We start from the raw sequence: 69513 nt of genomic DNA on the forward strand, positions 1-69513 counted from the left end.
GTCTCACAAGACAATGTTGTCACCATAGCACGGTCTTCCCAGAATTAAGAAGCCTGGGATCCATCAAAAGCAACATCACTTCACGCTTTACTTGACATCCAGCACTTCCACCCCACCTTCCCAAGCAGGCACATAAGACTGGGTCTTACTGCAAAGAGCTTCAGTACACCAGACACAGGCCCCTGACACAGCGGCTTCCTCACTGCCGCAAGGCTGATGCATGGATAAGAGAGGAGCGCATTTGGCAGGGGAGAGGATTAGCACATAGAAACCAACATGTGACTGAGCAAGGGCGGGGAAGTCTGCACAGGAAAGTTTAAAGAGGCACAGAAGCCTGTGAAGTTTGTGGAGCTATATGAAAAGCAGGTGCCTGCCCGGACACGCAGGCTATCAGAGAAAGCATAGGAGGCACAGTGCCATGATTAGGCATCATCTTGTGACTGGTGCAAATGCTGCCAGGAGCCAGCACGCTGCAGTACCAAGCTGATTGCTCTCTCCAGACAAGCTGCAGAGCACTGAGCACCCAGAGCCACAAAGGGAAAGCAAGTAAATGAGCAAGGGTCTGTCAGTCCCCAAGCACTGGTGCAGAATTATATCAGCATAAAGGTGATGCTCTGAGACAAAAGCAGAGAGACATTCCTTTGTTTATAAACACACTAGAGACAAACAGGTTACTGTGGAAAGTATTTTTATTTCATAATTTCACTCACTCTGTCACAGACCATGCACTTAAGACTTCCCCCCTTTGCAAATCCACAGCCTCCAGGCCTGGAAGAGATGGGGTATCATTTCACTTCTCACTGTGAGTACCCACATGCTAAGAGTGAGGGCCCTGATGGCAGCTCACCAGAAGGCAGAAAGTAGCCTCTTGTTTCCGTAATTGTTTTTAAACACAGGAAAAGAAATCCATCAGACTTGAAGGATTAGCGGTGGAGCTCAGCAGCAGTGAAACCCCCAGCTGAGCAAGTTGGTCCTTGTCCTGTGGTTACAGGGAACAAAACAACAATCTCGTGGGAAACTCACGTGAGCTAAGCTACAGCAGAACACACCAAGGCATTCTTGGAGCCCAGGCAGCAACCAACTAAACACATGCTCTGGGCCTCTTACAATCAATTTGTCTCTGAGCTGCTCTGACAGGAAGGTGGCCGGGAGCTGCCCTTTTCACATTCAACTTTAGGTCCTCTTGCTCTGGGCTACAGCTTTGACTAGGAAGGAGCCTACATATAAGACAGCCCTCCAGGCCGTATGTCACCACACTACTGCATTTAATACCAAAAGGTGCCAGTTCGAAAGACTCTGCAACAGTCTGTTTGACCCACAGGCCGGGTACAGCATTCGTGTAAGTTTCCTGCATACTAACCCTACTCCTTCCCTGCCTCTGTTGCCCTTGTGCCTGACCCTGCTCTTGAAATACTCCTAGTTGCAGTGTCTCCGTGACCCATTACATCTTTGGCCTTTGCTGAGACTGCCACTGCCAGGGCAGCTGTTGCCCGCTGTGGTGGCTGCCTGTAGGAAGTGAACATTTGCCCCCTGAGAACAGGCTTGTGGCTAGCTCAGAGGGAAAAACTGAGACAAAAAAATGATGGAAGTGATTCAAGTGAAGTAGAGCCAAGTCTACAGAAAAGGCCAAAAGGTAGCTTCAGTCTCCATTTGATACACAAATTGAGCTCAATAGCAGCAAGAAATGGCCATAAAATATTAATTCATTAGGTTGCCAGGAAGACGTAAAAGCATTCATACAAAAAATTCTACACAGAGATACGTATGTGGCAACTGTTCTCGAGCCAGCTCACAGTGGCTTCCTCCTGTTTATGTCTTGCCTTTTCTGTATCTATAGTTTTAGTCATTCCAAACCATGTTGCTGCTCAATTCTGTGTGAAGACCATGGTATTGGAGTCAGCACCAAGTGAGGGGTGAGATCACACTGAAGAAATTAACTTAGGGGGAACTCCTGACAACCCAGATATTTTAATATTTTTATTGACCTTCAAGTAATAAAAGGGGAATTTCCCCCAGTAACCTATAGGCTCCAAGTCTCATCTGTCTGCTTTTAGGGTAGGAAGGCTGACATCAGAAAGGCAGCGGAGGGCAGGGAAAGGAAGAGGGGAAAAAATCTGGGAACCAGAGTGAAGAGCAATCAACAGCTGACCGACTCTGACTGCTGCAAAACTTACAAAACACAAAATCATACAAACAGAATTTCTGTTAACCTTTTATAGACTACAGACTTTATATACACACACAAACTTCAAAGTATGCATCTGGCAGTCTAGAAAATACCAGTACCCTAAGGATTAAATAATTTAAAATGCAATGTTGTGTTATCACTGTATACAGAATACTATCTGACACATTGTCTAAAATGGACGGATTGTCCGAGAAAGATGCTCCCTCCCTCATCTCACCAGCACTGCCTCTAAAAAGAAAACAAGGGCTAAAGACCCCGCTGTGGTTCCATTCCTGAAACTCACCTTGAAACTTCTCTGTCAAAGGAAGGAGAGGGGAAGTCCTGAGAGGAAGGGAGGAGAAAAAGATTCCTGCTCCCTCCAAACTCTGCTGCTGCAGTGCCCCTCTCCATTGGCTAGGGAAGCTGGACAGCAAGGGGAACAAAGGTGCTAAAGCTGAGAAAAGGCAAGTATGTTTCCATAATGATACCTATGCTAGACACAGCCTGAGACTCAGGAGGACACCCTCCCTCCCCCTTTTTGAAGGCAGAAGGCCAGAAGGCTTAATGAAGAGTGTAGAGTCTACAGTGCAGCAGCTGCCCCCCAAAAACCATACTGCAGTCCAGCAGCAGATGAGAGGGCAGCCAAGGGAGAACGGCCTGACAGCAGCCATCAACAGGAGGGGGCAGAACTGCATTACCAACAGGTCCAAACAGACAGAATGGGAAGGTGTACCCTCACCAGCTTTCCAAGAGTTTCTAAACTGGGAGCACTGGAAAGTCAGCACGTGGGAATGAGGAAGGGGACAGACAGCCTCAGTTCTGAGGTGGCTGGGGAGGGGACTAAAACACACACTGAGAGCATATGGCAAAGCCAACATATCTCTAAATGTCAGCTCTGCATATGTACCCTAATATCAGTGTATGGGACAAAACCTGGCTGATGACACCAGTTCAGTCCTATCACCTTCAGAGACAAGTGGTGAGAATCTGGCTTACGTGTGCTTATTACAAAGTCCTTTGAGGCATGCAGTCTTGCATCCACCACCTATAAACCAGAACAGCCATAAGCTCTTGGGGAAAAGATAAAAAAAAAAAAAAAAAAAAGTCCCTGTTCCCGTGTGTGTCTCCCACCCCTCCCCCAGAATCAGCTTCTCTTCCTCTAGGCCAGAGACATCTAAGGAGCCACCCTGTTCTCCATTCCCAGGGCCATTCCCACCAGCAACACCCAGCAGATCTGGCTAGGCAGGAATGGCAAGCCCTGCTCCTTCGGCCTCATCACACAGGCAGACCACAAAGGTTTGTTTCTTCCTCCCCTATGACAGCCTCAGTGAGAACTGTCCATACTGGAGGTTGTGCTGCAGCAGACTGGACAAGCATCAGCCCTCACTCCTGAACCCAGCTTGCAAAGGATGAGAAGGCTCTGTAGGAGCATGGGCACGGCCATTCTCCTATGCCAAGCTCTACAGCCCTAAATACTGCCAGTGTAATCAATTATGCACTCAAAAATACAAAAAAAAACCCTATCCAAAACATCTCAGTCTGCCCTGCATGACTGGGTCAAAGGGACCAGGGAAAAAAAAATTTTAAAAAAAGGAGACAGTGTAGTACAGCAGAGAAAAAGAAACATAGGGCAAAGTCAGACTGGAGGAAAGGAAGGACCTCAATGCAAGTCTGCTAAAATCATCACTGGATTTACCAGCCCAGTTCCATCTTCTTCAGACCAAAATGGACTCACTGCAGTAAGTGTACCACAGGAGAAAGAAGTGCATAGTTTCGTTTTATTTTTGGTAGACACTTAAACGTCCATAGAATTTATGGGAAGATCTTAGGGATGCAATTTTAGCCTCTTTTCCCTAGCCAATTGGTACTTGTTGGGACAGAGATGATGGAAATGGACCTGTAGCACCAAAAAATTCAGTGGGAGCACCAACTCCACAGCAGAAAATAATAATGAATCAAAAGGAGACAGAGAGAGAGAAGTGGAGGAGACATATTTCGCAGTAATCCAAGTCCACCTTGGCTAAACCCTCTCAATACTTCCCTAGGTAAGGCCTCATTACGTCTGCAGCAAGACCTCTGGCTCTGACAGAGAGCTGTAGAGGGTATAGCCCAACTCATCCACTTCTTCAGGGGTGAGCTCTGAAAACAAGTTCACCTTGGGGTTCAGAGCACTAGGGAGGACACCTGCCTCCAAGTAGCGGATCAACCCCTTCAGCGCCTGCAGGAAGCGATCAGCCAGCATGTCCTGGGACCAGTCGGATTCTTCTTGGGAGAGGTGTAGGATGACATTGGTGAGCTGGCTGGCAGTGAGGTGACCCAGGGCTGGGTTTGACTTGCATACTGCTTTGAAGATCTTCAGGCACAAGCAGCGGCAGCCAGAATCACACTGGTCCAGGGCCCGGAGGCGAGCTGTTTCTGCTGGCCGCAGGCTCAGTCGCCACAAATTGTCATTCTGGGCCAATCGATGGGGTTTGGCCACAAGGATGATGTCACCCAGTGTCAGGGATGGTAGGAAGTCAATAAAAAGATGCCGTTCTGGATCGTACTGGACTTCCAGCGTCAAATCTGCTGGGGGAGCTGCTGGACGGATCACATAATCCAAAAGAGTCCCAATTGCTGGCCAGTTGATAGAGCCAGCTACAACTTTCTCAAAGGTGTCTGCTACAGCTTTGGGGGAAAGGTAACCTCCCACCACACAGCGGTCCCAGTAGCTGCTCCCACGGGGAAAGTACTCTGGGTTTTCCCGACGCACCAAGTAGAAGCCAGGAATGTTCATGATAGTGTCCTCCCCAGGGATGCACGACCACAGGTTCTGCTCCAGCATCAGAGGCACAATGAGCTGGATGTGGTCAGCTGTCACTACCTTTCACAAGAGAGAAAAGTTGGTAAGAACAAGCTTTCTCTCTCCACACTCAGTTTTATTCATCACCTTTAGATAGCCTTCTGTTCAAAGGAACTTGGAATAAGGATTCAGCTGTCTCACTCTCCTCTCTGCATGGGCTTCACAGCCTCCCTTTGTCAAAAAACATTCTGAAGAACTATTTCCCATCATCAATGGGATAACTCCAAGGTATAACCCAAATTAGTGCTTATGTGGTATGTCCTATTTAGAGACCTTTAAATACTTCAGGACCTGACATGGACTGCATATAGATGAATCATTTTGCCTCCTGTTGCTTGAAGTCCACTCCTTGGATGTGAGATGCAGCTGGCCCAGGGCACAGCAACACCACATGATAATTTAAAACAGAAGGCAGAGTATTAAGTTTCTAGACAAGCTTAAGTTGCCATGGTTTAATTATCCCATGCTACAACTAGGTACTGCCCTCAGCCACATTGTTTGGAAAAAGGTCATTAATGATCCCTTTTCACCAATGTGATTAAGACCCCAGATCTAAGTTTCACTGGACACTTGACACTCCATTCCAGAGCTCTGACTCAAACAAAAAAGTGTGCCTCTGAATCACTCACTATAGCCATGGGCATCTTGCCATCAGGGAGATATGCAGAAGGGACTGCTGTCCAATCCAGGTCTGTCATGCATTAAAAAAAAAAAGAGCAGGGAAGACCTACATGAATACACAGGAGTTCTAAGGGAATATCATGTATTTGGAAGGATTTGGAAGGAGATAGAAGGGACAGAGAGAAAACAGAGGTCTATGGGAGAAACAGCAATAAAAAACACAGCTAAAGGGAGAGACAGAGGGGAAGAAAAGAAGGGCTGAGATAATCTGGAGAAATAAAACAGCAAAAAGCAAATGCTTTGCAGACAATACCAGAGCAGCCTGGTCATGCCTGTTCAAACAGTACTGCAAAAATCAACACCTGGCTCCACAGTGGGAAAGGTGACACCAGGAGCCTTATTACAGAGAAATGTTGTGCTGAGTCAGCACTGCCAACAGGGAAGCCTGAAATGGCCCTGCCTAGTCAGCCTTCTGAATAATAACCCATCACATGGCCCCAGGAATTACCTGCAGATCATCATACAGGCTGCCGCTGAGGTACATGTCACGCAGGGGCATGTCCGGCAGCTTGGCACGTAGGAAGCTGCGCAGCTCAGCACAGATATCCACAGCTGCTTGCTTGGCCCGGGCCTGCTCATCCGCTGGGATAGCTACCTTCCTCCGATAATAAGCAAAGAGCTTTTCTTGCAGAGACAGACGAAGGCGGGATTTTTTCAGCTCCACTTGACTCCTCTTGGCAGATGGCTTGGGCTTTGTGGGTCGGAAAAAGTCTGCAAGACAGAAGGGAAACTGTTGATCGTCTGCAGTGTTTCACTGTGAAGTGATCCGCAGAAGAAAATCTGCAGCGCAGAAGTGCAGCCTCCTAAGTCTCAAAAGCTTTCAGCAGACATTTTGCATGCTTGACACAGGCACCAGTCAAAAGGGAGGTGCTGAGAAACTTCAAAAGATACTACTATGAGCATCAGACCGGATGAAAACAAGTTATTAGATTTGGAGTTTAGCCAGAACAAGACTAATATTGTGTACAAGGAAGTAATTTTAATGGCTACATGGGCAGTACCACAGTTCAATGTAATCAAAAACTCAGCACTGTTACCAGTTCAGAAGCTTTCAACATGATACCAGACCAGTGGATAAAACACTCTTGAACAACCCTCATGACCTCATTAAATTTTTAACATTATAATGAATTTTTACAAATTATCAGCAAACCCCAGTCCTGACTAGGTTATGAGAGCAGAGATCATGCCACCTGGAAATGAAATAGTTGTTAGGAGTCTGATCAACACTTAGAAGGATGGCAAGATCTTGGGGCCAGCAGAGCCCCACTGAAAACTCCCCTCAAAGTTTCACTGGCCAAAGAACAGAAAGCACTCCCTTAGGCACAATACAGCAATACAGTGTTTTATGCTGCCAACTGCGTTATTAAGGAATGTCTAACCTGCACAGATTCTTGAAGCCCCTTTTTTTCTGACTGGTTTCCTAAAGAAATAAGTCAACGCTTTCCATCTATTTCAGACTTCTCTTAATATGGACCAAGAGTTTCAGAAGTTATCAAGGAGAAACAAGGAAGAATAACAGATCTAAGAGATCTGTGGAAGGGCTGTGGTACTTAATGGGTGCAGGAGAAACCCCCAAGTCAGTGGCCCCATTAAGGCAATCAGCTGTTGCACATTTGTGTGACAAGAGGCATTTGGCCACAAAGCACATGCAGAATGGCTGATGAAGCTGCGCACAGACCCATCTCGCCCAACCTCAGCAGCTGCTGTCTCTTGTCCCACTGGGGTCTTCTGGAAAGATTTCAGGTTTTGTGTGAAAGGGAAATAGCCAGCAAAACCATAGGGAACCAAGACTTCATTGCCTATTCATGAAAAAACGTATTTTTCCATCTTACGTTTTAATTTATTTTTAAGTCAAGATTGCAAGATGCCATCATCAATGGTTTTATTTCTCAATCTTCATCTTTGGGGACTCCAATCAAATGATCCAGACCCCATTTAACACAGCTGTCTAGTTATTTAATGTTTCCTCAGCAGAAAATCCACTGCCATCCTGAAGCTGACTTTCTTGCAGAGAATCTGGAAATCAAGTTAAAAGCTTGATCCCGATTTTTATTTTAAATCTCCAAGTGTAAATCTCCTGAAGTGCCCAGGGATAGAAAGTAAAATCAGTGAGAAAAAACAACCAAACAAATATAACAAACATTGAGGGACTCTAAGTAACTTATTATCCCACTCAGAAAGAGTGCAGGTCACTTTTTACAGCCTGATGAAGACTAACTCAGTGATAAGCAGCCCTAAAGAAGCAAACAGCGTTACGGAAATTATTAGGGAAACGGTAGAAATAATATAGGAAATACTGTTATAAATTACTAGTATGTTCACAATTTGAATATTCTCCTCTTAAAAACACAGAAACAAACTGGAATGGGTCAAAGAAAGGCAAAGAGCTTGAAAGGAATGGAATGGCTTTTTATTGGGCAAGATTGCATCAGTAAGCATCCAGCTTGAAAAAGAAAAGACTGAGGGAGAAAAAAGCTTAAGACCACGAAGTCATGAGAGGAATAAAGAATGCAAATAGATGACTATTATTCACTAGTTCCTGATTCGACCTCTAATTCTTGAAGTTACCAGTAGACATCAAAATCCTGGGCTAGACAGAGTATTCTCTTTCCTGTATTCCTTTAAATGAATACAGGGTTTATGAACCTGAATGATTCTGTAATGCAGGAGTATCACCCTGCTCCTTACCCGTGTCTGTGGCCGAAGGATCAGTAGGAAGGGTCTGCAGAGAGCGGCTGAGGTTAGTCTTCATGTCCTGGGTCAGTAAACGTGAGGAGCCACCCAACCAATTTGGCTCTTCCCAGCTTCTCTTTCCCGACTGGCTCAAGCGAGTGGGGCTGCTGGGAGCACTGATTGCCCGGTCGTACATCTAAAGCAACATCACCAGGCACAGTTTGAGTTGTTAAGGGACCAACATTTGCATTTTACCCAGCCTACTGCCAGCATCCTGGGTCTTTTTGTTTCCCACTCCTTTCCAGTGCCCCCATGCTCAGGTCCCACCCCACCGTCCTGCACGCTCACTCACCCGTTTGACAGCCAGTGTGGCGATGCCCAGCATAGCTGCTCCACCCACGCCCAGCACAAGCCGGGCATTGGACAGCACGAAGTCAATGGCTGTGCCGATGCCGTTGTCATCTTTTTTCCCTTTGCGCTGCCCAGCGCCTGCCATCTCATCTGGAAGGAGCAGGAGCATTAAACAAGTGAGTCAAAACAGAACTCTGACAGTTCACTCCCTTCTCCTCCACCCCATCCTCAGGGCTCTTGGGGTCTTAGCACAGAGCTGTAAGAAGGGACCACCTAACCCTGCAGCCTCTTTAATCATCCTCCTTTGAGGAGCTGCTTATTCCCAGACACACCAGAACAGTACTGACCAAGCTCTGCAATGACAACATTTCTTTGCTTCCAGGTCCTTTTATGACCTAAAGAAAAACCCAGATTTAATGTGGGGCTTCTAATCATTGATGCAGGTTTAATCATGCAATCATATAATGCTTTTTAAAAAACAAAGTAAGATTTACTTCAGCGATATTCTGCAATAAAATCCTGTATATCGTGTAAAACTCTATGACCATTCAAGTCTTCTTTTAATTTGTGTTTCTCAACCAAAGCATGGCGCTTTTTTATGCCAATTTATTTTCTTATTCTCAATCTAATGCATGTAATTTTGCTCAGAGGCGGCGATGCAGATGCTTGTCTCTTAACAAATCAGAATCTTCCCAAGAGTTAACAGGCAGTCTCGGCATCCACTCTCAGACTCATTTTTGGACAATGGCTGGTCCCAGATACTTCAAAAGACACCCAAAAACCAACAGTAGAGACCACAATGTACCACAAAGAGAACAGCTCCCTTGCTTTCACTGGACGTTTATGCCTGCCCTCAAGGCTGGTGGGTTTGACTCTCATACAAGTCACATATAGCATGAACATTAATATTTTCTTACACGTGTACTTTTGTTTTGCCCAATTCCCATTTAACCTGATCTTGATATTTAAATGTGAAGAGTCTCCCTGGCCAACTAGACGTGTAAAACACACTTTGCCACCGCTGTACCCATAGATGGATCCTCAGTGAACCTACATGAAAACACCAGGAAACTCTTCCACCCTGACTCGAAATTGGTTTTCTAAGTCAGTTTCAAAGGTTCAGAGCCTGCTTGACTTGGGTGGTTTAAAACTGTCCTTTGGTTTTCTGCGACCAAGCTGAAATCTCAGGAGGAATGCTCCTGCCTTGATGAACCAGGAATCCAGTCACTCTTCATTCACAGAATAAAACCACACTTTCACAAAGCTAACTGTAATAGTAGCATGAAGAACATGGTTGTATCATTGTAAATGACCTACCTGTGACCTAATGCATTTGTAAAGAGAACAGGAGAGCCCTCCTGGTGTGCCTGTGGAAGCACCTTCCAGACTTCTTCAAGACAATGGTGGGCAGGGAATATTAATCATCTCTTTTGGTTGGTGAGGAGATTTTGGAAGGAAGAGGGAAGTGGGGCCAAAAGGACCTACAGGGAATCTTTAAACCAGGCCCCCAAGTTTGCTCTGTAGGAAAGCTTGCCCCTTCTCCAACTGCCTTTCCTTGTCCTCTAGCTGCTGCAGTCCCCGATTTTTGCGGAACTCGCGGCGGATGAAAGCAAGGTAGAAATCCCGGTCAGTGTAGCGCAGCCCGCGGCCCTGGCGCAGCAGGGCCCGATAGAGGGTCAGGACAGCCTCCCGAGACCACGCTGCCATGGGGGACGGGTGCGTGGACGGGCGACCTAGAGAGAGGTGACAAAGTGCGGGATCCGAGTCAGCTTTTCCCTTCCCGAGGGACGCACCGGCCGCCGCCTCTCCCTCCATGCCTGGCCCCACAGACCGCCGCCCTCCGCGTCCCGGGAAGGGACGGGACAGCCTCTCTAGCGGCGCACAGGGCATAACGGGCCTTCTAAGGGCGGCAGGCCGCACGTCCTGTTGCGAGGGAACCGGCAGGCCCTGTGACCTGGCCCTTTGCGTGGGGGGCCGCCGCGGGGCCGCTCGCAGCACCCGCACCCCGCCGAGGTCCCGAACTGCGGTTGAGCCCGCGGAGGCCTCACGGGGACCGGCCGCATCACACTCACCGGGAAGGACCGGAGTGGAAAAAGGAATAGGCTCCGCGCCCCTCACAGCAACCCCTTCCCTTCGTCGGACCCCACCGCCGCCTCCCTCCCGGCACGGCTCCCGGGGTCACTCAGCAACATGGCCGACCCGCTTCCGGGTCGTGACCCGGTCGCGACCAATCATAGAGCGCGCTCGCCGGGCCCAAACCGTCCCTTCGGCGAAGGACTTCCGGCCGGCGCGCGCCCAGCGGGGCGGCGGCGCGGCGCTCTCTCCCCCTGCCGGCGGGGCGCCGCGCCTGCCGCCCTACGGCGAGCGGGAGGGGCCGCTCCGCGACGCCCGCCCGCGCCGGGAGGCTGCCCCCTGCCGGCGGGGAGGGGGTCTTGTCGCCCCCAATTGCGCCCAGCTGGGGCTGGGACGGGACAGGCTGGGCCAGGTGCTGCTCTGGTTTGAGGAGGCCAGGCCCTTCGAGGGGTGACAGCTTCCGTGGTGAGCCAGCTTCCTCAGCGGGGATGTCTGTGGGGAAGAGGCTGGGGCAGGGTGGGGGCCGGGGACACCCTGAAAGGCCATGGGGAAGGACTGAGGGGAGCAGGGGACAAGTGGGACCCCCATGGTGTGGCCTGAAGGGACCCAGGCTGGGCCTGGACAGCCCAGGGTGGAGCAGCTGCTTCCCACCTTGGCTTGAGCTGTCACTGCGGCAGAGACAGGAGTCTCCTCTTCCCCCTTAGACTTGCAGCTGCCCTTGAGGCCGGGGTGGACACCCATGCTGAATCTGCCTAGGAACACCAGGCTTGTTCTGCCATTGACAGTCTCGTTAGCAGCCTGGGCTTCATGCGGTGAAACAGGCAGGGTTGTAGGCCTCAGCAGCTCCATGTGCCTGCAAGCGTGCTTTCTGCAGCCCAGAACAGCGAGAGCACTTACAGGTATTTTCTTTAGTCATTCTGGCTTTGACAGGCCTAAATGCCATCCAATGTCTTTGTGTGAGAAAGGGGAGAGTTCAGCACGCTGCATCGAGTCAACATCCACAGCACAGGCTGTCACGGTCAGTCGTCTCTGGCTGTGCGTGCTGGCTGCCTAGGGTAATGTGGGGATAGAGAAGGTTTCTTTGGTGCTTCAGAGTAGACAGAGAGCAGTGGCTTAATGCTGTGTGTCTGAAGGTACCTCTGACTATCCTGATGCTTTTTACAGAACAACTTGTCAAATTCAAGCTCCTTATCTTTATCTCCAAGGAACCCTGGAGCCTGGTCTCAAAGTCCCAAGTGCTCTGGGAGAAGGGCAGTAGCTGCCAGCCTCTCTGAAGTCTGCCTGAGGAGATAGAAGGAGACTCCCAAAGTCAGGACCTTCCACCCCTCCGTCCAGGTGCAAATCCCCCTTTCCCATTCTCACCTTCTCTACTATATGCCTACTTTGGGGAGTAATTATTCCTCCTTAGCCATCTCCTCCTCCCCAGATCTTACCAAAATGTAAAACATAACTGCATATGCTGTGCCTCCCCTGGGGGAGAGAGTGAGAAAAAGAGCAAACTGTGTGTGACAGAGGAGAGCCACATCACTTCATGCACTTCTCAGTGACACCAGATATGAGAGCGTTAGAATTCAACAGGAAGAAAACCAGAAGCTCTGGACCAGCTCCCTCCATGCCAATCTCCTCTTGTTCATTTCCTTTCCGAGATAAACAACCCCAATCGTTTCAATCTCTCTTTATGAGTGAGTTTGCCATGCCCCTAATCAGCCCTTTCTGAGAAAGGCTGACTTGAACCGCAGACAGTATTCCCAGAGAGGCCGTGCTAGTGATTTACATAATAGTATTATCATATTTTCCATATTATTCTCCCCTTCTTCCTTCTGCATACTGATATTTTGTGTGTGCTTTTTTTTAACCTGCAGCTACTCACAGAGCCAGGGTTTGTGTGACATCCAGATCCTTTCTTGAGTTGCTAGAGACCGTCTGGAGCTTTGTAATTCTTGCATGCAATTTGTTTTTTCTGTCTTTGCACATGCCCAGTTAAACCTTGGTAAATGCATGGCGTTGCCCATTTGCCACATTTGCATTTTACTTACAGTCCTTTCTGATCTCCTCAAGAGTCAATAGCTTTGAGTCATCTCTTAAAAATGTTTGGTATACTGCTCATCTTTGTTTCCAGATCATCAGTTCATATACTGAGCTCTCCGGGACCTTGGAGGCAGCATTTGTATTCCCTACCCTTAACCTTCTGCCAGAATGAAAATCGATCTTTGAACCTTCCTTCCAGCTTCCTGCCTCCTCCTTGCGTTGCTGATCCACAGAAATACTTCACTTCTCACCACAACAGGGCTGTGTTGCCGCTGGGCAGGTGCGCTGATGAGCCCAGTCCCTGAAACTCTCAGGTCTGGATCAAAACTTGTGCATCTACGTGCAGCAAACCCCTGATGTGTTGTGAATGGGATCTGCCGGATTGGGCTGCACAACGACCTTGCTGCCCTCCCGCCATGGCATCCAAGGACTGCAGGACTCCATAAACACCCCCTCCCCAGCCTGGCCCCCTTGGGTTGCGCCTGTTTTAGTGTTTCTCTCTTTTTTTCCCTCTCGGGCTGGCCGCCAGCTCCCGGGCCCCTCACCAGCAGCTGCGTGTCCGTGTTGTGAACTCCTCTGGCCAGCGTGCCTCCCAACTGCGCCAGCCCCTCCAGGGAGGCCACTTGCTGTGCCCACCGCCTGCTCCCCACGCCCACACCATGCAGGCACCGGTATTCATTCATTCAGCCTGCCCCTTCTGTCTTGCAAAGACACTGCAAGCGCAGTGGCAGAGCAACACGTGACCGACGCCATCCCAGCTGCTATGTGAGTCCCGGACCTCTGGTGACCTGCCGGGGTCTGTAAACTTGAACTCTGCCTTGAGACAGTGACGCAACATCCTCTCTCCAGTGTTTCCCAACCTGGCCGGGTCCCCTGATGACCCACCGCACACGGCCACGCCAGCGGGGACCCACCCAGCACCCCCAAAGACTTGTGCTGCCCTGATGGGATGCTGGCCCCAGCACCCCATTGCCTGCAGAGCCCTGTTGCCTTGCGGCTTCTTTGCCCATGGACCCACTGCGAATGGGGTGGCCTCCGTGACTCCAGGCTGCATCCCTGCAAGAAAGGGAATTTACTTGCCCCAACGGGGTGAGGTGCAGGCGGAGAGGAGGGAGAACACCTTAGCTGTGTGCCTGGAGAACAATAACAGCCTTTGTTTTCACAAATGACTAAGTGAGCTTGGGAAATATCAAAGGCAACATGGGTGGTGGGGCACAATAACCATGTTGTTACCCAGGATAAGGCACAGACATAGCCCGTCCCCCACCTCCCTGGGAGTCTTTGGAGCTGCCACTGCTAGTCATCTCATGCTTGCAGCCGGTCCTCCCACTCAGGCGGCCACTGCCGCAGGCTCTGATGGCCACTAAAAGCAGCAAACTGCTGCCTCTGAGCCTGGCTTGCAGACACTGCTCCCAGGGCTTCCCATCACCCATTTTGAAAGGGCAGGACAATTCCCAGCCAGGGAAACATCCCTGTACTGCCCACCACCGGGCAGCAAACCCTCCCTGGGCAGCAAGCAGGTGAAAGTGATCCACAGAGTTGCAAATGGCACCGTGGAGGGGCTCTGCAGGGTCAGGAAAAAACCCTGCGCTTGGGAACAGAAGGCTGGCCTCTCGCAGGAGCCAGAAAACAATCCCAGAACACAAGAGGGAAGATGGGTAGTGAGCCACCAATGCCATCTGAGCTTGGGCTTAATATCCTTAATATCTTCTAGTATAGGCGTTTTGGCAATCTAACTCCATTCAACCGCTCTCTCTTTCATTGCAGCCCTGTTTCTTTACTTTTCTTGAGCAATGACAAGGAATAATGGCATTTGGGCTCCTGCTCTCCAGCTGCAATAAGCCAGGAGGGGCAGAGGGCCAAGGGTGGCTGCAGGTGGCTTCGTTCCCTGAACCCCCAGTAGCTTTGATGTTGAGCACACATGGGAAGGAAGACGGGTGCTGAGGGAGGAGAGACCACAGGTACTCAGCTGCCTTCCAAAGGGCATTCCTGATTCCAGATTTTAGTAACAGAGAGTAACTAGCCACTCCAGGGAGCCACACTTGGGGTATGTTTTTGCCAGGGGGCAAGACAGGAAAGGTTCCCAGCCCTGCTGCTGCTGAAGTGAGACTTTTCAGCTCCCCAACCTCCAGCCCTGCAGCCCAGGGGGCTGCAAACACTGGCAGTGGCAAGCGATCTCCTGTGGGATGTAGAGCTGCTGCCGCTGTGAGGGTCTGCACCAACGGTCACTGAGGAAGCTCAGTTTTATTACCTAACAAATTGAAAATGCTGCTGTGGTATTTTTGCAATTGGTCTGTGCACATCTTCATTCTCAGCACGACTCGTGTTTCTTCAACCAAATTTCCCTGTGACTGGGTTTGTTGGGGACTTTTTTTTTAATTCCCTGGCTAGTAAGATTACCCCCCCCATTTTTCACTTTGCACCACCTGCATGCTATAGAAGGTTTCCAGAGCCGTTTAGAGACCCTGCTTTTGTGAGGGCTCTTATCCTTGCAATTTTGCATCACTCTAACAGCCTCGTGGGCTTTCTACAGTAGAAGTGTCTGCAGAGAGCTGAGAGCTTGCAGCTGGTGACACCAGCCCCCTGATCAGGGCTGCACTCATTGACCCCAGGCTTTTTGTACTCCTCTGCCTACTGCATGCTGCGGTGAGGTCCTCCCAGCATGAACATGGGATTTTTGTTTGTGTAAGGGACATCTGGACTCACGGCATCATGTGGGGTTTGGTCCCATGTATATATATACAACCTGAGAAGGGCAGAGCTGCTATATCCTGCTGCTTCTCTTCTTTTTCTAGGTGAAGGCACCTATTGCACATCTTGTCCCATTAAGTCACAGGTCCTTAGATAGATTTATTTCTGTCCCATTTGGGGAAATATGTCTGGTTTCGGTTTTGCAGTAGTTTGACATTCACTTCTGGGTAACAGTTTGAGTCAAATGCTTTAAAAACACTGGGAACCAAACAGAAGTGGGTAGATGTTTTCTACATTCTTTTATTTTTGCGTGTGTGCCTGGTTCTTAGTAAGTGTCTGAGGAGAAGAAAAAAAAGATATGACTGATGATTTGTTCTCTCCCTTTGGAAAAGGTCCAGATAGGGCTAAAATGCCAGGAAAGAGTTTGCTGCATAGAGGCAAGCTTATAATATTTTATACATTCACTGGGTAACATATTTTCTTTAATTTGAGATCCTGGAGAGTCTTTTTAGATCTTTATTCAGCACAGGTTAGTTGCTCTTCTCAGTTTTCCTTATTTTTAGAAGGGTGAAGTGTTCCCAAATTAAATCCTTACTGGGATGGACTTCAGCCAACAGAATCCATGGTTCAAGCCGTAAGGCACAGGAAACATAAGAGTAAAACAATGGAGTTTTATTTTGTATTTCATTTGGCTGGTTGAGAAGAGATATGGCCTTGAAAGATTTGTATTCTTACATAGCTATAATGTATTTCAAAAGATGGTAAGGAATATTTTCTCTTCTCACTTTGCTTAAAAAAAAAGCATACTCAGAAATGCTGGAAATAACAGGACTGACAAATTTTCCTTAGTTCCAAGTCAGGGTTTGTGTTTGGGGTTCTCAGAGATGCTTACAGTAATGTCCCAAACATTAGCTGAAGTGGGCTTGTCCTTTACCCTTTTGCTGAAGTGCTTGTCCCTGCTGCAGCTACAAAGGCAAAGCTTGCAGCAGCCTGGCCCCAAGCCAGGTTCCTCTCCCAAGCATCCATGGGTTATATCCCTTATGTCAGCCTCTCACTTCAGTGACCTTTCTCCGGATGGGACAGTTTTGCACGGCTCCTCTGAGGCCATTTTGCAGCAACAGAGCAAAGCCCTGCAAAGCTTGCTTCCAGGTGAAGGTTTGACATAGCTGGGGTACGAGCGTGCCTGTGAGCCACAGAAACACATGCCACTGTCAGTAGCAAGAATACGCCTCCTTTCTGTCACGGCTGTGGCCAAATCCTCTCCGTGGCAGTGCTCTGGAAAGCAGGGCAGCCGGCGCCTGTAGCTGGGGGCACGTGAGCATGAAGCCATTTGCTGGTGACGCTCTCCAGGGCTGGAGTGACTCTCTCCTTGGCTGCTCCATGGGCTGCCTGCCGGCCAGCTGAAATCTCACTGCTTCCCCAGCTGAGCCACTAAAGCAGTGAGATTTAGAAAAAGTAATATCAAATTGGACTAATTAAAAATTAACTGTCCCTGATAAACAGCATATTAAGCTGTGCCCTTACACAGGGAACAAACATATCTGAGCAACAAAAACAAATAGCCAGCAAGACAGGCTCTTGGTATATCCATTGCAGCTTTCTAAAAGATGCTGTAAGTTTATATTGAAACTACTTTATTTCAAAGCACCCTGGTGTTTGGAAACAGCATGTCCATCAGCACACCTGCTGCAGGCATCAATCAGTAATCAGCCGGAGGCAGCCCCTCCACAAGTCAGAGATGAAGGGTCTGCCTCAGCCTCAGTCCTCACCAAGCAGTGTTGCATGGCACCCACGATGAGCACCGGACATCCCTGACATACAGTGAGAACTTGGGAGAAACAGCTTATTTTCAGGCAGGTTATGCCAGAGCCCCTCCATGGTGCATCTCCCCATATAATACCTGTTGGGGGTACTGAAATGCTGCAGAACACACAGAATTTACTTGGTGTTAGGTGGCTTGCTCCTTGGGCTCCTTGTTCAATACGGCACTTAAGGCTCCATATCCATATCCAGGCATGTACATACACTGCATGTACCAAGATCCCTTTTGATGTCTTGAGGGACCCTCGGAGAGATGGCATACAAGGCTCATGGTAGAGCCACGTGCCCCCTGCGCTGGGCTGACCCTCAGCGCTGCTCCTGCAAATGAGGATCTCCACCGCAGACTGGTTTGTGCAAGAGTCAACCCCTTGCTCACAGAGGCACTTTGAGATCCTGCAGCAGAAGCTTGTGCTTTCCTGGGAAAAAGGTCCTGGGTTCTGTCAGTGCCTTCTTTTAAAACCTCACAAGAAACTACAGAAATGCCATTTACATTACTTCTTAAAACAATATGAATGTCAGTAAAAGATTTCATGTTGGAGGCAAGAAAAATAACATGGTAGAACCTTTGACCTAGTCAACTCTCATTTCTTAAGGTGTCTTGCTAAATTGCCATTGGCCTAAGCTTATATACTTATCTTCCCCTCTTGAAAAATTGAAAGTTCAGGCATTCGGGTGATCATCTATGTTTAGGTTATCTCCTATTCAGGCACAAAAATACAGCTATCACTAAGAATGCTAGAAATTGTTAATAAAAAATTTTAATAGTTAATTTTCAGTGGTATGTTTATTTCAGGCCCTCTGTTCCAGAGACAGAAGCAGCAGAAAGGCATTAAGCAATGCACAATGCAAGTCTCTAGTTTGATGGAGACCCTTCCACAAGAGAATTGAAAAGATTAAACTGATGTGAAAGACAGAAGAGGGAATGTGCTGATCTAATGATTATAATGAAGCAAACCTATGATGCTTACATTCACTACTCCAAATGGGACCAAAAAGGAACCTGAAGTGCAAGACACTTAAAAGGGTAAAAAAGTGAAATAGCTGTAGGTGGCACATGAGCTTGCAAAAGGCCCTTGCCAAAGGCACTGCTGAGGCCAGATGCTTAGGAGGATTCAGAGCAGGACCAGGCTTTGATACAAAGCAATGGGAACAGCCAAAATTATATTAGACAGGTTTAAAAATAAGCCAAAACAAGGAGGTCATGTTCTCTCATGCACCGTGCCAAAAGTCAGCCACCAGAGAGACATTTCTGCAGTCAGGAGGTTTAATTTGGGGCTCCAGATCTTCTACAGTTTTACTTGAAAAAGTGGATGTATCTAAGGAGGGGAAGATGGTGACAAGGGACCATTTCATGAGCCATGATGCTGGTTCCTACATCCACCAGCTCTTCCCAGAGCCGCTTAGTAGCCATCATTGCCTGCTCATGTGCCTTTACGTGCTCATACTCACCTAACATGCAGAAGATTAGGTCTGACCTAGGCCTACAAAATCAGGAATCATTCCCCAAACCAGCCAGGCTCCCCCTCAATCTCCCTTCTCAGGAACATGGTCCTGCCAAGGTGGGAAGCAACCTCCCTCACTCCGTTGTCCAGCGGCCCCTCTGCCAAGAAATAAAAGCTGACACACACACACACACCTTGGTTTCCTTTCATACTTTGTAAATTTTTTAATTTTTATTATCTCCTCCTTTTAAGCATCCCTTTAAGGGTGAAATGAAATCCAACCATTTACAGAGAAAATGATTTCAGAATGTACACTCGATTTATCCTTACAAAAAGTTCATTATTACTTGCTGTTTATAAATTACAGAGTTGAAAGGAGCTTTGCAGACGCTCTTATTTTCTCTTTTTTTATTTTAGGCAAGTCCACACATTCTTTTGCCAAAGCAGGGTGTTCTGGGGCCACCCCAGGGGCAACACCACCAGTAGGTCCAGGCAGACCTCAGGCTCGGTAGTGCTGCTGGACTACCTCCAGGATGATACTGCATCATCATCCACACAGGAAGGAAAAAAACAGTGGTTTGAATTCTTAGTCTCAGAGTATTTCAGATCCCTTCTTAATCCATTATCTGTAGTCCCCAAAGCTTTAAATGTCAGTGTATTGCATTAGAAACAGCTCTCCTTTCTTGGTGCTGGATCTGAGCCCTCCTGCCACCCCCTTACCTCTAGCTCCCCCTCTCTTTCCATAATAAGAGCAAGTGTGTCCAATGTCTCAGAAATCAGAAGGGAGTTTTCTTAGGGGGGTGGGGAGAACACAACGATGGAAGTATTCAGGATCCATTCTCCCACTCACTTCCCTCCTTTCTCACCAAGGTTTGAGGTCAGTGAAGCCAGGATGAGCCATCCCTTCCCCCTTCACCACCAGTGTTCGCTAATGGGACCAGGAGTGACCCCGGACGCATTTCTTCACAGTGCAGAGGCATAGCAGCCACAGAGATTGCTGGCAGGAGCTGGGAGACAGGGACAGAGCCATGGGGATGTCCGGGAGGAGAAAAGACACTACCACCCCACAAGGATACACCAAGGAGGGCAGAAGGGAAACAAATACCCGTTCTGCTCTGACACTCTTCCTCCATCCTGACTCATATGTTACCTGGAGGCCACAAGTTCCCCTCGTTTACCTGCCACAGAGACGTGAAGAGCAGGCTGGCCTGAGTGCACAACAGCAAACACTTCAGCAGGACACAGGAATCAGAGAAAGCAACAGCGAGAGTGGACTTGAGCATGTTGTCCTTCATACCAACCACACAGGCACAAAACCACCCCATCTTTTCTGTCCATCACTTGGGTACGGCATTAACTGCAGTCCTCCAGAGGGGCAAAGACGGCTGACCTGCCCTGTTCCCTCTGCTTTAGCAAGCTCACCGGCTGCAGGTCCACCAAAGCCCATGTCCTTCCTTTCACTTAGAGCAAAGGAGGAAGATTAGTTCCCCAGTCCAAAGCCATGCATGGGCACACAATCCCTTTTTTGGGTGGGAAGCACAAGGAAAGCCAAGAACAGAGATGGGCAGACATAAGGAGAAGACCAAGGCTTGGGATGCCACTCATTGCTTCATCTACTATCTGGCCCTCCTTTGCACCAATTAATCTGAAGGTGGAAAGGTTCTGGAGAAGAAAAAGGACAGAGCTAAAAGAGGGCTGCAGGGAAAGGCTGGCAATCCTTTCCCTCCCTTCACCAGAGGGCTTTGCTCCCAGAGAGGCAGCAGGCACATGGCTTCAATAATCATGGCTGCAACAACCAACAGACATCAGGCTCTGGTGGTCTGATTCCAGTTCCAGCCCAGGGGCAGTGTGGTGTTTTTTAGTCCTTCCCTTCTCACACCTCAGGACCTGGTTCAGACAAGATCAAGGAGCCTGAACACTCATCTCAAGAGTTCAGCACTGGGAAATGAGGATCTGATACAAACCTGCCGCCTCCTCTGCCTCTCTCACCACCCCACACACCCACATGCTTTTGGGTTCCCTCTTGTGGAAGATGTCTGGAAGGGTGGCTGTGCCCCCTGTGTGCTGGCCACGGAGGTCCTGGCACAGCAGTACAGGCAAGGCTGGACTGAGGGCAAGCCACCTCCTTGGGAAATCACTGTGCAAAAGTCATCTTGCTAGTCCCCACCCCCTCCAGGGACAAGAAGGAAGATTTTTAATGACAAGTACTCTAGCTCTCTAAGGATAATAAACACAGGGTTAGCCAGACAAATTAGACAGAAACACTGACTGGTTTGGCCTTAAATCAAAAAATGTTTAAACGATTCTTGAAAAAGAGAAACAAAAATAAAATGCATTTTATCTGTAAAGCCCATTCCTCCCACCACAACAGAAGTCTGTTTTAATTTCCTAAGAATAAGGAAGTCAGTAAGTCCACGATGAAGACAGGGCCAGAGTCCTCCAGAAGAGCCCCAGTGCTGCTATTCCAGCAGGACCTTCTCCTCCTGCCCGAGGGGGCAGAAGGGAGAGGCAATTCAGAGGGAGAGGTGCAGAATGATGCAACAAATAATGGAGGAGAGGGAAGAAAAGGCAACAGGCTGTACTTCACGAATAGGAGAACCAGGTATTGCAGCTGTGGGCTCACGTGAAACTCCCAAGAGACAAGGGCCATACCTCAGGCAAGGAAAGTGTGACTTGCAGTGCACTAAAAATCCCCAAGGACACCCATGCATGGGAAGGGCTGGTATCACAGGAGAGGCTGCTCCCACTGTAGAAGATAACGAGGTGCAGCCCCAGCATGCATGCACTTTAGCCCCTGCTTCATGGGGCTCTGGTGCTGCCAAAGCACCCATGAAAAGACTGATTTCTTTTTCTCTCCTGTCTTCAGCAAGGTCTGGCACTGGGCTTGTGTTGTCACTGAGATAAGGTAAAGCCAAAGGTCTGAGAGCAGATCTCAGGCTCCCTTCCAAGGGTAAAAATGAGAAATATCTTCTTCCTTCCACACTTTTCTGCTACTGAATCACGTGAGGTAACACACCTCCTCTCCTCCAGCTGCCCCTGGGGAAAGCATTGTTCCCCTTGTGGTGCAGCCTCACTGCTACTGCTCTCATCTTGCTCAACACAGGCTCCTCCTTTCTCAGCTGGGTCCCCATTTCTCTATAATCTCTCTATGCTCAAGACCTCCATGCAGTTGCTTGGCACAAGGACCCCATGACTGTGACAAGCCTTCCTCCTGCTGCATCAAGAAGTCTGGACTTAACGCCACAGCTTCCCTTTGTGGGAAGAGCATTCTGCCTACCAAAGCTTCTCCCTCTACTCATTTCCCAAAGGGGCTTTTCTACCCGTAGGGAAGACACAGAAATGAGAACAGTGATTTAAAAAACAAACAACAAAAAAAAAGAGGGTCCTTCAGTTCTTCTAAGCAGGCATTATGGCACATGAGATGTGGAAGGAGCTAAAATGAACTCTATCTCAGTTTGATCAGAAAAAGAAATTAATCTTCATTCTGTTCCAGTCTCAGTCTTATTAGGCAATCGAGTTATTTTTGTTGATGTTTTTCACTTCTCTAGAGAGGGGAATAGGAGGGAAAAAGAGAGAGATACAGAGATAGGAATGAGGCACAAGGGTGGGAGTGGGCTGGGCAACACAGGAGTATGGAGCCCTGACAGAGTGAGTTAATGGCAATGGAAACCCTCCTGCTTCACACAGCTGGCCTGATGTCAGGGTCATTCTTCCTTATGACATTTTCCTCCTCCTCCTCTATATGATCCTCACTTCTCTGCTTGGAACATGAGCCAGTCTTTCCATTGCAGGGCTAACAGAGCAAGTTCCTCATGTTTTTCACCCTCTGCCTGCTACAGCCCAGGCTCTGGGCACCCTGTCAAGCCATATGCTAAGGAAGGGTGGTAAGGGTGGAGACGTGGATCTGCCTCCTCAGTGGGCTGAACCAATTCAATACAACGGCAGGCTAGATCCTGACTACCTGGCAAACTCTGAGCATACACTGGCCCAACCAGCTGCAACTAGCATCCTCCTAGATCCCTTCTCCTCTTCATGGTCTTGTCTGCACTGCCCAGGCTGCATGTGTGGGCTGCACATGCTCTCTGGATTGCATGATTGTCCCAAAACAGTCTCTTGACCCCAGGGGGAATCTGCCCATGGCCCATTTCTCCACAAGCTCCCTCACACCCTAACAGCAGACAGATGGATCCTGTGCCTTGACAGGCTTTGTGCTTCCCCACAACACCCGCTGCTGACTCAGAGCTTTGCCCTTCTCCTCTCCTTTTTACCCCATGGCAAGAAGGAATAGCCAACACATGTAAGCAGCAACCCTGCAACAGACACAGCCTGCAGGGCTACAGAGGCAGCCAGAGAGGCACCCAACAGTCCCACATGTGTAGCACTGCTTTGCAGAGCCAATGCTCTCCCTGGCCCTCTCCTATGAATTTCCCAAAAAGTCATCCATGCCAAGACAGAGATCACAGCTTCTGGATCCCACCATTTCCTGAAAGCACACACACCCAAACCCAACTATGTCCCGTTCCCCCCCAATACTGGTAACAAACGCCCACGTGCATACCAAAACCATGCATGTTAGCACTCATGCACATAGGAAACCATGCACTTGTAAACATACACTCCCACCATCTGATTAACTCCCCTGCAGCTTATCCCAGCCCCAGTAGAAGCACATACTGCAGGGAAGATGCTTCAGCTTCTGTGGGCCAAGCCAGTGCAGTGTTGTGGGGGTAGGGGTGAAAAAGGAGTTTTAAAAAAAAATTTTAAAAATCAGCTTTCTCCTCTGCTTCCCATCTGCCTGCTACAGGACTGTATCCTGGAGAGTATCAAGCAAAGACAGAGCCCAGAACAGATGCATTAAGCCTGCAGGAGAAAGCGGCATCTTGGGGAGAACACCTTGGAAGCAAAGGATTTTCCTTCCCCAAAATACTCTTTGAATATAGAGGTATACAAAAAAATAAACGCATACTTAGATGCTTTTCCACATTCACTCATCCCAAAAATGCCTGTGACACACATCTGCACACATGACCACTCGCATCAGTTTGTGCCTGCTGACTCACATGCTCACTGAATAGCCCAGGCTCGCATCTGTGCTTGCTCCGATCCACAAAGGACGAGGGTGGACAGGAACAGCTGCCCCCTCTCCCCATGGGACCCTCCCAACCTCTCCCAGAGGAAAATCCGCCAGCTGGCTGCAGAGATTCTGTCCAGCCAGCAGGAGAGGTCCGGGAGACACAGGAAAGTCTTTATGCTACTGCCAGAGTAGGTCCCAAATATCTCTCCTCCTCCTGCCCATCACACGACTGAGGAATTCGTGTCCCCAGGGTTACCCTGGGATGAAGGGAAGAAGAGAAGGAAGGGAAACAGAACAGAGACCCCAGAGAAATGGCACACTCCACCCAGAACCAACAAAAACAAAAAAAGGAACAGAAGAAAACACCCAACTCTTTCCCTTTGTTGTGAAGTTCTGATTTCCCACACAAGCCCTGGCGGCCTCACCCAGCACCCTCCGCTTTTCGGTAGGGGTTCTCCAACAAGTAGCGGAACCGCTGGTAGTTCTTGAGCAAGTACTTGGGAGCATACATCTGCTCCTTGGGGTCGGCGGGGGGATACTCCTGCGTAGTACCATCAAACCAGCCACCAGTCCGGATCAGCTCCCGGATATAATTGAGGTCTCGTTTATCCTCATAGTCACCCCAGCGCGGGAAGTCCCCGTTCTGGGCCGACACCAGTTTGAAGTAGATCCCCTCTGGGGTGAAACACCAGGAGCAGTGCCAGCCAGCAAAGTGAAGGGGGCTGCCCAGCGACCACTGCACCAGGATGTGTCCTGTGCTGTTCTCGTACTGCCGAAAGCCAGGCATGGTGTAGTACTCACGGCGCCGCAGACGGATCCCGTCGGTAGCATAGACAGCCTGGAGCATCCCCATGGTGCAGCCTGAGACCACCTCCAAGGTGCCTGGTTGCTTCCAGAAGAAGCCGTAGAGCGACTTGCGCATGTGAAAGGCGAAGGGTTCTGTCCAGCCATCGTAGAGCTTGAGGAAGAGCACGCCATCACGGGCTGGGATTTCATCGGCATCATCAATGATGAAGACATCGTCTGGGCGCAGGTTGCGGAGGCGAGAGATGCCATCCCGGGTGAGAAAGGTGCGCAGGTAATCGTCAGCAATCCAGCCGTCCTGGCGGCCACCAGGGGGGAAGTGGTCCAGAAAGACGTAGAGTACCTTGTGACGGATGTAGTCGAAGGAGCCGTTGAGGAGCATCTCACGGAACTTGAGGGGCCGCGGCTCTCCATAGGCTGTGAAGTTCGACTCACACACCACGAAGGCATCCACCACGTCTCCCAGCTCGTGGAAGCGGACATCCAGCAGGTCAAACTCATGGTTGACATTGATAGCGTTGATGACCCGCCGGGGGATCTCCCGTGGCACGAGGCGGTCCTTGGTGGGCAGGTTGGAGTACTGGACCACAGTGGGGACCCCGCAGCTGGGGCCGTGCCAGCCTGGCAAGCACACACACTCCACCCACTTGCGCCGCTTGGTCCCACTGGCACTCAGCGGTTTGCGAGCTGGCCGCCCCGAAGCTGCGCCATCTGTTCGCTCCTCTGCCCGCCCTCCCACGGGTGGCTTCTCCAACACCTTGGTGCCTGGTTTAAAGCAAACGCCACCGGCTTTGGTACGGACAAAATATTCTGTTGTGTCTTCTGGCAGCACGAACTCAACTTTGTGCAGCTCTTCGCTGGCTCTGCTGGGAGGCAGGGGCTGGAGCAAGGGGGAGTGGGAGTACAGGGGTGTGCGGAGAAACTCCGCACCCCCTGGCTCAGGGCTGACCTGAGGTGTGACGGGGGCATTGTTCCAGAAGAAGCTGGAGACAAGGTTGGGACTAAGCGAAGCCAGCTCCCGGGGGAAGGTGACATAGGAAAGGGCCTTGAGGAAGTGCAAGAAGGAGATGAGGCAGAGACCAGCCATGCAGAGAGTCAGAAAGAGCTTATGGCGTCTCATCTTCATCCTGTGGAAAAGCCATGAAAAGGAAAGTCACATTCAATAGTTACTGAAGTGCAAAAAGTTTATCATTGGTAGAAAGATGGGTTGGGGATGGCAGAAAGCTGGCTCAAATTCAGCATGCATCTTTTGAGACCCGAATCCAAGAACTACTCCCCCCACCCCCTGCCATCTTCAGTGGGTCTTTTGCCTTGGCTGGGCTACACCAAGCTGAACCTCTTCTAGATTAGTCACAGTCTTATAAACTCACAAAGACAAGAAAGGTACAGACAACAGGGTAGAAAGACGGGAAATCCACAGTACCAGGAACTCACCGTATTTGGCAGATTTGTCCCTATTCATTGATGGAAACAAAATGAACATAAGCTTCCGCAGTCCCTGCATCACCAGAGGGTTGGGGGAAAATGAAGAGAGAGCAGGAGGGACAAGACGGAGTAGGGGGTACACGGTTGAAATGTGACCAGTGTAAGAGAGGCAGTTTTAAAAGACTGAGATCATTAGCCAGGCTGCCCGAGCCAGGAACACACCTATGTTCCCCAGATCTTTTCAGTGTTTGCTCAACACACGCCCTAAAAACCACCCTTGTTCCTAGGAAATGTTACCCAAGTTCACATGGGGGAGCAGGGGAAAAAAAAAAAGATTGTGTCACTTTTACTCTTCTCTCGTCCTTTTCAAGTTCACTGTATCTCCAAATGTTGCCCTTTGTTTTTAATTTTCTGTGGACCAGATGCTGAGGTTTATCTGGATCAAGGTGACTAAAATAAACGTCTAGCTGTCTCCACTGGTAATACTGTGCCACCATGACAGATCCATGTCAGGCCAGCAAGAAGCCAGTGGTGCAGAGCCCTTCCTTCCAAACAACATGAAATATTGCCTTCATCCTCTCCCTACACCACCTCCCCTCCTCCAGCCCAGGCAGGGAGCACAGAGCTGCTGTCAGGCAGAGAAGTGATTGAAGACTACAATCCATAAAAGGGACAAAAAAAAAAGAAAAGAAAAACTAAGCTCACCCAATGCTTCACCAAGGAAAAGGAGAAAAGGCACTCACCTTCTGCTGTTTAGAGAAGGGAAAGTTGGGGCAAAGATGGGCAGGGAACAAGGTCACCCAAGAGCCCTTTTCAACGCAGAGGCTGTCCTCTCCTCCCTGGAGCATGAAACCCTTTATGCCTTGGCAGGTGAAGAGGCAGAGACCCCCTCCAAGCGCCACGCATACAGCACACACTGCTGTGCCCCCTCCACAACACTCTTCCCCATGGCAGCTCTCTGCCCTGGTGCCGTCCCCCTTCCAGGGCCAAAGTTCCCAAGAGGCACCACACACCCCATGCCATTATTTATAAACCCTCCACCAGCGTGCAAAGGAGCTGGTGACGCCTTTGCAGGAGGCAGTCCTCCCTCCTGGGGGGCACGGAGGAGCTGCCTCACACCACCAGCCCCACACAGGGGCTGTCCAGCTCCTCTGCCCCAGGGCTCCTCACAGCCAACATATGTCCCAGTGTGGGAGCAGAGGGAAGAAGCACCCAGCCTGCTCCCACCGCTTCAGAGGGTCTTAAGTAAAATACAGCAAAGCGCGTTTACTGATTAACTTGGAGAAAATTTAATACTAAAGTGAAAAGCCATAAAGCATTTAGACAGATGGCAACTGCCCAAAGGAAAACATATCTGGCGCTCTACAGATGGCTCCGATACGGACTTTGGTAGAGGGATTGTCCGCAGTTATACCTTGCAGCACAGGATTGTCTGCAGTTATACATTACAGCTCAGCACAAGCGTTTCTGGACACTTCGTGGTCACCTTTTTAGTGAGAACCACCGTCCAACTGATGCCATCCCCCATGCTTCCATGGCAGAGTGAGGAGCCCCATGTCAAGCTCTGAAGGGGGAGACTGCTGAAGCTGGCAGAAAAGTTACAGCACTGCCATGGGAGGGAAAAAAATTAAAACAAAAAACCCAAGAAAAAGAGAGATAGCTTGATCCTATTTGTTAATGTTTATTACAGTTTTTGACATACTTTGACATGACACAGGTCAGCGAAGGGGCAGGGTTCTGGCTTTGTGCAGCCCCAGGAGGTCAACTCGTCAGGCAGGCTGGTAAGGAAGAAAGGGCAGCTCTCCTCAGGGGGCCATGCCAGGGCAGGCCCTCACCTCCTGCACCTACCTGCCACGGCTCCACGGCCTGACCTCATGGCCCAGCTTGTGGAAGGCCATCTTTGTGGTGACCCAGTCATGAAGGGGCTGGATGTTCTGTTGTTCAAAGCCATGAAGGACCATGTTGGGGCTTGCTGTCAAGCTTTCTTCATGGGGGCAAAACAAGGGGCTGCAGAAACCCCCAACAGCATCTCATTGTGTCCAGGGTATTTATTTTTCTTTTTTTTTTTTTTCTTAAGGCCCCGTTAATATCTTGCTGGAACAGCGAGATCACTTGCAAGGTAGAGGAGTATCCAGTGCCTCTTCCTTGAATGTCACCAGTTTTTGCTTTGTCTTGAAGTGTGGGGAAGAGAAGGGCACAAGGAAGCTGAAACCACTAAATTAGCAGTGACTGGCTGTCAGGAGAAAATGTCCCTCACTGGTAAATTAGTACAGCTTTCTTCAATCAGGTGTCCTGCATTTCCTCCGAGGCATTACCTCCAGACATCAGGTTGCTCTCTCAGATGCTGAAACCTGGGTGAGATGAACAGCTGACCTGCTCCAATAAGGCAATCCCAATGGCTGCTAGGTAATGCTGGTTTCACTCCAGTTCCTACAGGACACAGAAATGCAGGGCAGCCAGCTTCCTCTGGGCCATCTCAGGACAGAGGGCAGGTGCTGAAGGAGCCACACAAGGCACACCTCCATCGTCTTCCCAGATGGCTGTGATGATCCTTGTGCCATGGTAAATTCCCCAGACAAAAGGTTGTAACTGTTGACATTCAACAAACTGCTTCACTTTCTGGAATGTGGTGTGCCGTGTCAACATAGCAGGACACATAGTTTTCGGAAGTAAAGCATATTTTTCTCACTTGACATTTGCATACATCAGTATCTGTCAGGCTCAGCACACGGCTCTGCAGCTCTTCACCCACTGGCAAAACTCAGCCTGTGCACAGCTGCATTGCCTCCCTGTTATTGCAGTCTGCGCCTGGGAGAGGCTGGCGTGCACAGCCCTCCTCCAGCTCTGCCAAAGCAAGCTGGCCCTGCAGTACCCTCTGCTGTTTTGCTGCTGACATGTCCCAGGAGGCAATTTTCACTGCTCAGTTGCCTTTGTTAGGGAGTGGGAACATGAACCCATTTCCTATTCCCTCCTAAAAGGAGGGAAGCAAAGCAGCAAGCTGTGTCCTCTTCAAAACCTCTTCCCCAGGAGCCCACCTCCATTCTTACATGCCAGGGATTCCTCTGCTGGGGAGTGGCAAGAGCTCATGCACCCTTGGATGGGCTGAGATGCTAAAAACCATCAGTCACATATCCCTTCCCATATCCTCTGATCAGCACTGTAGTGAAAGATGTGTCTTTCAGTGGTAGCTAATTGGTGACAAAGGCCAGTAGGGGAGGAAGATGTTATTACCCACCTTCCCCATGCAGAACGCTTACAAGTGGTGGAAATGAGAAAGGAGGTATCATCAGGTAGACATCTCAGCTTGTCATAAAAGAGTCCAGCCGCTCTGTCACAAAGCAGCCATCAGTTACCAGAAATACACAAAACAGCAAGAAGAGATATTTCCCTTCTGACAATTTTGAGTGAGGAGGGGAAAAAAAAAAGTCAACTTGATCTCAGGGAGAATGATCAAGTTGCTCTCAGGTTAAAAACAACAGCAAGAAAAGCTTTAATGTTCAAGTAGAAGAAAAAGCCAGAAGGAGTATGGACAGTCAGCTCCATTAAGACAAAGCTCTTTAGGGAACACGCAGTTATAAACCGCTTCAGCAACATTCAGTCTCGGCAAGACAAGCTGAAAGCTTCTTTTTGTAAGGGATCCCTTTGATATTTCCTTGCTTGAAGTTATGTCTCTACCATGCAGGGGAAGGGCTTTCAGAGGAGGAAAGCTAGAAGCGGTATGCATGAGTTATCCCCAGGCACCTGTTACCGTTTTACTTTGCCATTATATCAAGTGACCAGTTGATTTATACCATCCTGAAATCATATCCTGAATTTTCAAGGAGCCAGAGAGAAAGATACGCACCACTAAGAGCTGGCAGTTCACCAGTCTTAATCTTCTTTTCTGGAAGACACTGGCAAGAAGCCATGCAACAGGCCACTGAATGCATGATACCCCACACTCCATCTTGTTAGGGCATGGGACTCAAGACTCCCTAGACATCTCCTGTGGTTACAGGAAAAAAGCTGCTGTGAAGGACAAGTCAGAGTAGAAGGTTCTGTTTTTCCCCGATACAGAGATGCTCATCTCCTCTGCCTAAAGTTATCCCATAACACCCATGCAGTAACATATTTGTCCATCACTCAGACACTTCAACACAAAACAACAATTCAAATTAGAATTGCTTTCACATGGCAGATTAAAATCCAGCATGACTTCCATCCCCCACTCCACACTGACAACTAAACCCTCCCTCTCTGCTCCAGCTAGAGACAAATGAACAGGCTCCACACTTCTAAAGTACCAGATCTACCTGCCATCCACAGGGCACAGCAATCACAACATGCATTGGGGTTACCATACCTCAAAACACTAAAACCTCAAGTTACTTTTGTCCTGTGAATTCCCACAGAAGGAGAAAACTATAAAACCTACTATTTGTGTACAACTGAAGTGTGACTAGCTCAGGGACAGCAGGACTGCGCTTTGCATGAGGACAGGAAGAGAAGGTTATCCTACAAAACTGGACAGCAGGGAAAGTGGAGAGAAGCAGGATGTATCAGAAGGTAGCTAGGGCTCAGCAATTCTCTCACATGAAGGATGCCATGGTGTTTTCAAGGACTGCAAGCTAGGATGATGTCACAGCAGGAAGTTCTGGCAGTCACAGTACAAGATGGTTTGAATACAAGCAGGTCCATATCTGTTTCCATTCAAGTTTCAAGGTCGAAATACAATATTCTTCCATCACCTTCATCAAGAGCTGCTGTCCACAGCGCTAATGCAAAACAGCAATATCTCATGCTATGCGCTTCCTTTGCGGCTTAGAAGCAACTGACCACAAGGTGCCATTGACTTGCTGCCAGGACAAGCTGGAGCAAGCCATCAAGCACAGTTACTCTTCAAGTAAGGTCAGGCTACAGGAGAGCGAGGCTCTGTCCTAAGCATCGTCCCTCCCTTCCAACAGTGAAGTGAGCAGATAAGGTGACCGCTCTCAACAGGGTGCCACCATAGCATCCATTTGACTTCCAGAGCTGTCATCCACATACCATTAATGGGTTTCATCAAGCCAGAAAGAAAACTGGATGCAGGAAAAAAACCAGACAGCTAAAGGGTGAATCTATGCAAGGCTAAGGTGAGGCTGGCCGGAGAAAGGTGAGAGCACAGCTGAGAAACAAAGGCATTGCCTTCCCCTTCCCAGTGAAGGCAGACACATGATATACATTACATCAACCATAAGCCTCCAGACTGTGTGCAAGGCTTTGATAGGCCTTAACTGACCAGTAGCATCTGTAGTCAAAAAGGAAACAGGTGTCTTCTCCTATGTGCTCTTGTAGGAAACCAAAGTGCTCCATGCCAGTAGCTACAATCTGCTGCATACAGAAATTAAGATGGACACAATACAAAGACTCCAGCTTTTTAAGTACTGAGGCTACTCACCTCCTCCTTCAGCTCCTGGAAGCACAGTACCTTTTGGACTCTGCACTTTCCATAGGTTTTCACTGTTTCAACTGTTCTCTCAAGTGTCTTGTCCTGCTCTTTGGTGGGCTAAACTTTGGTTATTTTAAAGGCCACATCAAGATACCTGTACACTCTGGGACAAAGCAGCTCTTAACCCTCTGTACAGAACACAGAGGACCTGGAGGTAAAGTGGTCTTTGTTGACAGAAGTCAGCAGAATAGACCAGCATCTGAACATCTTCAGAGTCCATTATAAAACCCTCTTCTTGAACAGATTGTTCTTACTGTAACTACCATAATACTAATAGCAGCATAATTATATAATTCTCCAGCCCCCGGTTTAAAAGAAGATCTGCTCAGAGAAGACTAAAAAACTCTACTGAAATCCAATAAGGACCTATGAGACGCCAATTTAATTTTATCCAAGGACTTGGACAACACAAGGGTACAGTACTGCATGCTAAAGAAAACTTCAAGCTGGATTTCCAACTCCACTGGAAACTATCAAATATTCTTCTCAGTATCCTTCAGCTGTACTGGGATCCCTTGTAACTAATCTCCTCTCTCCAGCTAAAGCCAGTCACACCATAGGTATTTCCATGGTTCCAGAGATGCCTTGGCACACTCTGATCCTTCAGACACTCTCAGAAGCCACAATTTTTATTTCTTAGCACCACTAGTCTAAGCGCTCTTTCTGCTAAAGGAGAAGCAGCAATTCTATCCTCTTCTCTCCTTCACTTATGCCTGATATCCTGGAAGGAGTCTTCCTCAATCCTGCTTACTGCCTCCTCAAAACATCTGGTTCCACAAAGACTGCTGGGATGGCCCTGGAGATTGCATCACCACTTGGCTCCAAGACTGGGTCTCTCAGGACATCAGAGGGAGAGCTGAGGCATTGCTCATTGCACTCTCTAGTACACACACACACCCCCCAAGGATGCAAGACCATTTTCCCAGCCAAATACAGTACTGCTGATGCTCACTGCTTCAAGCGCAGCAGTTACAGCAGTGCAAAATGGAGTTGGCTAGTTCTTTTGCTTCTGGACATTGGTATCTTACAGGGAAGGAATGCTCCATCATGAGATGAAGAACAGGAAAGGAAAAAGGGACGAAACTACACAAAAAAGCAACTTATGTCCTGGACAGGCCATGGGGTAATCAAAGAAGTATGCAAGAACTCCCAGCTAGTCTTGGTGTCTTGCAGAGAGGGACAGGACAAAACCATTTTGTCTGAGGATAAAAGAAAATCATGCTTTCAGAGACCTCAAGTGAGGCGTGTGGTAACACAGGCTGTTGTTTCATAGGTTCTCTCCCCTCACTCACCACCTTCACAGCTCACCACCCCTCAGTTGTCAGTTGTATGAATTCAAGTTGTCAATTGTATGAAAGTCTGCTTTGTAAAGCCAAATCAGCAGCAGATCTAACTGGGTTAAAAATAAACTTCAAGAGAAGTGCCTAGGCATGGGAACAAGCAGCTGACCAGAAGAAACTTTCTAAGTTATTTCACCAGTTAACTTCTCACCAAAACTGTGATATCATGTAGATACATCCTCAGACACTCAAAATTACAGGACTTTTTAAAGCGCTGTTCATCTAACCAAATCTCCAGTGAGGCCCCCATTCAACTACCACGAGCTTGCTAACTCCTCCCAGCAGCATCAGGGAAGGAGCACATCTCAGGTAGGGATCTGGAAGAAGCAGCAGCAGGTAACTGCTTTCAAAGCAGATCCTGGCAGGCAGTCCATGTATGCCAAGCCAGTAGAGTACAAGTCACAAATCCTGAGAACAGCATCAGGATGAGCAGTCAAGATTATGGTCAGAGCTGAGGATCCATGGGTGAAGAGCGCATGCCAGACCATGCACATAACCTCTGTGCAAAGGAAAGCAGGAGAGTTCCTGGGGACTGTTTAACAGTCCAACTAACAGGCAGATGCAGGCTGAACAGCCCAGAGGAAGGTGAGGAGGGTGCCCCGTGGGCGCAGAGCAAGGCAGTTAAAGAATTAAGGAGGCAAGGAGCACTTGATGCCATGGAGATGGGTAGAGTGCACAGACCCACAGAGGCAGGCAGAAACCATGTTGCCTCCAGCTATTTTTGAAGCAGGTGGCAGTTGTTTGTGCATCCCCAGGATAAAAGCTCTCCAAGACGGATCAAGGAGGGGAGTAATTAAACCCCAGGAAGACAATAAATAAAGAGAGGCTATGGAACAGCAGCAAGATCCTAGCAGCCACGGAGAAGAGCTGGCCCTCCATCCCCACTCTCCTTCCTCCCCCATCCATCACCAACCACTTGGGGTTTGGCAGTGTGCTCACTTTCCCACAGTAGCCGATCTATTACTGTTTGGAAGAGCATTCCCAGCCTCTTCCTTCCCCTCCTCCCCTCCTTTCAGGCCACAGGGGTCCCACTTGGCAGCCCCCAGATCCCCCTCTTCTCTGAATGTCTGGTGACCAGCCAATCCCATGCAAAGAGCATTAACCCCTCTTCACCGGGAACAGCCAGAGAAACCTGACTCCATGCTGAGAGGTTTCTCTAGGGTGTCTCTCCCTCCTTCTCTCCTGCCCATCCCTGACCCCCCCTCCTTGTTCTCTCGCCTCTTTCCCCTTTCCTTTTATTTCTCAGAAACTAACTCCAGTCCTGGGAGTGTCGTGCCTTCCCGAGAATGTTACACAAACCCATGGGAATTTTTCTTGGACCAAGAACAGACCCTTATTTATTTGTCTCTTCTGCCTTTGTTCTTCATTTCCTCTTTCAAGACTTAAGCAAGACCTCGACACAGTGCTGCCTGGATCCCCCGCTGCCACTCCACTTTGTTATTATTTTCAGAAAGAAAGCCCTGATAGGCAGAGAGCTCTTCAATGCCTTGCCCCAAGGCAGAAGTGAATCAGCCCGGACTCCTACCTCTGGGGTGGACAAAGGGCACGGGCTCGCAGGGCTCTGTAGAGCACTTCGGGCTCTGGCTTGCAGAGACAACCCCCTGCTTATGTAATCCTTCTGATTGCAGCATCACAGCCCTTCGGATTAAATCCACACGAATCAAATCTTCAGTAATGGCTCTATGCCGGTAACAGGCATATGGTACCACAAAAAGGGGCAGTTTCCCAGAATGAAATCAAAAGCCTCCTAATGCACTTAACTCAGGGTCACATAAATCTCTCTTCTGCCTCCCACAGACGGCTGGATGTTGTTTACAGGCATTGCAGCAGGCCTGGGTCTCAACAATATGTTTACTTCTTCTGTACAAACATTCCCTTTCACTAAGCAAAGCAGTACCCTGATCTCCAGATTAAACCAAGCGGAAATAACTTGAGCAGGTCTATGGGGAAAGAGGGAGAGAGCTAGTCTTCATCAGTGAATCAAATGTCATCCTGAACATCATACAGGTTTTGGGACCATTTGTCTTCACGTTATTTCTTGAGAGGGATGAGGAGGAATTTTGCATTTAGCCAGTTGCTGACATCCCTGACAAGAGGTAAAACCATTCGATGAAAGACTGGGTTTTGTTTCAGGCTGAAGAACTCAAGAACCAGGCCAGGGCTAGGTGGGACAGCACAGCTTGTCCAAGGGACATCTGGTGATTGTCTGGCCAACTCTTCCCCAAATGCAAAAGCCACAAACTGACACTGGGCAGATAAAAACAGGGAAGCTGAGCGTTTCTGCTCAACAGTAGACAGAGCAGCTTACTGCCACAATCACTTGACTACAGGCCAAGTTCCTTTCCCTCTCCACCCTCAGCGCCTTCCCTCCCCTTTCAGGTCTTCAGTAACACAAACATTTATATTGAACTCTGAGAAGTCAGCTGCCACAGCCAAGTCAGAAAGGAAGGAGAGGAGGAAGACAAAACTAATGTGTAAGCACACCATGAAAATTGGTAGCGAACAAGAAGTATGTGCAGTGCAGGGGGGGAAGCCGTGGTCATGCTGAGGTCGCCAGGACAAGCAGGGCAGGAGCGGGACAGCCCATCTGCATGGTACAGCAACCTGTCACAGTGAGGCAGAGGGCCAATGGGCATTCAACTCATACATAGCTGGGGTGGGTGCTCAGACCACCGAGCTCATCTTCACAATGCTCCTCTGCTGCAAGAGCCTGTAAAAAACTGCACCAGTCTCCCTCTGCCCTCAACTGGTTGTTCTTCAGGGTTTAATCACTGAGAAATTATGGGAATTTCAGCTGCACAGTTTGCTGCTCAACCACCTGATATTCCAAGTCTTCAGGTCCTGATGATCTCTTGTAAAGTCCAATGGACTGTGTCATGCCAAAGCTAAAACACACTTTGGCAGGACAAGATGGGCCTTCAAAAGAAAAAAATGCTCTCAAATATCTGAATATTTTAGAGAGCAGTCCCGATGATCCCTGCCCCAGATCCACAGCACAGCCCTGTAATTGAGTCAGGGACCAAATCTAAGCACCAGCTTCACACCATCTCTTCACTGCAAAGACAAGGCTCCAAACTCAGGAACCTCTTGCACAGTCCCCAGTCATGGAGATGCTCCACTGTACCATACACCTCAGTGATGTGGAAACTAGAACTGGATTTTCAGGGCAGTTCAGCAGCACGGAGGCATATGGGAACAAACATGGGCAGAAAGGAAACCCACAGCACTTCCTCATCGCTAGGTGATAGACTCTGGATGCCTGACAAACTCCCCTTCCCTCCCCCCAGCGAGAAGACTCTGTTCCAGAGCACAACTGCACTATAAATAATTCAAGAGACTGCTAAATTATGCAAAAGCAATCCCATCATCCCCCTGGCCAAGCTGAATGCAGGTGTGGTCAACCCTTGCTCCAGAAGTTGCTGCTAGATAGGGATTTTGAGGCCACATAGGCTCTGTGCCAATAGCACATATCCGAGAGCACAACAGCCACTTGCTGTCAGGCCTGCACCAAACAACAGCACATATTTAGGGTAGCTGAGGACACAGGGCTGATGGGGAAACATCAATTCCTTTAACCCACCTCTTCTCCAGAGACCTCATGTGGCCCCAGGAGAAAAAGCAGCAAATCATGTCCCCTTCAAGCAAGGCTGCTTGGTACATCTTGCCTCCATCGATCGTGGTTAGCTGGCAAGAGCTGCAGCTGGACAGCACTGGCACAGCAAGGCAGGGAGGAGACGACTGCTGGGGCAGGTGGGAAGCAGAAAAGGGAACTGAAAACACTCTGGAGGCAGTAAAGAAGGAACGGTTTTGCTAGCACAAATAACGTATGGGGAAGGCTGAGCTGAAAGCAGAGAGAAAACTGCCTCCCTGAATATCAGGGCCACCGAGGTTTCCCTCAGCAATGGGGTCATTAAGCAACAGCATGCAGCTCATGCTGATCACTCCAGGGCACTGTTCTCCTGATTTACCCTGCCCTTTGCTCTGCCTCAGAGCTGGCCCTCGCACTACGAGCTCCACAAAAACAGGACTTCCTCGTACACAGCGAGCACCATCCGCTCTCAGCCCCTGTGCAGGCAAACCCTTCTTCCAAAGCCCTACCTCTCCCGGCTCCTGCAGCCTCCAAGATCTGTCTGTGTCCAACATGCTCAGTCCGCACAGGCCTCCATCCTCCTCCTTTTCGCTGCTGCCCACCCAGAAGCATTTGTGCCAGAGGAAGGAGGAATGGAAAGTGCTACCGTAGCCCTCTCTTCAGCCTCAGCAGAAACAGCTTAAAATCTCAGGGCAATAGCTTACCTTCCCCTTCTTTCTTAAAGGGCTCGGCATCTAGGAGAAAGGCTCCCTTTCATGTCTTTTTGCCATGCTTTCTCTCTTGCTTTCTGTTCAGTTCCAGTATCTGCATGCCGAAACAGGGGATCCTAACGCAGATAAAGTCAGCGTAGCATATACCTGTGTTTAGATCACAGGTTTCACAGTTGCTGAAGCCGTTATGCAGAGAGTCTAATTTGCATTAGTCTTTCGGTATGCTTCAAATCTGCTTGCTGCAGCTTTGGTATCATGCAAGACACATGCAGCAATATCCCGAGATAAAAAATCACCCCAAAGCCTTAAAGAGATAACAGTCTGATTCTGCTCGCTAACCCTGGCCCGAACCATATGATTTACACACCAAGGGGAAAATGGCTCTCCAAGGGAAAGGCAGCAGGGAGCTGGGATTATAGATTAGGCAGCCGATCAAGAAGGAGGTAGTACCCGTGGTGAAAAGGGCAGCAGGATCCAGGCAATCACTAGAAAGTTATCAATAACCTCTGGCTCAGCACCCGCACCCAGCCATTATCTGGGATTTCCAAGACAGCCAGGGCAAAGCAAGTACGAAAGGTGTTGCACTTCCATCGGTGCTCTCCTGCTGAGCCCCTGTGTGTGCCACTGGGCATGCTGCAGTCTTGCTCTGTGCCTCAGTTTCACTGGGCAGGAAATCAGAGAGTGACTTTTATACTCCAGGTAAGGGGCTTGCCTAATTAATGGAAACTTAATGGGTTGCTTTGAGGCCCTTGGAGAGAAACCTTTCTCATAAAACGCAAGACTCAAATGATCCTCAGAGAGTTGCCCCGTCTCCCTCTGGACAGCCACATCCACCTCTCCTGCTGCTTGCAGCTTGTGCGTTACAGGCTGACAAAGACTGCTGGCAGGGCTCGGTCTGCTCATACCCCACAACCATGGCTGATTTTTTAAAAAAAAGCCTATTTAGACACAGGCCTGGGCACTCCCCTAGCTGGGGAAACAGGGACCGTTAACTGAGCTCATCAAGCTGCCTATTCAAGTCAGCAGGTTCTCAGTATGAAAGGCCAAGGGCCCCACAGCAAGAAGCTCAGGTAACTTTTGCTATCCTGAAGCAGGGAATAATCACTTCCTAAATCATAGCTCAAGAACAAGCCCTCGCATTTGGTAAGGCTTCATCCTTCAGCCTGCCTGATGAAAGCTCAGAGTGCAGTGCTGCACTCCCTTTCACCCATCAGCTCTACCAGGCAAGTTTCTGAGCATAAAATATGCCTGCCCTGTTCCAGGTGTTCAGAAGTTTGAAGAGCAGGAGGTACCTGTTGTGCTTCAGGAAGAGCACCGCAGGGAGCGCAAAGAAGTCAGAAAGGAATGAAAGAAATGATGTTTGTCTTCCTGAGAGCTGCAGTCAGACTCCATTTCACAAGGATGCAAGCACGGAGTGGTCTTGTGCACCCTGCACCACGGCTCCACCACAGAGCATCTCTTCCCAGCTCCTCCAGAAGAAAGGGAAGCTCAGCAGCTCTGTGACTGCAACTCTGCCCTGGCCCCTGGGACAAGCAGTTGGTCCTGGCACCCCGCACAGCACTGTTACTGTGGCACAGCCCTGACCTGTACAGTCCAGTCCTAGCAACACACTTGCCTATCTCTATCAAAAGCACCCCAAACCTGACCCAGCACTGCCCACGAGCCCAGGCTTGCTCCCTCCACGCAGTTCTGCCAAGGCTCCTCAAGGCCAGTCTGCAGCACAGACCTGACTGTACAGTCCACATATGCACTGCAGATACGTCACCCCCTTTCCAAGAAAGGGGCATTCCTCAGACATACCCCCATGTCCCCTTGCATTGCACTGCCCCATGTGCCTACCTTCCCCAGATTTCAGATCCTACTGTAATGCTTCGTTGTAGTACCACAAGATGCCATCCTGTTGTCAGGACAAATGCAATGTAGCCTAACCTTTTGTTGCAGAACTGTTGTAGGGAAAGGCAGGTGGGGACAACTAGCCACACTTTTACTTCCACAGTCAGGGCTGATAACATGAACCAGCCCTTTGAGGCACCTTACACTGACCTAAAGATGTGAAGATGCCTCTTGTGCCAGTCAGTACCCCCTCCGCCTTCCTCTCTGCCAGAGTTATTGTCAGCTGTACCAGCCTTCGTTAGCACCACCTCCTCCAGCTACATCCCACTGATTGGGTCACAGATTCCAACAATGTACAAAGGACTCATTTTAGAGCAACTAACCCCACCTAAAACCTAATCAGCCTTTAGGAATGAATGCTGGCCCAGCTTGCCCCATCTATCCATCACCAAATTCCCCCACTTCCTTCCTCCACCACTATGATCCAATACAAGGGCGGGGGTGGGGTGGGGGGGGTGAGATGTCAATTTGTGATAGCAGGTGCACCTTAAAGATGCTATTCTCAAGATAGGAGGAAGCTCAGACACAGCAAGCTGAAAACAACTCAGCTACGAACCCTGCCATGAGACAGTTTATCTCTCTGCTTGCTGATGGGTCAAAGCAAGTGAGGGACAGAGAGAAACTTGTCGGTCCTACGGTGTCCTTCACGCACTGAACATGCACAATAACATCTACGCGTGCTGTCCTGAACAACTGCTGTAGCCATGACTGCTTATACATGCCACACTTATTGTGGGCATAAACTCCACAGAAGTGCACGCGTTCCATGATCAGTGCACCCCGCAGGACGTGTGTGCATTGCTGCATGCACCCAGCAAACACCCACCCACATCTGTCACACAAGCATCCCTTAAAGACATGCAATAAGCACATTACACCAACCTGGCAGGCAACAAAGTCACACCATACTTAACCAATTGTGTGTGGGAGAAGGAGGAGAAAGGTAAACACAAGACGTATGGGAAACACATGAGCACACAAACTCCAGAGGTACGCTCCCCAGGCAAACACACCAAGCGTATCTGTGCTTGCTGCCATGCATCTGGCCTAGGTCAAGCAGGCTCTGCGACGACCGAGCTGCCCCAGCAACCCTCCAGACCAGCTATCCCTGTCTCATGTTGGGCACAAGTATTCTAGATAGGCTTTTACAGTTGTGAGCATCCCCTGAAGCTAACGTGTGCAAATACACACGCCTCTTCTTTACCTCCTTGCTAAAGCAACCCCTGTGTGACACAAAGGCACCTCTTTTTCCAGTCTTACCGGCATTTGCAGGGAGGGAGGCAGGCAGGCAAGTAGCAGCTCAGTCCCTGAACCAAGTTTGGAAATGGGCCACCATGTTCTGGGCACCTCTGATGGCGATAAGCCTCAGCAGCACCTGGGACCAAAGGTGTGCCAGCACAAAAGGCAGCAGCTGGCCCACCACATTAGGAACAGGGCAAGAAAACTCACCTGTAGCTAGGCAGAATCCCTCCCCTCTCCTAAGGATGCAATTGCCCTATCCAGGGCATTAATAAACAAGCTATGCAGGTATAACTGAGAGTCCTTGCAGGGAGGGAATGTTACACCTTGCAGTGGATTTCTTACCACTACTGCAAAATCACCTGAGGGTGTAGAGGGGCTATAAATCTTTGAGGAACTTTTATGACATGCAGTGGCAGAGTTGCAGCTTCACTCCTCTTCTGCAGTTCATAATGGCTTTCATTCAAAGCTTGCTTTATAATGTTACAGGGAAGCTGGAGGCTCCCCAGGAATAGCTCAAAGGAGCGCTCTTCTCCCACCCCAGCTTAGAGGACATGTTCCCAGCACTACTGCTGAGGCTGAAAAACCAGCACAGGTGCTACAGCTGTGTTTAGGTGGAGCTTTGGAACCTGGAGGTGTGCTAGAGGATAGGGAGCCCACTGGTTTTCCCTCCTCCTCCCCCTTCCCCAAGATGGCTCTCAGTAGGTCAAGCAATGGCAGGTCCTACTTTATTTCAGCTCTTCTCAGATGAGCTGGCAGCAAGCAAGCTTCAGCAACAGGGCCTTGTCAGTGCTTCCTAAATCATGGGCTCCAGGGGGACTCAAACATCACTTCTGCAGGTGGGATCTACAAAGCACGAAGCCATCCTTTGGGGAGGGGGCCTGTAAAGTTCCTGCTGACTCACACCCTGCTGCAGTGGAGGAGACAGGGGCAGGAGTAGGCAGGAACTTGAAATTCTGTTGCACAGGGCTGGGGTTTCCTGGTGACTCAAGTCATACTTGTTAGTAGTGGTGCCACCGAGTGTTTTCACGGGCTTGAACTTCCCACTCAAGGGGAGGGATTTGGAGTTAAGTGGAGGGCCATTCTCTGGGAAGGGAGGTGCTCTGCACCCATGCCATGTGCTGGAGACAGGGCAGGCTCCCTCCTGACCCAAGCACTGCCCCAGGGTGGAAGCGAGAGGTGCAAGACCCCAGCGTCTGCTCTGGGAAACAGGCAGGGCTCCAGAACGACCCAGGCACGGCTCACAGAAACACAACCTGCAGAAATGCCCAGAGAAAAACCACGGGCTGAGGCACTGAGAGGAACCTTTCCCCATCCTGCCCTGCACTCCCTCCCTTGCTGAGCTGTCTGAGGAAGTCTAGAGCTGCAGCAGATGCCTGTTCCCCATCACCCTCGTCACACTCACCCGGGGAGCAGAACTCGCAAGGACAGAGCTACGCCAGCCTGTGCCACTCCAGCAGGACACAGCTATTTCCAGCCTCCAAATGACCCGACAGCCCTGCACAAGGGGGGGGGAGGAGAATTCGGGTGCCCCTGTCCCTTTGCAGCCAGCCCCCAACAGGGAGATTGTAGCACTCTAACACAGCGACAGAGAGCAGGGGGAGAGGGGATGTTTGATGATGATGATACACATATATTTGTATGTATGTTTTCCCTCCCACGCACACACTCCTGTTACTCCTTCTCGCTTGCTGCAGGCTTGGCACGCATCCCCAGTCCGTGCCCTCCTCGGAAGCCGAGCACGGGCAGCAGATGGGCCTTCGCTGCAGTGCCCCGGCCGGAGGGTGCCCCCAGCCCCGGCGAGCCCGCATCTGCGGGCCGGGGGCTGGCAGCATCGCCTCCCTCCTCCCCGGCAGCGATGCTCCCTAGCAGGGGATGCCGGGATTATGGGGGGGGCGTGTGTGTGTGGGAGAAGAGAATAAAAAAAAATAACACTAGTATAAATAAATACGGAGGGGGAAGGTGGGGGCTCGGCGGGGGAAGGCCCGCAGGGGATGACGCCGCACCCCCGGGCCGAGACACAACTTGCAGGTGGCGGCAGCGGCGGGTGGGGGACGGACCGAGGGGGGGGTCCCGCCACCGCTGTCCGCAGCGTCCGTCCGCCGCCCCGGGGCGGCTCCACCGGGGAGTGCGGGTGCGCGCTGCCCCCCCCCCCCCCCCTCCCTCCCCGGCCCCGTCGCCCCCCCCCCCCCCGCCCGCTCACTCACCCCCGGCCGGCGCAGCGTCGGTGCCCGCCGGGCCCCCGGCGGGGCGAGGCTGCCGCTCGCCCCCGGCCCGCCCGCCGCCCCCCGGCATGGCTCGGCGCCGGCCGCGGCGAGGCGAGGCGAGGCGAGCCCGCAGCCCCCCGCCGCCTTCCTCCTCCTCCTTCTCCGCCGCCGCGGAGCGGAGCGGCCCGGCACCTCCTCCCGGCCGCGGGAAAGGATGCGATGCGATGCGGAGCCGAGCCCCACCAGCAGCGGCGGGCAGGGCTGCAGCAGCCCCTTTTGTGCCGCCCTCCCCGCCTGTCTCCTCCCCCGGCGCGCCCGCCCGCCCCCCCGGGCCGCCGCCGCCCGCCCGCCCCCCCCTCCCCCCCGGGGCACGGCCCGGCCGCCCCCCGCCTCCCCGCACAAAGGGGCGCCTTGTAACGGGGGGGGCCCGGCGAGCGAGGAGGGGGGGGCGGGGGCCGGCGCTCCGTGGCAAGGCCGAGGGGGCTTTATTGAGCGGGTTGCGGTAGCCAGCGCCGGGCCAGGCGGTGCCCCCCGAGGATGCTGCGGGGTCGCGGTGCTGCCCCGCAGCCCTCCGGCAGAGCCCGGCCCCCGCCGCCGGCGCGGCAGCACCCCCCGCCCGTGCCCCGCGGGCGAGGGGCGGCAGGAGCAGTCGTTGTTTGGCGGGAGAGAGGCAAGGCGAGGGGGAGATGTGCGAGCCTTGCCCAGCGACATCCAGGAAGTTTTGCTGCGGTGCCAGAAATAGAACCTGCGTCTGCTGACTCTCCATCCTGCGCCCCAACCGCAAAAGCTGCCTTTTCTTAATTCAACTTTTCCCTGCCTTCTTCCACATCAGGCCCATCTTTGGAAAGGAAAACAAAGCCATGCCATGCCAAAACAACCCCCCGGCCGAACGGCACCGCTACAAACATGCTGAAACACAAACGTGAGACCTCACCCCTTGAGGCCAAGAGCTAACGAGAGGTCAAAAGGAAGCAGAACCAGAGTACACCCTTCCTCCTGATTTGACGGGAATTTAGAAAAACAACGCATTAAAAACAAAGTATCGGTGCCAACACTCCTCCAACCTGCCATTTATCAGATGGGCGAGCGGGGCGACTTGCTGGGGAGAAGGGGAGAAACGGCTCTGTTAAACTGCCGCCGCCTGAGCAGTGCTTGCAGCAGCCCAGTGGGGATGTGCAAGAGTCTGCCCTACAGACTGATCTTCTGCCTGTTCTCATCTTACCTAGCTGGCACCAGAGAGGGGCTTCCTTGGGAAAGGGCCACCCTAATTTTGAGTTTTAAAGCCAAGACGGAGATCGTGTCAGAGCTCAGGCAAAGAGATGGTATAAGTGAAGGGGAATTTTCCCCACTGCGAACTCAGCTAGAAGGATGACTAAAGATGGCCAGAGGTCAGCTGGATTCAGAAGTGCCTTGGGAATATTGCAGAAGTACTGAGGGAAAGGAATGAGGTCGGAGGAGGAAGACAAAAATACAGCAAGTGAAGTTCTCACCATATGAGGGAGGTCATTTTGTGGCAGAGCACAATACCACACCAGCACAAGTCCTTGAGGTCGCCAAAAGGCTCCATCTCAATGACAGCAATAGCATATCAGTGGGAACACGCTGGCAAGACAACATCCCCGTCTCTGTGGGTTAGGGATGAAGCTGCTTGCCCGCAAGATGATGCTCTCCAGGACAGCCATGGTTCCCTAGCAGAAAACTAGGCTTGAAGGGAGCCCTCATCTCCTGCATCCCCAGGGGGAATCTGGCAGCTGTGATTCAATTTGCACCAAGTCCACAACTACTTTTTTTATTTTTGAGAGGTCTGGCAAGTGATGGCATTAGCCTTGCTTGTGTGGGTGGTTTCAGCTCTGGAATCCTATTAGGGATGGGCAGCACCAATTCATTTCCCAGTGAACACCCATCACGGAAGGGGTGGTTGGTGTTAATGGGAAGAAAACATTGTTATTTTGGACCTTCTTTGCTTGCAAAACTTTATCCCTTTGCTTCAAATATCCCCGGAGCAGTCTGAAGACAGCCAACACCTTTCCATGTTAATGTGATAAAACTAAAGGCTTACGGGCTCACTCAGAGATTGCAAATGTTCAGGAACATCAGACCACAAATCTAGAGGCAGAATAACATCCCTGCGCACAGCGAGGCAGCTGCAATACCACAGCTCCCCTGTCCTGTGACAAACAGTGTTTGCCACACTGAGTACTCCTAACTAGAGAGACAGGCTCCCTCAGCCTCCTTGGAGGGGTTTGCCCCTCTGTTACACCCTGAAAAGATTGGAGGGGGATTTTAGCTTTGCCTTTCAATCTTTGTGTGAGGAAAGGCAAGATTTTGCCCTTCCTCCCCAGGCTAACCCCAAAGCAGAATGATGCAGAAGGCTGTTGTTTCAGCATGTGCTAGTATGTTACTAGATACAATAGCATGCTGGTACCTCCTTCACCCCTGCACAGCCGTATCTGTACCTCCTCCCAAGTGGGACCTTGTTTCCAAACCCGTGTGGTTCTGGGTTTGTGGGCCCAGACAGCAGAAGTCTTTTTTTTTTCTTTTTTTTTTTTTTTTTTTAGTGGTAATATGTGCTTTGATGGCACCAGACTGAAGCTGTAGGCTTAGATGTAGTATCCAAGCACCTCATGATTTCTAAATTACTTAGCCATCATACCCTCTCCAAAAGGTAAAAACACAAAACCTTTGGCTCCGTTTTACGCAAAAGGAGCAGAGGATTAGAAAAATTATGTGATTTGCTGGAGGCCAAATAGAGAAGCTGTGGTAGGGGAGAAATTTGACTGTGGAAGTCGAATTAGCACCTGAACCATTGCTGTCTGTGTAGTGTTTTCTCTCTGCTTTGCATACTTCAGTCTGAGACATGCTGGACAAGCTCCCTTGGGATAAGGAGTCATTTTTAGCCTGATTTCTTACAGAAATGAAGCTCTCACAATCATGTTGTCTATCTGCCTGTCTATCAGCCGCCCACAATACAGTTTGAATCCACTGGCCAATTTCATCCGAACCCGGCAGCAAGGAAGGGATCTTACAGCAAAGCAATTTGTTTGAGCTCCATGATGAGAAGAAATAGGGAAGGGAAGAGAGGAAGAAAGCAGAACGTGCCCCTGTATGCCTGCAGGCTGAGAGGTGGCCACACAGCGCTCCTGGCATGGTGTGTGATGCTTCCTGCCCCTCTCCTGGGTGAGAGAGAAGGACTGAGCTCAGGGCACGATGTGCGGTGCTGGCGAGGCCAGGAGGGAGCTGAGCACACGGCAGGGATGTCCTGGGCATGCAGCAACCCCCAGGCACACATGTGGGAGACCCTTCATCCCACCGATGGCGATGGCGGAGCAACTTCTGCTCTCCACGGTCCCTAACCCCCGGCGGCTGGTCCTCTGGGAAAGCAGCCGATTAACATATTGCAATGAGTTAACCTTAAATGGTTTTAAAATCCACACCTCTGCATGCAAATGAATTCTGATGGAGAAAGAGAGATAAAACACCACCCAGCCACAACCGAGCCCTCAGCTCAGGTTGTTTGCTAACTGAGACACTTCTGTGTTTGCAGCTGAAGTCACAGTGAACTTGGTGATGCACTCAGTCCCGTGACAATTTGCACCTCCCCACCCCATGCTACTGCCTTGCCATGTGCAAGGCTTTGAAGCAAAACATTGTCCCGTGTGGATTTTTTAGGTTTTGGTTGTCATGATCTGTGACATGGCCCTATCTTCTTCCTCACGGGCAGCACCAAAAGTTGGTGGCATGGGCAAGAGCCTCCTGGGCAGGGTGTCATATGTGTGCTGGGCTTTACCAACCCCAGCAGAACCCAGTAGCTCCTACCTGCCAGCCAAAGGCAGGGTGTGGAAAGGCGCTTCTCCATCACTTCTGTGTGAACCTGGTTCCCATCTGAGGGGCTGTGCCTAAGGGTTTGCTGCTACAGAAAGAGGCAACTCTGCCAGTCCCTTTCCTAAGAGGAATTTTAAACACTTCCCACTCGGTCATTACTATGTGATCTTTTTTTTACCGTGGGGCTATTACTGATAAGTGATTCTTGGGCTCCCTGTGTGCAAGTCATTTGACATTTGGTTAACTCCTTCACTCTGAGTTACAGAGCCGAGCTGATCGTCACAGAGCCTAACTTTCACTGTCGCCCTTTCCCCAGAAGATCACCAAAAGGTCACCTCTTTTCCCCCGCTTTGGGATTACAGTCCTTTTAACACCCTTCTGAGCTAGACTACTCAAACAAAGTCCTCCTTTGAGCCAACCAGTCTTGAAATCCGATGCCCTTGTTCATTTTGCACTGCTGGTGGCAGGGAGGAAAACAACAAAGTGACATTTCTATCGTCGGTCACAAGGCAAACGGCCCAAGACAATGATATTTATCTCCTCCTTGAGTGCTCTGAGGCCTCAGATTTGAAAAAAATTGCAGACACCGGCAATCACCATTTCCAGCAATCAAACTTTAGTCGAGCAAGTGGGAAGATGAACAAGTGCTGGTACAAATACTCAGGGACTAACTCTAACAACAAGATCCTCCCAGAAAATCCTCCTGCCTTGTGTGTAACAGAAGCAAACAAATGCCTTTAAACTTGCACTGGTGTTAAGTAACATAAAACTTTGCCAGATAAGGATTGTTTGCTCTCACTTAGGGGTTTCTGGCAGCCCTGCTCCTTGGATTATTTGCTGAAATGCATTTGGCTTTTTTTCAGTTTGCGATCTTAAAGGCAACGCGATCGAGTTTCATCCTCACCTCCTACTACAGAGCGAGTCTGAGCAGCATGAAAAATCCGATCTTTCCGCAGCTGGGAGAGGAAAGGAGGGCGGCAGCCGTGACACAGTGGCCCCAGGCGGTGGACATGGAGGTGAGGGTGTCTGCTGCCACCAGCGTCCTGCCTGGCCCAGGTCACACCACTTGTACCTACTAACGCTGTGCCTCTCCAGCCTGAAAACTCTTTAGTGTGGGGATATATTTTGCTGTATGATTTTAGACCACTTGATGTATCGGAGCTTCCATCACTTCCTCTTAAAATAGCTGAAATATAAATAATAGCAAGTCAGTGGTGGCTTATCGGAAGAAGGGTGAAGGAAACGTTGAGCAAAAATTTGGCCTGGCAGCAACAGATTATGTTTCTACATAAATTTGATAAAAAACCCACCATGCAGTCAAGAAAAAGCACATGCAGAGCTGGCTTCAGAGGCATTTCTGCAGCAAGGCAGAAGAGGTCTCTAACAGCAATTGCATATAAGCAGTGGAAGGCACCGAGAGTCCTGGTGTCACTGGATGCTCTTATTCTGAATCACCTGTTCTGAGTGTGACAGCAAACCCCTTATTGTGCAAAAAATGCTGCCTGGCTGGGAGGTTTCTGGTGTCTTCCCCTCAGGAGCAACGCCAAGCAGAAAAGGAGAACGTCGCCTGCCTTCGTTTCTCTAGCTCTTGTCACTGCTTGAGCTCAGGTTAGTCTGCACCCTCCAGATTGCAGGGAAGTCAGTACCTGCCAGCTAACCCAGTGCTGCATGCACAAGTCAACAAACAAGTCATCACCATTTGGCCTTGGAAACCAAATAAACCAGAGGTTTTTGGGTTTTTTTCTTCACTATGCAGAATTGGCCCAAAGACAAAGGAGAAGTCAAAAGGAACGCATCTCTACAAGTGATGCAATGACAGGGGGTGGAAAGACTCTGGGAAGAGGCTGGATGCACAGATTTGGGTGCATCAGCCCTCCTTTGGGTATGCACAGAGCTGTTGCTGTGGTCAAAGAGAAGCAGGTGTCCTGGAGGGAGGTGGTTTGCTCCTGTCTTCCCAGGGCTGAGGTTTGTTTTTCACACTTAAAAGTGTTAATTTGGTCTTGCAAACATAATTATCACAACATGAGGGGAAAAAAAGCCTGGACAAAAGTGAAACATGCTTCCCTCTCCTCCTCACACACAGCACCCCTCAGCTATCACCTGTCACCCCTCCCTGGACCCCAATTCACAGGCACCTGCACTGTGTTTTTCCCTGCTTAACCAGGCTCAGGTCAAACCGACCCATTTCCCCACCTCCCTGAGCCTGCTGCCTTCCCATCTCGTGTGCCCCTCACATCTCACCTTGCTGCAGTCCTGGCCTGCTGAGAGCTCCCGAGAGAGGGCTGGGAACTTCTGTGGGGAAAGCAGGGCCAGCACGATGAAGTTTCCAAATCCCCTAAAACGGAGCTGTGCCTACACATCAGAGAAGAAAGCCCTGGTCCCACAGGGGTGCTGAGGGGGAAAACAAGACCAGCATGTGCTCTCCCCAGCCTTGCCAGCTTCAATCCTCACCCCAGCACCTCTTCCAGACCTGACTTTCAGCATCTCCATGTCACATTACTCACCTGTCACGGTGTCTCCAGGCACATCATACCCTCCCAGCAGTGTTCCAGGCAATACCCACAGACAAAATGAGGATATATTGAAAAACACTTTCTTCTTTCAAAGGTCCATTCAGTGCAGCAGCAGCCATGTGCTTGGGTGTACTGAGATGTGGCTTAGAGTCACTTTACCGACAAGAGAGGGAAGGAAAATGGCACGCTGATGTGTTTTGTCTGGTGGCTGCAGTCTGGAGGGGTTTTGTTTTGTTGTTTCCATTCATTCCAGATGAATCTTCACCTTCATCAGCTTCTGGGGTGGCCACATCCAGCACCCACAGAGGAGGAAAAGCCTTGGTGCCGCAGCACTGCAGTGCCATGGGAGTCTGAGCCCCGGGGCCCTGACCCGGGGCCAAAGGCCAACCTCAGTGTTTAACACAGATGTTAGCTTCTGGGGCTGAAAGAGGAAACCTGGGGAAACGCAGGAAGGTGCCGTCGGACTGGACATGGCCAAATCCTGGAGCCCACATCTTCCCTGTTACGTGAAGCCTGAGTCGTAGCAAAACTCATGCACATACCTGCAGCTCAGCTGTTTAGCCGCAAAGCCACTCAGCAAGTGGCATGCTCTCAGCCTGCAGTCAGAGGGATACGGCAGGTCGCTGGGGCAGCAAGTGGAAGAGAAAACAGTGAAGGGATGGATGGCAGGCAGTGCGAGCAACCACAGGAAGCTCACTGTGGCTATGGCAAAGCAGCATTTAACTCTTTGGTGCGTGCTGTAGGGGCTTAAAGTGCTCACCAGCAGTGCAGAGAGCAGGAGGGATTTGCCTCGGGGTACCCAGGAAGGGATCCTGGGAATTTTCTGTTGGAGTTGGGACTGTTAGCCAGGAACAGGTGAGCTCACCTCAGCCGGTGGCTTTTCTTTGGCTGCCTGTTGCGTGGGGATGGCCCCGACACCTCTGACTTGTGACTTTTCCTCCCACAAGTCAAAGGTGGGGGAGCCACATTAAACCACAGCTGTTCCCACCCACTTGCAGATTTGCTTCTGGGATGGCATTTTATGGAGTTTGCTTTGAAATATTCCCCATGGTGTGGTTCCCACCACAGCCTCCCTGAAACCACATCCTTGCCTCAGTGGTCTCAGGTGAGGCGCCAGCCCAGCTATCCCTTCTACTTTCCCTTGCCCTCCCCTCCTAGCCCTCAATGCTGATCTGAGGCTCCCTCAATTCAGCATCTTTTCTTATCTCATCAGGATTACATCTATCGAAAAGCCACAGGCTGGACTTTAACCCACTCAGCCATGCAGAGACATGGTGAGTGGATTTGGGGAGGGGATGAGGGTAGGTCCAGGAGCACTGTAGCCCCCCCATGAGCACAGCCCCATGCAAGGAGAGGCTGGTTCGCATTGCGGCCAACCTCTCCTGGGAACATAGTGGGCGCTGCCACCCCTGCCTTCACTCATCCAACCTCTGACACAGGCAAAGCTGCGGTGGGATTTGCAGCTGAACGAGTTAAAATGCTGCTGAGTGAATGTGCTTCGACTGGGGCTGGATTGATTTCCCTGGCCCCTGTGACTGATACAAGCATGTCCAGCCAGGGAATTGTAAAGAAAACAGGCTTGAAACCAATTTCATTGCAACCAGCGCCAGCTGCCTGTGTTGATAAGGCCTTTGATAACATTGCGGAGAGGAGTTATCGATGTTGGACAGGGCTGTCTCGAAGGTACAGCTCCCTCACTTCTGCCAGAGGGGAGCTGGAGGCAGGTACCAGCAAGTGCTTACAGCATTCGAAAAACATCCCTTGCAAGTAGTGAGCAGCCAGGGCAACCCTGTGTCCTGTGGCTGGGCTGGGACAGCAGTCAGGACAAGGAGGGAGACCTCAGCCTGTCCCACACCATGCTGGTGAGCTGCTTGCCTCATCCCTGCTCCCACCTGGGTCATATTGACTCACTCATGGCTCCTCCACCCTGGGAGAAGATGGGGCCATGGAGCAGAGGGACATCCTGGAAGGACAACAGCTGCCTGTCCCTTCAAATGGGACCCCAAGGAGGGGGCTGTCATCTACATGTGGCAACTGGCAACTACAACATGTGCACCATTTGCTCTCCTCTCGTCTGCCTGTCCTGTAAGCCCCTCATCCTATTTTAGTGCTCTTTTCTGAAGTATCTATGGCATACAGAGTCTTATCAAAGCTTCCCAGAGAGAACCATTCAGACCATCTCGGGAGGGGTGGTGGATGCAGGTGGGAAGGCCAGCAGGATCACCATTGGCAGGACTGCCCTGACCCTGCAGCCTCTTATTTGGCAAAATTTGGCTGCATTGGCTTAACAGTGATGCTCACCCTCACTGCAGTGACTAAACCACATGGCTGGGGCATGAACCGGATCGGCTCTCCCAGGCTCGTTAATCTAACTAAACTGTTAAACGCTGCTCAGGGTGACAGCTTATTGCAGGGCTAATGTGGTTATGTTGCAGTAAGCTGCTTGCTGTGCCCAGCCTGGCATGCTCTTGCAGAGACCCACAGTCTGTGCCTGCATGGGGGCTCCCCACCACTCTCTAGCTCACTGGGAAGCTGCAAGTGGGCACAGAGCTCTCAATGGAGATTTACTCATCCTCCAAGCCACGACAGATTCCCGATAGCCCAGAAATGCAAAATTAGGAAAACACCCTGAAAGCAAAATGAGACCTGGAAGGGAAATTACAGCTAAAGGTCTGATAGCATCTGAGCTGCCTGCAGCTGAGCCGGGTTAAAAGGTAACCGAGCCCGACTAGCTGTCACCACCAGCCACCTGCCAGCGGACTCAGCCTCCTCGCAGGCACTTTCAAAATTACTGGCTCAGCCTCTGCGAAACCCATTTTTCTCAAGTGACTCAGGTTGACTGCGACCATTTCATCAGCCAGCCTTTGCTTGCCCAGCATCGACTGTGCTGGTGCAGGCAGGGCTTCGCATGGGGCGGGCAGCCAGGAGCAGCACTGTCCTGGCCAGGGAAGAGAAAGGAAGCAATGGCTTTTTGTCAGGGCGCAGCTGCCAGCAGACCAAGTCCTGTGGTCAGTTAGGGTTGCAAAGGAGCCTTCAGTAGGTATGTGTGCTCCAAAGTGCTACACACAGCTCACTCCATCTCGCCCCCCTAGATGCGGTGCCAGAATTAAATGGCATGCTTGAAGGCACCTCCATGGGAGCAACACCTAACAGGGTGCTGCATGTTACCCCTCTGGCTTGTTCCCGTGGGAGGGATACCTGACCGGGAGCTACCGACTCCCCAGCCAGCTCCCTGGTGGGGATGAGCTGGGGGTCAGGAGAGCAGAAGGTGCCCTGTGCAACCACCGGCCCTCCAGGTGCAACATGCACCAGCACCACAGGGCTGCCACAGGGCCAGGACTACACCAAGTTGCTTTCCAAGCCCAAGGTCTAGTCGCCAGAAAACTCCCAAGTTTGCAGAGGGCTGTGTGCTCCCATTGGTGGTGTTCCTGCCCTCCCTGGAGAAGGGCTTTGAGGTTTGAGAGTGTGGTGACAGCACCGCAGAGGCACGCTGGTGTCCTGACTGGGTGTCAGAACAGAAGAGGGGGCTGGTATCATCTCTGGATGCAGCTCGGTGTAACTTTACTCCAGGCCATTCCTATTTGTCTTTGCTTCTTGCATGTTGTGAATAGATATTAGCTCAAGCTCAATGGGCTCCACGCAGGTCTTGGAACCAGATGATTCAAGCTGGGATTTGTTCCGTATCTCGGGTTTCACATGTTTTCTTTAGCTGCATTTTAATTGTGGGGTTTTCCTTTTTGTTTGGTGATACATTCTACCCAGGTGCCGTTCCTTTGCAGCTGTAAATATCCCAAATAAATCCCATTCCTGGATTATGCAAGGGTGAAGAGGAAGTGCCCTACAACATAACAGGTCAGGTTTTTATCACAGCTCTTCGTGTGGAAAGCCATTGGGAATCTGTCCACAGAAAATGTCTGGTGTTAGTCTGGAAAGCAACATACAGTGTCGGCAGAGCCCTAGAGAGAGGAGCATAACATGGTTAAACAAAGCCTGGATTGGGTTTAGCTCACCTTTATTTCCACCCTGAACCAACAAACCTCTCCTCTGAATGCAGCTGAGCTCAGGGCCTGCTGGGGACAGGAAACAAAATTCTCCTTGCTTTCCTAGCTGCCTGATTTTTTGTGGGTCAGTCCTGACAGGCTGCAGTAACCCATGGGCTGTTTTATACATCCTGAACTGCAAGAGGCCAGGAAGAGGCTGGTGGTGAAAAATGAGGTGGTCTGGTCCTATGTGGACCTGTCAAACCTCATGTAATTAATTCCCATTTCCTGCTGCTTCCTGCCCCGACAGCCATTTGTCCCCACCGGCTGCAGCAGTTACATTTGGGTCATGGAGCAGGAGAGGGGCTGGCAGGTACCTCCAAGTGGGGTCCTGTATTTGAGGACCTACCCCTCCAAACCAGCACCTTTTCCATCTGCAGGTTGGTGTTGGGAGCCCTCCTGCCCAGTGAGGGGTCTTGTGCCTGGGAGACAAGGATGCTCGGGAGAGCTATTGACTTCTTCCCTCAGCTGTTGTCCTGTGCCAGGACCAAAACTGCTCCGTCCCTGCTTGCCACAGGGTGGAAAAGGCAGTTATCTCTGTATGGAGACAGCAGTGTGTTTGGGCTGCCAGCCCCAGCTCCACATCGCTGCATGAGGTCTACATCGCATCCAGAGCCTGACGATGATTTGTCCAGACACGTACAGGTGTTACTGGCACTGTAAAACCTTTAGGAGGGACTGGTTTGACAGGCCACTCCTGCCTTTTGCTAACTCCCCCTCCCAAATTAATCTGGGGCAACTTGCCACAGGCTGCCCTATCTCACAGGCGTCCCAGAGCTGGGTTTCCCTGGTGTGCTTACGCACTGTCGGCTGAAGGCCAAACCACTCAGTGAATTATTGCTTTCCTTGCTGCTGGGCTGTTTTACCACCTTCTGACGTGATATCAGAAATGTCACAGCCCAGGAAGTGAAGGATAGTCCCATCCCCACGGGTCGCCCCAGCGCCGCCCATGCGATGGCATCCAGCTTGAGAAATTGTGTCTGGAGTAGAGGACAATGCGTTTCTGGGATGCTGAGGGGTACGCAGTCCCCTGCTTCACCCACCCTCACTGCTGTGCCCACTGTGTGGAAGAAAACCCTCCCAAGGAATGCGCTGAGTGAGGAGGGCTCTGCATCCTGCAGTGCCTGCAGTGCCCTTGTCAGCCCGCTGGATCCCAGCTGATGGATAGCTGCAGGCAGCAAATTCAAGCAGCATCTCGATGCCAATTTAAATAAATAAATGAGTCTGAATGCTTCGCCTTGCAGAATGGCATCTCATTCAGCTGTTCAAGCATCAAATACCTCCGGGATTCTTTGGGTCTCAATTTGCAGAACCATTTCCCTTTTGAGTGCTCTTTTATTTTTCTTTTTGCTTATTTAAACCTGTTTTTCCTGTAGTGAACAATCCTTGCAGGTGAAAGGAGGCAGGTTTTAGATGTTGGCAGAGCTTTCCTCCAGATTTAAGAGGGATCAGTGGACTCTATTTAACAAGGTCTTCTCCAGCCCCTGCTTCCCTGGTTGTGGCTGGTGGGGATGCAGACAGATGTTCCCATGGTTCAGATTTAGTTTGGGTCCCCTCGGGCTGCCGGATCACTCGCACAAAGCCCATTGCTCACAGCCAAGGCCAAGGAGATGCGCTGGTGCTGAGGGGAAGTGCTCACCCACCTGGGGCCAAGCAGCAGCTGTGGGAGCTGCTGCCCACTGGGGCTGCAGCCCCCTCCCCAGCCCCTTAGATGGGTCACGGGCACTAGAAGGTGGGAGGAACATACATGTGTCCAAAATACCACAGATACCTTAAGGGCAGAACAAGCTCAGGCCTGGTGAAGTTGCATTTAGCGTCAGTGGGATGGGGGAAAGCGCTGAGCTGGGGAGAAGGGTGAGGAGGTGACATCCCGTGGCTGCATCTCCCCCTGTCCTGTCCCTTTCACTTTTCTGGGAGCTTTGGGCCAGGGGGCTTGCAAAGAACCACCTGGAAAAGCTACCTGAGGCACCTCAGAGGCTGGAAGAGCAGAAAATAAATGGAAAGGAGTTGGTATTATTTTCTTTTTATTTTAAGCCAAACATAAGAATATTAAGGGATCTGATTCATGGTGTTTGAACACCTGGGAGTGATACACAGCAGAGCCTTCTCAGAAGCACAAGATTTTTCCTGCGTATAATCTAAAACAAATGTCTTCCTAGCCAATCTAATCAAGGCCTTATGGATCAGTGAATAAATATAGGGGCTTAGTTAAATTAGCAAGATTCATGTTGGTGGTGGTGGTGGTTTTATGGCTATCTCATTCCACCCACATACCCCCTTGCATAGATTATCCTCTCCTGCCTTCAGGTATCTGCATAATGCACTGGCCAGGTATGGTGTTTTGCAGGTATTTGGGAATAAGCAGTGATGTTTCAGGGCAGGACACACACACGGGCTAAGGCTCCTGCGAAACAGCTGAGAGCAGTTCTCCGAGCGCAGTTTCCCTTTGCTGGTGCTTGCATCCTTGTGCTTTTGCACCACGCTTTTGTGTGCAGCAGTGCTGCTCTTGTAAGTCTATAGTGGCCTCTTGCACCGGTGTAGGAGGAATGTGGCAAGCAGAGGGTTTGCGCTGGCAGCCTTTCTAAGGGCGTCTGGTCTTCCTCTAGCAGCAGTCACTGTGGCCAAAATTTTGCACATCAGCCAGACAATAAATAAATGGTTTGGCCTCATGTTTTAGACACATTTAGTAAACGTAGCGCAAACTCTGCTGCATCCCTTCAGCTCCTCCATCTTCCTGCCAGCTCCCCGCAAGACCCAGCTGCCTTCCCTGTGCTGCAGATGATGGAGACTTGACCCTCTCTCCATTGCCGATCCTCCCCAGGAGGAGCAGATCAATGCCGTAGGGAGGATATGCTTCCCACGGGGCTGATCTCCCCTGGTATCTCTCATTTCCAGTCAGCCCACGCATTCGGCGTAGCTGGAGCAAGAGGGAATGAAAGCGTCTCTCTGACATGCCTTGGTTAGCGAACGATGGCGCTTGCTCCCTCGTGGGAATGCCACTGCTGCTGGAGTGATAAACTAGAGGTATTTGGGGATTCGAGAGGAGAGCGAAGGAGCCGGGGATGAGCAAGACGTTGCTGTACATCTCTGTGAACAGACACAGCCAGTGCATGGGAGCTGAGTTCAGGAGACCAGGGAACCCTGTCCTTGGCTCTGCAGAAACAAGGACACCACTGATGGGGTGGTCTGCACATCTTTCCTCAGATCTCAGCTGTTAGAAGGGAACTGAATCCATTTTATAGTTGTCAACCTGCCAAGCCCATGCTAGTGCACCGCAGCCCTCCCCAGCTGCCAGCTGCCAGGCAAGCACCAGCTCTCAGAGCTGTTTGGTGGCAGGAAGATCTGGGCACCTTGGCCACTGCCACAAGTGGCCAGGACCAGGGCAAGCAGTGCAGGCAGTCACTCGGGCCCTCCTCTGCTTTCTGTGCCTGCACTATCCTTCTCTACTCTCCTTTCTCCAGCCTGTCCCTACCCCCAGGGTAGGAAAATCCAGTTTTGCCCACATCACCACCCTGCCATCACCCACACTGGCTCCTCTCCAGTTTCCCCAGCCCTTGGAGATGTGTATCTCACTCTGCCTCCTCCCGTGAGCGGTCCCCGCGAGGTACCCGTTCGGCAAGGCTGAGTGGAGTTCGCTGCATCTTGCTCATGTTTCCCAGGCCCCCTTGCACCTCTCCAGCCTGCTGTCCACAGTCCAACCCCCGCAGTGGGAATAGCTCCAAAACCGAGCGCTGCAAGCAGCTTGGCTGCACGTGAGTCCATTCGCCGAGCCCAGCTGGGGAACTGATCAGGCTGTAAAAATCCCTTTTTTTTTTTAATTTCTTTTTTCCCCTGGGTTATTTTTTAATCCAGCTCAACTCCTTGACCTGGTTTCCTCTGGTTCCTCCAAAAGAGCCAAAGGGCATCCTGAAGGCAGGTGGGAGGACAGGGACACTGTAGAGTTCAGCCCACTGGCAATAAAGCTGCAACATCAGCCGTCCAAAGTGAGCTGAAACACCAAACTCCGGAGCCTCTTCTCTGCAGACCAGGAGCGGCACCTTCCCTGGGGAGCACAGTCACTGCACCCGGCGAGCAAGAGCTGGCTTGGAGCAGAGATTCCTTCCTGTCCACTGCTGCAGCCCTTTGAAATGTGTTTACATACCAGATGGGAATAAAACCTCAGAATTTCGTTGGTGTTTGTCCAGGGAATTGTTCTGATTTGAAAACACTTCTGTGACTTAGTTTTTTGATCATGCTAGCAGAAGTAAATGGAGCGATCAGCGTATCAGGTTGCTTGGACAGCCCAGCTCTGGAGGGCTTTCTCACCAGAGGCTGTCCAACATGATGCATCCCACCAAACCCTTTTGGTTTTGATGCCCATTATATTTTCCTAATGTTTCAGTGGGTTGTCCCCACCAAGTGTACATGCCATAGACTGCTTTTGTGCTACCTCCTGGCCATGTCCCTACCCTAGATGATCTGCTTAATGCAGTTCATTGAATGTGCCTTCTAATGAGGCCATCACAACTCCAGTGTGACTGCCTAGGGGAGTTTCTGCAGTGACACTGCTGCAGCTTGTGCCTTTCAGAGCTATTTTCCAGCACAGGGACTTCACCAGCCCCGGATAAGTAAGGAGCCTGGAGCAGCTCCTTTTGCCATCCTCCTTTGAACTCATTAGTGAAGATGCCAAGACTTGACTAGATATTTAGTTTGCTGGCACTTCCTTAGGCCTCCATGCCCTAAATAGCACTCAGCAGTCATTTATCATTGCAGTCTGGGTCCTCCAGGCAGTGCGCTTTCACATGGCTGTATTTATAGCCATGCCAATTTTCATTTTTTTTCAGAAATACAGAAATACTTATATTCTCTGTGGAAATTTCCTATCAAAGCTGCCATGCTCCTGTGGTTCAGTAAACATCAGCTACCTCTCAAATGAAGTTTGTCACAACATATTCTTCTTTCATCCCTTGATCTCTGCTAGCTGTGGCTGCTCTTCTTCTGGAAACTACCCTCATTTCTCTGCTGCTGGCATGAAGTTGGCTTTCCCAGTGGATGTGGAGCCTGGCTAACACTTGGACCTCACATCTCTCCCCCAGTCCACGTCTTGGCTTGTGTCATGGAGTACTGGCTGCCCTGAGAACCACAAAACTGGCACATGTCTGGCCACGGGGTGTGAAAGAGGCTGTGGTAAAAGGCTTGGTGCAGCAGCGTGCCTCCCAGCTCCCCCGCATCGGGGGTTCTGCTAAGTCACGACTCTCCCTCGCCTGCAGCGGGTTTGGCAAACTGCCTGCAGAGCCCTCCCTTTGTCCAGGAATCACAGCCCCACTCCAATGCCCCGGTTTGAGAAACTGGTCTAATTAGAGGAGAGTGAAATGCTTCTCCTGCTTGGAGAGTCACAGGTCCCCAGCCTACTTAAAGCTCCACATAAGACCATTAGCGCAACAACATGTCTCCCCAGAACTACGCATTTGCTCACACACTTGGCAGGTGGCCGACCAGATGTAGCCAGGCTGTCTGGAGGTGCCAAGCATAACAATTAACAGCCGCTTTGTGGTGGGACCGGCAATGGCAGCTGCAAATTGCGGCATGTTCGGCCGCCCACCTTGCAGCATAGTCCTCTTGTACCCTTCCAAGGGGCACTGCTGGGGGTCAAGGAGATGACAGCGAGGATCCCTTGGTGCCAAACAGCTGCAGGACCTTAGTGACTTACCGAAAACAAAATCCCATGGTGAAGGGCACCAGCTGATATGCATTTCAACTAAATCATTGAGTATTGTACCTTATTTCTGTCAAGGTGCTGTATCTGTGTGGGTTTTTTCAATTTGACTCAAGCTGCAGTTCTGCAAACACAGAGTAACTTTGTCCAGGTGAACAGCCCTGTGGAGTTCAGGAGGGATGCTGCTACGTTCCTTGCTTGCAGTGGCAGGCACAAGCTGCTTTATTAGGTCTTAATTACTCCCTTGCTATCTAAAATTCTTAAATTTGCCACTAAAGGCAGATAGAAATAAAAACGTCACACTTTTGCAGCTCAGATATTTGCAGCCATGAATAATACACTCACACACTCATTTACTAATGGATACACTTCTCTAATTTCTTTCTCCCTCCAGACATTTGCAAAAGCTCTTTTCATTCCCATCACACCTTTAGCAAGCAGTAAGCCATTCTGTGTTTTGTTGCTCTTATCTCTTCTCTGAAAGCTTTTATTGACTGCATGTTGGTTTTGTCTCCTCACCTCTTCCATTTCCCATCTAGCCTTTTTTTTTGCTGTTGTTGTTTCAAGGCTTCAGATCTCTGAGAAGTCCCTTGTGGAGCTGTTTTGGATATTTCTCACCACAGCAGCTGAGAACTCCTGGAAGAGCTAATGACAGGAGCAATAAGGAAAAGCAAAGTGGGCCCCAGAATATGCTGGGATTAGAGGGGGGAGTTCAGTAAATTATTGAACTACCTGGATGAAGAATTTGTATCCAAAAGTTGTATCACCTTGGTGCCTGACCCTCATTTACATTTAAGAGCTGTAAGTGTTTTAGGGATGAGCTCTGAAGCTGCTTCTCTACATATTTCTTGCTTCAGACAGAGGGAAGAGCCTCTTCCCTTTTCATACAGCACATGGCTGCAGGTAAAAAATTCTATGGCTCATGGGAGGGCCAGCTGGGGCCAGCCTCCATGCCAAACCGACAAGCAGCACCCAGTGAGCCTGTTCAGAGACGAGTTTTTGTTTCTGCCCTCATACCCACGCCGTGGCGTGCACACACAGTAAACCTTTAACCAAGGCTAAACTATGTGACCTGGCCAGTTTGCTTCATTTTGCCTAAAACTAGGCACAGAGGCAACCCTTTCCTGATGCAGGTGGCTGATGCCCCTTGCATGGGGATTGCACAGCGGGTCTGGGGTGATTTGGTCAAGACAAAGCATCAGAGCTCTCCTCCTCCCCTGTATGGTCTCCATCTGTATGACAGCAATGCGAAACCACCTTGTCCCTGGTCGCAGGAGGGGGACCCTGCCCAGCTGCCTCAGAGGTGATGGATGCACCAGTCTGGCCATTTTGCTGAGCAAGTTTGCAGCCAGGACAGGGGTCAAGTGACTCGGGCACCAAGGAGGGCAGGAGGAACCCGCAGCACACAGGCAAATGAGAGCAGCTATCTGTTTTGCTTCAACTGCCAGTTGCTGTTGGCTGGAGTAAGGGACTTTCCGAATTGCTGATGCATGAAACCACTAACAGCTCAGCTTTGATCCCTGAACTTTGAAAGAAGTCCTGAATTTTCCAAAGCAACCGACTCTCATCAGAGGTCAGAGGCAGCCGTGTTTGCCCGATTCCACTTCGGTTGGGAGCTCTGCGCTGCGTGTTCGGAAATGCCCAACCACCTCTAAGAACCTCAGTTTTGGATGACTGGGCTTGTGGTTGCTTTTGGAAACAAACCACAGTGGCTTCCCAAGATGTTTTGGTGGCTGTTGGCTGCCTTAGTGCCACAGTAACCAGAAGGGCTCTGTGCAGAAGCATTTCTGTAGCTCCTGAACAGAGAGGTGTAGGGTTGGCCACCCTTCCAGAGCCTCTGTCTCTCCAAGCCTTGCCTTTCCTTGCTACCAGTCCTTTGGACATCAAAGCAGCTAGTTTACTGAGGACCTCGCTCTGCAGAAAGGGGCTGGTGTTGCTCCCTGCCATCGCTTGGTTTTTTGTAAAGCAGACGAAAGCTCTTTGCCTTGCTCAGGCAAAACCAGCAGGAGAAATGCAGAGTTTCTAGGTCGCACTGTTCTTGAGCGATAAGGCAAAAAGAAAAAACAGGTTAGGAGACTTTTGAAACACCTAGCAGAGAGGGCCGGGCCCAAGGATTGCACAGCCCAGAAGATCAAGTCGTCTCTCACATGCCTTGGAAACACCTCACCCGACCTGCCTTCTGCTGAGGAGAGGTCCCTTCTCACAGGGCTCTTGCTGTTTGCAGCCCAGCGAGCCTACGGTTAAGCTGCTGCTTGTTTGGAGGAAGTGAAGAGGGGAAGATTTGCCTCCAAGCAAGAAGCTGTAATGCTGCATCCCTCCTATCTGCCCTTGCTCTCCGGAGCATTCCCAGGCTTTTTCTTTCCATGCTCCACTGGAGTCTAATCCTGCATGCAGAAAATTCCTCATGCTTTTTGCTCTTATTCCTCCAGGGCATCTGTTTTCTCTTCCTTTCTGTCTGACTGTTCAACAGCCTGAACTCAGTTACTCTAATCCCTCCATCTTCAGAGATGTTCTCAGCTCCACATAATAAATACTAACAGCTTACATGTATCTTGGGGTTCTTATGCAAGGACTCCAAATAGCTTTATAGTTCATATGCACACGGGGCTCACTTTATTTGCCAGCAAAATACAGCCACCAATGAGACAGCAGTTGTTTAGCAACCTACAGCGACAACACACAATAGTTAAGAGGGGAAGTGAAGATAAATATCGTATCCATTTGAAACTCCAGGAGGGGATTGGAGTTGGCAGAATATAAGTACTCATGCTGAATTTTAGCCAGAATACTCCAAATAGCATTCTTATGCTTACAGAAAGAGCTATAGGATTTAAAATACCTAACCCATCCCTGGTGGTTTACGTACAACTTACGTTAACAGCACTGATGTTTTAGGATGCCAGCGACACTCTTAACCAGAGAAAGGCAAGTGACTTGAGTAATGAACTATACAGGATTACTCTAAAGCCCTTCCTCAGAATTTCTAGGGAAGGAAAAAATAGACTATTATATATAAACATCTATCCATTAGCTATCAAATTAAAAATATATATATAAATATTTTAGGCAGCTTCACCCTTCAGCTATGGCTATCTCTGTCTCGTGACGACAAGAGGCCAAATGCAACATTTTTTTCAGTGGTGCCACAAACCCTTCTGCTATCTCCTAACACTCTGAAAACCTTAATGTGGTGAACAAAAAAGGGGTGAGGGGAGAGGAACACATTCCTTCCTCTTCAGAGCATGGCAGCTGAAGGAGCAGAGACTCTGGCTGAGGATGCTGCATTTTACTTGCATGGTCCAGGGAGCATTGGTGGCACCAAGTGGCACTCACTCACTGCATGTCTCCCCTATTGGAAAGTCCAGGTGTGCTGAAAGCAACTTAGTGTGAAGAGGTGAATGGGAACAAACCAGCCCATGTTCGCTTCAGCTGATGCCTTGGCTGCTGAAGAAAACCCAAGCTGTGCATGACCTGCCCACAGGCTGTGTACTGGAGTAGAACACTAACTGCCAGCCATGACCCTGCCTGGCTATCCTTCCTCTGTTTAAAGATTTTGTTATAAATGGGTGTGCTGCTCAGCTAACGGAGAGCTTAAAATAAAAAAGTCCCCAGTGATCCTTCAGCAGCAGAGATGGTGAGAACCTCAGTTTTAGGTGGCATCAAAGGACTCCCCATGCTGCAGCCCCCCATACCCCAAGGCAGCCCAGGAGTTTCCAGGTCTCCCTCTGATGGCTTATTTCCACCTCAGGCTAGGGTGGATATGACCTTGACAAGCATTTTTTGGAAACCACCCTTTCTCAGTGCTGAAGAGGCCCCCCTGCTTGTCCTGGAACTGCAAGGTGTATGGGGGGAGGGCAGAAGGTGCAGATAGCTGCTGGCAAGAGCATCTCACCAACACCAGCCAAGCCTCCTCCACCAGTGCCAGGTGCTCCCCACCAGGCTGCTGGAAAGTTTCTCAGGGGAGGAGAAGCAAGGAGGAACAGAAAATTAGTGATGAGAGGGACAATGGGGCACCCCCTTTCTCCCACCCAGGCACCTCCACCCGGTGAGGTGATAATGGTGCTTTGGGGAGGAGCAAAAGTGCAAGCGGAGAGAAGGCTTTTGGGCCTGGCTCAGGACAGAGGCACCACTTCAAACTCCAGAGCAACACAAGCCCCAGCTCTGTACTGAAACCAGCCCTAACACGATCTCCTCTTTCAGTCAGCTCTTTCTGGAGGTCCTCAAAGGTAGCAGGGGGTCTACAAAGCCCTTTCCCGTCTTTGCTGGGTTTTCTCCACACCCCTGATGTGCAGCAAGGTGCATAGGGCTTTGGCCCTCCCCAAGAGCATCTGAAGTCTTTGCATCATCTTCAGCCCTGCCGAATCCTCGGCACACCACTTCAGCTCAGCTTCCTGCTCACTTTGCTGACTCTGTGAGCACTGGGACTGGGACCTTCTCCCATCCTGTCCCGTCAGCCAGAGCCTGAGAACCTTTAACAACCCTCAGCCACCATCCCCACTGCTCCAGTTACAGGGACAGGGCTTCTCATTTCTACCCTCATCTCGCAGGGGGATAGCTCTTGAAATATAAGATTAGCTGCTTTTACAGCAGGCTTATTCTGCATATCCAAATCTTCAATTTTCCAGCTCCTCTGCAGCAGTCTTGTGGTGCATAGCTGCACTGTTTTTCTCTCTTTCTGCCTAGGACTTTATATTTCTAGTGGTTTTGAATTTCACTACACTGCAAAAAGGCCCCTGCTCTTGTTTCTCCAGATCGCTCTGGTTCTGTCCTCTTCCATCCACTCCTTCATTTTAAAGGGGCAGGGGAGAGGAGGTTTTTCCACTGTTGTTACAGCCTGCATCTTCCCATCACTCCCTACAGACAATATTAAATGCCAACATTTGCTCACGAGCCTCCTTCCCCGTACACAACATTCAGTCTGTTTCTTCAACCTGGAGTCCTAAGCCATGGCATACATAGCATGTGCAAAAAAACCTATTTTCCTCGTCTTTTTTTCCAGTGGCTGCACAGACACAGCTTAGTGTGATCCACCCATTCCTACTCACTTCATAAACTGGTAATTATGCCGAAGGAGAAGTTTGTTTTGCGTGATCTGCTTTATATAAGCGCATTTGGCAATTCTTAAAACTTTTATCTGGAGCATCCTCATGCTGGAATATTTCCTACTGGAACTGTTCTCGATGTAAGTTAGCAAATAACATAGATGGGGGAATAAGCAAGAAAGACTTGTTTATACAGCTATCAAAATCCATGCCAGGTTAGGGAACACAATAGGATAAAACCTTTTCAATTCCATTTTAGTGCATAACAGGATCACACCATCCTATTAAATAGCCACAAAACAACCTGGAGGAAAGAATAGGCTCCCCAAGTCAAACGACATTTTGGAGTGGTCCTGGACAACAAAGTCAGTCTGGGCTCAGATACCTAAACTCCTCACAGGGCAGAGGACACAGGTGAGGGACTGCCAGCCGCTGCCTCGGTCAGCCTCAGGGACACAGCACCGAACCTCACACACCTCTGCTGCTTTTCCCTCCACGCCAATGAATGCCACTTCCCTGGTAGGGTTGGAAGGGTCTTGACAGGAGGTGCCTGTGCTGGCACGTTCAGCACACCCAGCCTTCCTGGGAACTACAGGAGGGAGGGAAACGCAAGCTTCTGCAGGCAGCCCAGCAGCTGAGAGCCCCACACAATTCACATGAAACCCCGCAGGGCAAAGCCGTGGCAGCGGGGCCTGGAAGGGGCAGTGGCAGAGAGCCACCCACCTACGTGCAGGGGATCCCTGCTGTGCCTGCCGAGGAGACGGGCGTTTCTCATCGCTCTGATCCTGCCCACATATTTCTCGGTGAACTCAGATCTTGCCTCGGGGTACTCAGTGCTGTTTGATTTATCCAAAGTGATAAACCCCCTTCTGCTCCTTTCCACACCACGAGTGCCTTGAACCTGCACGCACCAGGGCTTGGCTACACACTGGCCTTGACTGCAGCATCCTCTGCTACTTCATCCTGATCCCTTCAGATTCCCGTTCTCCTTCCTAAGGTGACAAGCCTGAAAGAAAAAATATATCGGGGAAGGAACCCAGGCTGGTTCCCTCACTTGCCCTTTCTCCTGTAATCTCCTCTAGCCTTCTCTTGGCTTTGCCTGGTACCATATCACAACTCCCCACGGAGGCATCAGGGGCTGCAGCACAGCCGTCACCCCCGAGGCCTCCCCGTTTGCTGAGGAAAGGCTCCTTCCCCAGGGAGCCAGCAAGGCAGGCTGAAGGGGCGGGCTGGAGCAGGGAGGGAAGCGGCTCGCTTGCCGCCTGCCGTCAGAAGCCTGAACTGAAGAGGAAGATCTCCATGATCCCGACGCCTCCACCAGCTAGTCCAGGCTTTGGCTGACCCGACATGTAGCCAGCAGACCGACAGGACCCCTCCTCCCCTCACTGCCCCGCTCTCTGCTCCGATACGAGGGTGCACATCTGCATCCTCAAGGCAGCCGCATCACGACATAGTTTGGTTCTATCCACGTGATTTCCTGCTGTGCACTACCAGAAGCCTGTACAGGAAAACTGCATTACAAACCCCACCTGCCCTCTGCAACTTCCCAGATGGCCTGCATTAAGGGAAACAATGTGCATTTTGCCTACAAACTATAAATTCAGATTATTGGTTTTTAACTCCAAACCATAATCCAGTGCCAAAGCTCAGCAAATAAGTAAGCCTGGGACAAACACCTTATGCTTTTAAGTCACCTGCAAGAGCTCAGGCCACTTTTACAACAAAAGCTTATCTGCTGCAAGGCGCAACCCCCTATTCTGGAAGAATAGAGGGTTTCACCAGGAAGAGCTGTTCACACCCACACACACTGTAAGATAGGTAAGCAAGCCACACAGGTGCCAATGAGTGTAGCTATAAGTTATTTATTCTGCAAAATAGAGGTATCTTCTATGGAGTTGAACACTGGAATCACAGCATTATGAATTGAGTTGTGGAAACATTATGACAGCACACACACACAGGCACACATGTGTACACCTACACACGCACACACACACCGCCTTTGTACAGGCCCCTACTCTTGCATTATCCAGAGGGAGCCCTCTCTGCATCTTTATTTGTGAAAACCTGCAGCTAGGGCTGCATTCAAGACCACTTCCCCTATTCACAGGGCTTTCGAAGGAACAAGGTTGGTCAGGACAGGGTGCATGGCACAGGCAACACGTGTCAAGTGCGCTGCACACACTCCCCAGCCCAGTGTTCAACACAGCCTGGATAGCAGGTAACTCTTGGCACAACACAGCCCTCACTGGAGCGCTCTCATTCTTGCCTCAGTCTCTGTTTGTGCAGCCAAGTGCAGGGTGTCTGGAGGAGGCAGATTTCCATGTTAGGACACAGTCAGTGCTCCCTGCTCGCCATGGTCCATGTTCCAAAGCCGGTAAAACTCTGCAAAATCCACATAGGGCTCCACACGCCCATCTTCATCTGGCTGGAGCGAGTGGGTGGGCCGGGAGCGGAAGAGACCCCCATCTGAACTTGAGCTGCTACTCTGCGTGTGAGTATTAGTCGACTGGAGTGTCACAGTTGGGCTTTGGCTAGGGAGAGAAAAAGAGAAGACAAACAGCTTTATTTTTCCCCATCTGATGCTTTGGACAAGAAAAGCACCAGAACAAGTGCCAGCCTCTTCACAGACCAAGCTCCCCCTAGCAAACAGGTAAAAAGTTGCAGTCTCTTGCTCTGTCAGAGCACTAGAAGTGTTGAGAACTGCTTGGAATTGATAAACACCAAGGATACCCAATTCACATTTAACTGGAAGGCCTTAAGTACAACAAGGCATCTGAGGAACAGAGGAGAGGAAGCAGGAAAAAAAAAAAGCGGGGGGGGGGGGGGCGGGGAAGGCATGCACTCTGCTGGCCTCCCCATACCCATACAGTATGAGCTTTACGGGAAGAGTCTGGCAGCAAGGAAAGCTATTCTTGTGTGACCTGTGTTGCAGCCAAAGCAGCTCTAGTGCGTCAGCCTCATTGTTTCTGGAGCTACCATAACACAGTAACCAGAAGAACTTCTTCACTTTGCAGTGTGTACACACACCAGCCTGTGCCAAAGGCTGAACCTAAACCACTAACTAGTATGACTCTGCGAAGTGAATACAAGATCCAGTTCTAAACTTTTTCATTTTTTTCTACCCTGGCCTCTGCCCATGAGCAAGCCAACTTGTGCAGCACAGCCTCTCCAGCAGCCCTACAAGTGACCTGCATAGCCCCTCTTCCTTATTAAGATGAAGGGCACCCACACTCCCTCCACGCACAGCGCCCAACACACTTGGCACACAAGATCCAAAGAGAAGGGCTGCTCGCTGCCAGAGTGCCCTCTGCGAACAGCAGCAGATGCTGCTCTCGAGCCATGTTCCCAGAGCTGGCTTCCAAGCTGCTCACTTTACTCATTCCCACTCCTCACACAATCACTTTCCAGCTAACACATTACGCTGGCTGTCAGCACTGCAGTCAGGAGGGCCACGCTCCAGATAAGGGCTTGATTGACAGGTAACTGACAGGTGTCTCTCTGCTTTTCAACCACTTTACACAGCACGAGGCACAGGGAGAAACTGCAGGTAGCGAGAGAGCAGGACTTTTACTTAGTGAGGGTGGGGGTGGCTTCATCCAGAGTCGAGCTGCTGTGAGCACCATTGACCATCTGGCCCTGGGAAGGCATGACAAGAGACAGCGTGACACTCGTCTTGCTTGTGCTTTGGGAGCTGGAATATGGCACCGACACTGGGTAGACACGGCCCCCTGAGAAGGGAAAAACAAGAGCTATAAAACACAGTTGAGACATGAGTGACTGGAGATGCACAGCAGCAAAGAAAGCCCAAAGAACCCAAGAATTTATATTAAACTGCCTTGCTAGATCCTGTACAGTATCAAATTGTCACAGACTCTACATCTCAGAAGCTAATAATCCCTTTAATAAGAAAATTCCTTGTACACCAAGCATCTACTCTCCCGATGTTAGGTCAATGCTGGATCGATCAAGCGATCTTATCCTCCACCCTCCATTTTGTTTCTCTCCCCAACATACCTTGCGTTGGTGTCAGCATGGGCTGGCTCATCTCGCCCAGGGGGTAGCCGAAATTCCTCACAAGCAGCGTCATGTCTTCATGCCGGGGACAGAATTTGGACCGTTCCCCACCACTGGCAAAAGTGTCGCAGTGGATCCGCTTAACTCTGTCCACTACTGCTTGTGCCACAGCATCCAGCGACGTCTGCTTGGCAAACTCTGTGGCTATCATGGCTGCAATTTCCTGAGCAGAGAAGGAGAGGAAAAAAAAGAAAGGAGGAATGATGTTTAGAAGATTTTGGAGGAAACCTTTCCCTGCCATCTGATCTACAAGTTTTTATGGCAACCCATCCAACTGCGACGCTTGCCTGTCTCACCTGCTGATATGTGCCCTTGCGCCCTGGATCACCCCATTCCCTTTAATGGGCAACTCCGAAGGGACAGGTAGCTGCCTGGAAGAACTGGCTTGGCAGAGCAGTTCCCATATTATTACAGACTGGAATGGGGTGGCACAGGCATTCAGCACTCACAGGACAGATGAGGAAGAGAGTCTGTATGAGAGCAGCTGACACTGCCAGAGTGTGTCAATAGCCAAGGGAACGTTTCCTTTGTGAGCAGGCTCACCTGGTTGGCCTGTCCAGGCCCATGAGCTGCCTCCAGCGCTTTGTAGAGCCCTTCAGACATGAGCACCAAGAAGCCAGTCACCCCATCCAGTGCATGGCCTCCATGGATTTCAGGTTCTGCTATGATGGGCTTAGATTTAGCAGCACTGGAATGAGACGGTATCATTTAGTATTTAATGGTGACGTAGTAGGTGAGAATGGAGGGGTCACAAAGAAAAGGAGGGCTTGAAACAACAAAGTTGATTTTTTTCTGACCTGAGCAGTTCGATATCAGTATAGCCATATTTGACTTTGTAATCTCCAATGCGCCGAGTGCTTTCCTGCCCACGAATAGTTCCCACTTGTTTTATTTTTCCTGCATCCAAGCCTGCCAGATTGAAAAACAAAAAAAGTTTAATTGACTTTGGGAAACTTGCGGGACTTCCTCTGGTTATGCTGTCAGGAATGAGAAAAGAAATATCCACATCTAAAGAGAACTGTAAGACAAACTGAGATGCCAAAGAATTATCAGGGGCCCAACAGAGAGAAAAGGAAGGGCAGTTTGCTGTGTTCCAAGGGACACCTTTTCATTAGTTGTAATCTGGGAAGGAGAGAGAAGGAGAGAGATGCACACAGCCCAACACGTGCACTCTGAATGCAACAGTTGGCCCTGAGACAAAGCCCACATCCTGGTTCAAAGCCACTGGCAGCAGCTGGCCTGGGCGCACAGGCATTCTCTGAAAAGGCAGGGGAACATCTGCACCTGTCAGCTCTGGACTGTGCAATGGGAGGAGAAGGCAGGAAGGAGGAAAATGTATGTGAAGGATTCTGCTTTTTCTCCTGCCTATTACTGATCCCTGCTCCTAAACTCCACGTGACAATTTCACTAATACACTAGATTGCAGAGGGAGAAAAGAACTATCTACAAGAGGTACTGAATTTGCTCAAGTGCTCAAACTGATGTGGGCTAGCCCTAAAATAAAGATAATGACCAAACAAGTATTTATTTAAATAAATTTAAGAGCCTATACCTCTGGCAGGGGCTAGGAAGGAATCCCATCTTGAAGAAGGTTCTAACAGGGACCATCTGGGTGCAGCTACTATCTGAGCCACTTACCTGGTCTGTTCTGGCAATTCCCCTCTCCTGGTTATACCTAGAGCTAACAGGCAGAAAATGTTATTTTGAGATTTTATTTGGGGATGACTGTCCTCAGTACAAGGTGAAGGCAGGGGTCCAACTGAAACTCTCCTGGAGTCAAATGAAGCCTCACTACACAGATGGC

The 69513-nt window shown here is 50.3% G+C and overlaps 4 protein-coding genes across 8 annotated transcripts in view; all 4 read right to left on the reverse strand.

Annotated features, from left to right (window-relative positions):
• Positions 1 to 3933: 3933 nt before the first annotated feature.
• MIEF1 (mitochondrial elongation factor 1) lies at positions 3934 to 8862 on the reverse strand. The gene is made up of 4 exons (XM_074871118.1): positions 8719 to 8862; positions 8382 to 8562; positions 6139 to 6401; positions 3934 to 5030 (listed from the first exon to the last, which is right to left on the reverse strand). The coding sequence occupies exons 1-4, from the start codon at positions 8860 to 8862 to the stop codon at positions 4224 to 4226; spliced, it is 1395 nt and encodes a 464-aa protein (XP_074727219.1). The 3' UTR covers positions 3934 to 4223.
• Positions 8863 to 10211: 1349 nt separating this feature from the next.
• On the reverse strand, positions 10212 to 10914 carry MIURF (mitochondrial elongation factor 1 upstream open reading frame). Its single transcript, XM_074871119.1, has 2 exons — positions 10790 to 10914; positions 10212 to 10450 (listed from the first exon to the last, which is right to left on the reverse strand). The coding sequence occupies exon 2, from the start codon at positions 10422 to 10424 to the stop codon at positions 10212 to 10214; it is 213 nt and encodes a 70-aa protein (XP_074727220.1). The 5' UTR covers positions 10425 to 10450; positions 10790 to 10914.
• An 8057-nt stretch (positions 10915 to 18971) lies between these two features.
• On the reverse strand, positions 18972 to 42763 carry MGAT3 (beta-1,4-mannosyl-glycoprotein 4-beta-N-acetylglucosaminyltransferase). Of its 4 annotated transcripts, none has more exons than XM_074871121.1 (2): positions 42521 to 42763; positions 18972 to 25777 (listed from the first exon to the last, which is right to left on the reverse strand). In XM_074871121.1, exon 2 carries the CDS (start codon positions 25774 to 25776, stop codon positions 24268 to 24270), a length of 1509 nt encoding a protein of 502 aa, XP_074727222.1. In that variant the 5' UTR covers position 25777; positions 42521 to 42763; the 3' UTR covers positions 18972 to 24267. The 4 variants fall into 4 exon arrangements, with proteins under 4 accessions (XP_074727222.1, XP_074727223.1, XP_074727224.1 ...); XM_074871122.1 differs by lacking the exon at positions 42521 to 42763 and adding an exon at positions 37176 to 37461; XM_074871123.1 differs by lacking the exon at positions 42521 to 42763 and adding an exon at positions 36981 to 37134.
• A 22715-nt stretch (positions 42764 to 65478) lies between these two features.
• Positions 65479 to 69513, reverse strand: part of TAB1 (TGF-beta activated kinase 1 (MAP3K7) binding protein 1) — an 8873-nt gene continuing 4838 nt past the window's right edge. For both annotated transcript variants that reach the window (XM_074871125.1, XM_074871124.1), the window contains exons 7-11: positions 68507 to 68618; positions 68253 to 68397; positions 67650 to 67872; positions 67207 to 67363; positions 65479 to 66166 (exon numbers count right to left, since the gene is read on the reverse strand). In XM_074871125.1, the coding sequence (XP_074727226.1) occupies positions 65959 to 66166; positions 67207 to 67363; positions 67650 to 67872; positions 68253 to 68397; positions 68507 to 68618 (845 nt within the window). In that variant the 3' untranslated portion in view covers positions 65479 to 65958. The remainder of the gene's footprint in view (positions 66167 to 67206; positions 67364 to 67649; positions 67873 to 68252; positions 68398 to 68506; positions 68619 to 69513) is intronic.

Source organism: Strix uralensis, chromosome 5, assembly GCF_047716275.1.
Source record: "Strix uralensis isolate ZFMK-TIS-50842 chromosome 5, bStrUra1, whole genome shotgun sequence".
NCBI classification, from domain to species: domain Eukaryota; kingdom Metazoa; phylum Chordata; class Aves; order Strigiformes; family Strigidae; genus Strix; species Strix uralensis.

Excerpts from the sequence above, each read along its gene's own strand:
- MIEF1 (XM_074871118.1), bottom strand. The coding sequence starts at position 8,862 with ATGGCAGGCGCTGGGCAGCGCAAAGGGAAAAAAGATGACAACGGCATC. Across the intron at positions 8,563-8,718 it reads CCACACTGGCTGTCAAACGG|ATGTACGACCGGGCAATCAG; the intron begins GTGAGTGAGCGT and ends ATGTTGCTTTAG. Across the intron at positions 6,402-8,381 it reads TCCTTCGGCCACAGACACGG|ACTTTTTCCGACCCACAAAG; the intron begins GTAAGGAGCAGG and ends TCTGTCTTGCAG.
- MIURF (XM_074871119.1), bottom strand. The coding sequence starts at position 10,424 with ATGGCAGCGTGGTCTCGGGAGGCTGTCCTGACCCTCTATCGGGCCCTG.
- MGAT3 (XM_074871120.1), bottom strand. The coding sequence starts at position 28,036 with ATGGTCCTTCATGGCTTTGAACAACAGAACATCCAGCCCCTTCATGAC. Across the intron at positions 25,778-27,923 it reads AGGCCGTGGAGCCGTGGCAG|GATGAAGATGAGACGCCATA; the intron begins GTAGGTGCAGGA and ends GCTTTTCCACAG.